The sequence below is a fragment of the Solanum lycopersicum genome, chromosome 1 (genome assembly GCF_036512215.1).
Source record: "Solanum lycopersicum chromosome 1, SLM_r2.1".
NCBI classification, from domain to species: Eukaryota; Viridiplantae; Streptophyta; class Magnoliopsida; order Solanales; family Solanaceae; genus Solanum; species Solanum lycopersicum.
In genome coordinates, this window is record NC_090800.1 from 69,556,936 (window position 1) to 69,629,024 (window position 72,089).

The 72,089-nt window shown below is 34.1% G+C and overlaps 1 protein-coding gene and 2 long non-coding RNA genes across 3 annotated transcripts; 2 read left to right on the forward strand and 1 right to left on the reverse strand.

Annotated features, from left to right (window-relative positions):
* Positions 1-33,873: 33,873 nt before the first annotated feature.
* On the forward strand, positions 33,874-38,090 carry LOC138340864 (uncharacterized). The gene is made up of 3 exons (XR_011213710.1): positions 33,874-34,660; positions 37,064-37,137; positions 37,267-38,090. It is a non-coding gene; the product is annotated as an uncharacterized lncRNA (long non-coding RNA).
* A 4,432-nt stretch (positions 38,091-42,522) lies between these two features.
* LOC138346035 (uncharacterized) lies at positions 42,523-43,643 on the forward strand. Its single transcript, XM_069294742.1, has 2 exons — positions 42,523-42,810; positions 43,059-43,643. Exons 1-2 carry the CDS (start codon positions 42,523-42,525, stop codon positions 43,641-43,643), a joined length of 873 nt encoding a protein of 290 aa, XP_069150843.1.
* A 14,872-nt stretch (positions 43,644-58,515) lies between these two features.
* Positions 58,516-63,621, reverse strand: LOC138348873 (uncharacterized). The gene is made up of 2 exons (XR_011221453.1): positions 59,224-63,621; positions 58,516-58,857 (listed from the first exon to the last, which is right to left on the reverse strand). It is a non-coding gene; the product is annotated as an uncharacterized lncRNA (long non-coding RNA).
* Positions 63,622-72,089: the final 8,468 nt, after the last annotated feature.

A 72,089-nucleotide genomic window follows, 5' to 3' on the forward strand; every position in this document is an offset into this window, starting at 1 on the left:
ATCATAAGTTCATAGAACAAAAGTTTAAGTATATTTTGAAGAGCTAAAAAGTCATTCGACTTAAATGATGATTTCATGAAGAGTTAAAAACTCATTCAACTTTAATGGTGAGTTCTTGAAGAGTTAAAAAATTATTCAACTTTAATGGCTTTACACTTACAGAATAATGATTAATTATTTAATAGTAATAATACGATAATGATAATTAAAAAGTAAAAAGACATTTTCATAATTCGACTTTAGACTAAGCACTTTTCCACTTATAATATAATACATGATATGATATATATAAGGTTATAGAGTCATAGAGATACATATACAAGTGCTTTTATTACATAGAGAATACAACAGATACGTACAAAACCATGCATGATGTTGCTACAAATTTTACCAAGAGCAAAATCAGAAACTTACATGCGTAATTAACTAATTTCTACTTAAAAGTAGTACCAACTAGGTAGCGTAAGCCATGGGCATTCGGGGTCTCTTAGAATAATAATCAGCGAGACGTATTCCATCATGCAATTGAGCTGCCTCGTATCTATTTAAAGCCGCTACCGGTGGTGTTGGAGCACTGACCATAACTTCTCTTCCAGTCGGGGGAATCATCCGGTAAACAAGAGATTCCGGTAAAACATAGCGATAGTTGCAGCTCTGCTGTGTCTCCACGGTGATTTGAGATCTGTTAGTCCTCTTTTTATCAAAGTATTCATCAATTAGAGCAAAACCTTCCGACCCTATTTTATTAAGATCTCTCTGTGGTGCCATTTTGATTTTTTTTGTTTATTTGTGTGATTGGAAATTAGAGAAGAAGTGTAGGGTATAGTAATGTTTATGAAGAAACTTTGTGGTGGTGTTTTTTAATGCAAAGGCCGATGGGGTAATTTCCTTTATATAGAAAGAAAGGCTGGTTAAGTCTCTTGGGTTTCTTATAAAATTGCATTTATGGTCCTTCAATTTTAGGATAAAGTATATTACTTCCTTTTTCTTTAGCTGAATAATTGAAGAACCAAATTGTAATGGGAAAGGAATTTTATATTTTACTTATTAAGAAATGGGAATAGCATTGACTGTTGTCTTCTTCTTTCGGTGGAAGCATCTAACTAAGTCTAGTTTACTTAAATGAAACATCTTTAGAATTGGACCGTAAATGGGCGGTTTAACAAACCCTTATCACTTCAAAAATCAAAATATATGCTGTGGAAAAAGATAAAAAGTTTGATTTGTAAGAATATGTTGGTTCAAGAAATAAAAAGATATATATCTTTGGAAAAATCCATCATGAATATTCTCTTATCTATTTAGGGTGTGTTAAATTGGCGGGTTAGGTTGAAATTAAAAATATTAAAATAAGTTAATATAAATATTAAATTAGGTCTTAATCCGTCCAAGTTTACTTTGAACCATTTGAGTCAGAGAGACTTATAATTTTCCCTATTTTACTTACTAACAAACTTTAGTTTTACTTTATTGTTTAGTCACCTAACTAATACATGTTAGACTTATTTTAGCATGATTTTGTACTTTTTTAATTATGATCATTTTCAATATTACTTATTACTTTGCAATATTTGTTCCATTTTATGTAATTTAATTATTATTTTTTATTGACTATTTTAGTATTATCACATATGAAGGTTTTGGGTGCACTAGTATAAACACAGCTCAAATATAAGGTCTAAAGCTAAACTTAGAATAAAAATAGGCTTAAGTGGGTCAAACCCTGGTCTAGAGGCTGGTAACTCTACCTTCTACCAATTAAACAAGAGCACTTCTATGTTCTTATGGGTGCACTGTTAAATATATCATAATTTCTATCAGTTTTCCAAAATAGATATACATATATACATATGACTTTGTTGGAAGTTAACGGGTGCACGTGCACCCCCACGGTATAATGTGGGTACGCCCCTATAGATAGTTGTATTTTGTTATAACTAAAGAAATATTTAAAGCACACAAGTTAATAACATGTTTGTATGAATACTTCATCAGATAAAACCTAAAAAATTCAAAAAAATTGAATTTATTAGTTTTATTCCGACACAAATGATTTGGTTGATGTTTAATAACCTGAACCAATCTTGTTCATGTCCACCCCTATTTGGAAGTAGGAATCCGAGTAATTTATTTTGGAAAAAAATCTCAAACACGGGTGTAGGCACATGATGGTCAGAGTGTCCAATCGGACACCTTTCGTAGGAAAAAAAATATTGTATATACAAATAAAATAGTATACAAAGTGATTAAATAACATATTTTTGGACACCATTGATATAATAGGTTGTTGTAGCTGAGTGGCTTTAGACTTTTTTAATTAATGAATTTGAAACTCATTGAGAAATTTTTGTTGTGCAATTTCTGAACATCTTTCGTGTAATTGCTGGATATAACTATCTATAAAGCCTTTAAAACTGAGGTAGATGTCGGGATAAAAACCCCAATCATCCTAACAAACGAAACTCAAAAATAATCAAATGATAACAAAGGAGACCTTTGGAAAGCAAGGAGGCTCACCAACTAACTATGAATGCTCAACTTGATCAACGAGGCATTGGATGATGAATCTGGTTACGTGTGTCTGCATCATAATAAGATGAAAGGTCAAATGACATCAGTACATTGAATGTATAAGTATGCAAGGGAATTCTAGTGCAACACATAAGCTTGAAAGGAACCGAAGAACTTACCTGAATTAACTCAACTCAACATAATTAAACTCATTTCATTATAAAGTAATTTAAAACATGTGCAATATAAAGAAAAGATTTGAAAATGTGGATGTCAACTTTGTATATATGTAGATATACAATATAACTCTTATATGTATGTAAAAATACAAATAAATTGTCTATATAAGAATACAACTACTTCTGTGGGAGTTTGTCTAACCGACAATCATTATTTAAGAGCTAAAGTAATGTTACAACATTTTGCCTCACACTGTCAGGGTTTTCCTATACCTTGACGAGGGTATATATACTAAACTATTAAGTGGATCCACTAGTCTATGCTAAAAGACTTCTTGATTGAATTTGAATTTATGGATTCAAGGTTATGGTTCATATTTCTGGATGATTTCTAGGTTCTTAGAATTCATTTAGAGTAGTTAGAATCAACGGAAAGTGTTAGTACACTTTAGAAGGACTTATATAGGCTAAATGACTAAAGATAGGTGAAAACATGATCCGGGCGCATCCTTGGCGCGTTGCCCCTAGCCCCAAGTTATTGGGGCACATTTCGGGCGCACTACAAGCGCATCACGCCAGCCCTTATAGCGCTACGGGAGCGCGTCATGCCAGAACCTTCCCACGCAAACCGGACGAACTTTGTGACTCATTTTCTGATCTTGATCTGATTATTTTCTATTCTTTTTCTGAATATATATTTAGATTCAGGTACCCAAACATATACACAAGAATCTAACTTAAAGAAACTTCAATAATCAACATTAAACTCTCAATAACTCCTCAAACTCTTCCCAAATTCAAACAACTCAAGAACATCAAATTCTTAATCTTTATAGGATGAAAATACTTTGAATTAAACATGATTAGTGCTTGAGTGAACTAACCCAGCACTATGTGATCTCACATACCTCTTAGGTTTGAATCCTTGGCAAAATTCACAATCAAACTTGAGCGTTCTTGATGAGTCTTGCCTTTTCTCCTTCTTTCTCCTCTTTCCTCTTTTCTCTTTTCTCCAAGCCCTAGCATATATTTCAAATTTTCTAAACTGACCAAATTCTGATTTGGCCCCAATTAAACTCCTAATAATTAATTGAAATAATTGGGTAAGGAAAAGACTAAAATACCCTTCCAAAATCCGGTTATAGACTTCTCTTAATTGAACATCTCAACTTTAAATGGTCATATCTCACTCATACAAACTTGTAATTGTGCAAGCTCAGCGGAATTGGAAATATTCCAAGACCTTTCCTACGATATTTGGAAACATACCAAAATCATACTGATCTAGAAGTTATGGTCGTTTGAAAATGACCAAAAATTCAAATTAACAAATTTTCTAGATTTTATATTCTTTCCAGGAATGACTATTTTCACTTTTTAACTTCTTTAAAGTTCTTTCTAGTTACAGGGTGTTACAGGATGAGTCTGTACAAACATTGTCGCATCATATGACTGCGATCCGTACAAGTGTAGCAAGATCTCAGTGCAGATAGCTAATGTTGTAAACCCTATGAACTACCATGGACAGCTCAGCGAGAACCATAAAAACCTGGGGTAATCTGCCCACTCTCAACTACTGGCATAGAAGCATGAAGCAACCCATATAACTGGAATTAACCACTACCCTTATGTGAACCTCTGCCTCTATATGAGGCACCATAAAATTGACCAAAAGAACGGGCTCTTTTGGTCTCCCCAAACTCCATTAAGACAATCAATTTTGCCTCATTGTGGTGCCCACAATTGACCAGTAGAAAGCCCATTCTCTAGTTGCACTGAACACATAAGATTTGAGAGAGAAAGCCAACCCTCGTACAAATCGGCGAACTCTCTCAGTTTCATCCATAAAAATAGTCAAAGCATGCCTAGAGAGATCACAAAAGCATGCCTCATACTCGGTCACCGACTAACTTCCCTAACCAAGCTTTCAAATGTCAGATGACTCTCCTCTCTCATTCTCCAAGGTACGAAGCAGTCCTCTAAAATGTTATAAAATACATCCACTCTCTGGTGCGACCACGAATTTGAAGTGCAACACACTAGATTCCATGAAGATCCACCGTACCCATTGTATCAAGCATCTCATGACACAAATTCAAAAACTCATAAGCATCCTCTCTCTTTCCACCTGAAAGGTTTCCTCTTCTAAAATCTCTAACAGCACTATTGATCAGGCACTGTCAAGATAACCTCGGGAGAAATCTGTGCACCAATAGTCATCGGTGCAGGAACCACTATTGGTTGTCCCACCTGAACATGAACACCTAGAGCTTGTTACTGACTTAGGGTATTCATCCTCGGAGAAAGGTTCTCTAACACACAAAGCATCCCCAACTATGTCTCCTAAAACAACAGAGCTCCAAACAAAAATAGAACCTGGTCCTAAAAAAACTAAATATGTAGCTCAGGAGAAGTCTCTCTAGCCATGCCTCTGGCTGGTGCTACTCTACGAGCACGACCTCTAGCTCTAAACCTACCTCTAGTCCTAGCTCGGGTCTCAACAATATCCTCGAAAATACCTCCCCTCTACCACCTTAGGAATCAACTAGGGTTTTCATATGCATAAAACAAGAAACTATAAAAGGAGAATATGTAATATGCAAAACTTAGATTTTGGGTTACTAAAATTGGGATTAATGGCAAGAGAAAGAGGCGGCACAAAGAGCACATAATTGTAGAAGAAAAAAAGAATTAGAGTTATATTTTCAATTTAAATTTAGAACATTGGCAGGTTAAGTTAGAGTCGTTATTTGGTGGTAGTTATTCTAGAACTGAAAATGAGTTGGCAAGTTGTTATAAAAAGAGTGTTTGACTTCTTGGAGAGTAGAGACAATGATATAGTTGATCGTTAGAGTTGAGATACAAAAGTTTCTCTTAGATTATAGAATTGTAATCTAAAATTGATTTTTGAAGTTTTACTGAAACTTTTTGAAATCCTAATAGATGTAGGTAGTAGTTTATCTTCCCTTGTATTACAGAGGCTTTCCGTGATAATTTTATGTGTAGCTTATGTCATAATTACAAAGTCTTTTGTAGTATTACAAGAACCAAGTTCTTTTATTTGTTAGGTGGCATAAATTTCTTCAGTTGAGAAAAGTTTATTCTTTGTTACTAAATTTACATAAACTTTTTTTTATAGATCAAGAATTTAAATATGGAGAATCTATCATTGAAGAAAATACGGATTGAGTTGAAGTTCAAGGGAGATTTTACTTTGGTTAGGTGGTTTAAAGATGATATCTTAATAATTATAGATGTTGTATTTTTTTAGATGTTGTATTTTTTTTGCTTAATAGTTGATAAAGATTTGTCATACAACTTGAATAGATAGAGTATATCTTTCCTGAATAACCTTAACACCTATCATGACTGAAGTATCAGTTTTAGTGAAGAGGCTTAGGTAGGCTATCCTACACAATTCAACACCTTCAGAAGTCTCCACAGATTGCGAAGAGATTATCAAATACCTAAAAGATGATCATCCACCATACTCTAATATATTATTGGAAAAAGGATTAAAAATACCCCTTAACATTATTTTATTAGTTATTTATGCCTTTGCCGTTAAAAGAAAGTTATTTTTATCCCTGCAGTTATTATTTCATCATTTATACCCCTCATTTAACAGAAATCCCCAAATTGACTCAAATTAACCCCGAATTTTGAAAACGACTCATTCCTCATTTTAAATCCATATCTTGACCCGTCTAAAAGCCTAACCTCATAAACATTTAACCTATTTCCTCTCCCAATTGATTAAGTCTGGTCAAAACACAGGTCTTTCCATTGAAGTAAAATCAAATTGTGTTTACCATTTTCAGATTACAAAGTTGCAACAATGGAGAGATTGAGCCCAAAGTTGCAACAATGGAGAAAGAGGAAGATGGTCGGTGAAGACGAAGAGAAAGACTTTAAGTGGAAAATACTGAACAAGATAAGCTTATGACTGAATTTTAGAGGAAGACTTTAAGTTGAAGGAAAATACTGAACAAGATAAGCTTATGATTGAATTTTTAAGGAAAATTGTAAGATATGAAATCCACATATCTAAATTAAAGCAACACACTTTAAAAAAACTTGCCACATATTTAAGTTTTTCGATTTCCAAGAAATTCCCCATTTCTATATTCATTTTACTCTCTTTCAGCGAATTAGAATGGAACATAATATTAGTCTAATAACAAAGTTAATGTTTAATGATAAAATCGATACTCCAAACCTTGCTGATTTTTTTAGAGTCAAACAAGATAATAATAATTTTGCAGGCCTTACATATTGTGTTAAAGCAACAAACCAGAATCTTCTCCTCTTATTCTTCCCCTGTGCACCATTTCAACACAACTCGAAACGATTCCAGCAGCAATAAAAGAAAATCCAAAAATTATAAATAAACTCCGTCTCAAACCTTACATTTCCCTTCAACACCATAGCAATCAAATAAAACTTAAAGGTTAGAGAATATAGATTAACCCAAAACAGAAACTTTCTAATTTGTGTTAGATTGCCAATGAAATAAGTAATAAAACTAGAGAATTGACATCCATAGAGGGACAATCTTTTCAATGAATTGAAGGTACCAATTGAATCACGCAACTCACCAATGTAAACGAGATATTCAACTCCATATTTTGGCAAATGGGTTAAGTATCTGGGTTTGATTTTTAGACGAGTCGAAATATGGGTTTAAAATGGGAATGGGTTGCTTTTTAAAAATTAGGTTAATTTGAATCAATTTGGAAATTTATGTTACTAGAGGGGTCTAAATGATGAAATTAGTAACGGTAGGGTAAAAGTAACTATATTTTAACGGTAAGAGCATAATTAACTAATAAACTAAAATTATGAGGTATTTTTGACCCTTTTTTCCTATATTATTTGATTGTTTGAGATCTAATCAAGTAGTTGGGGAAGCCTATGCTGCATCATAACTATTTGGAAAAGAACAAAGTGGCAGATATCCTAGCTTAGGAGGGCACTAAGTTAAAAGAAGACTAGAGAGTGTTTTGGTTGACTTAAAAGTTAGTTAAATTTACTTTTAAGTTAGATTTTTTTACTTTTAGAACCTTTTGTAAAATATAAAAATAACTTAAAATATGTTAGAAAGTGTTTGGAAAGATACTTAAAACAAGTTTTAAAAGATTTAAAATGAGTCAAAATATAAAAATAGCTCTCCCTCTATTTTTTATTTTTGACTTAAAAGTCATTTAAATTTGATTTTTATTTTTAATTTAAAAACTTCTTTTTTAAATCAATAGAAATGGACTTTAACGCTGTTTTGATTGGCAGTTCTCCCTTTGTTTGCGTACAGTATCTGAAAGCAGACAAAACTCTTTTTGTTAGGCGTAAAATGCCCAATAGTAGTAATAATATATGTAATCAACGCCTACCCTCCCCCATGCATGATAGCAGTAGCCATGCTCTTCCACTTTCTTGTACTAAACGCATATTAAATTATAATATACTACTAGCCTTTTGTATCAAAAAAATTCTTCTTTCGTTTTATAAAGAATGATGTGATTTGATTTGACACAGAGTTTAAGAATAAAAATAAGACTTTTTAATTTTGTGATCCTAAATTAAAATTAGATCAAATGTACAAAATTGCTCTTTGTTCTTGTGGCCTTAAACATGTCACATATAGAAAGCTAAAACTAAAATGTTACTAAAAAAAATAATAAAGAAGTCAATTTTTTTAAACAAACTAAAAAAAAAGACCATTCTTTTTTAAACAAAGAGAACAGTAGCTTTTGTATTGACAATGAATATTTATATGAGTTTAACTATTTAGGATATTTTTGAGTGTTTCTCTGTATGAAACAATTAATATCATTCCTAGTATAAATCTAGGTACAATAACAAATGAAAATGCGATATTTGAAACTCTTTTATAATTGGCTTATCAAAATATTGAAATGACCATTAACAACAAAAATTTGTTCATTAATTATAGGGAAAATTGTATATAATAGCAAACTAATAATCTAAAATAAATGGAGAAGCTAGGATTCAATTTAATTGTGTTTCATAGCAAACGTTTGTAAAAAATTGTCAGACGCTTCTCTCCCAAATATCTCGCTCGCCACTCTCCTCCAATCTCTCGCTCGCTTCCTCACTTTATATACAAACACAAGTGTATAAAAATTATTTCTAATTGTATAAAGGAGAGAAAATTGTATAAATACATATATTTTTGTTCCCCTCTCTCCCTCTTCCAGATCTCGCTCGCCACTCTCCCAAATCTCGCTTGTCACCCTCGCCTTTCTCACTTATACAAACAGAAGGGAAATGTATAAATTGCATTTGTGTTTGTATAAAGTGTGAGAAAATTGTATATATACATGCAATACAAATATTTTCGTTCTATACACTTGTAATTATACAATAAAAATACTCCCCTCCCCAGTTTCTTTTGTCTTTCTCTCTTTCTCGTTTTATACAATTTTCAAATTGTATCTAATTTCTTTCTTTCTCGTTTTATACAATTCGATTCAATTATATATACCTTGTCAAGTCTCTTTTGTCTTTCTCTCTTTCTCATTTTATACAAATTCAAATTGTATTTAATTGTTCTATACACTTATAATAATACAATTCGTTTTATACACTTCATTTTTATACAGTTCTCTGCCCAAGTGTCTTTCTTTTTTTTTGTTTTATACACTTCGTTTTATACAATTTACTTCAATTGTATATGTATAGCGAATTATACAGTTTCTATATTTGCTATGAAACGATATTATGCAAATTTTGTTATAGCATACAAATATAAATTTTTTCTTTGTTATATATGAAAATTGCCCTTGATTGTATTGGTATTAAAACTATTAATATAATAAAGCAATCTTGATAGTATGTGTACGGAGTGAATATCCAGCCGCTAAAAAGAAAATATAACCATAATTTCAACACAATTGAAATCCAGTCGATAAATTTTAACGTTACGGCTTTTGATGATTGTTAACATTTAGTGATAGGATTTGGACTTTTAACGGTCAAATTTTTCATTACTAAAGAATTCTTCCTTTGTAGTAGTGTTAGTATATGTATGTAAATTATAAATAGATTATAGAGTTATAGTGATATACATACGACAAGGATGTTGTATTACATTAAGGTGCCGTTTGATTACGGTATAACTTACATTTTATTTATATATAAAATAATATATTAAGTTATACTATGATTAGTGGAAATTTTTATTTAGCTAGAAAAGTCAACATAACTTATACAATGTTTGGTTGCATTTTTGTAGTCCTACATAATTAATACCATAACTTATGAGGGAATCTATTTATAAAGTTATGCAGAGTAGAAGGTGGAATAAGTTATGTGAGTATTAGTTATACATATATTAAAGTGATAAATTACATATTTTTTCTATTAATTAATTTTTTTATTTTTAATTAGAAATTTTATTATTTTTCTATACATAAGTTTGTCGTTTTTATTTCTTTTTTTAATTGGAAACTTTATTATTTTCCTATTAACATGTGTTGTTTTTATTTCTTATTATACATAGATTATTTTCATTTCTTTTTATATACCTACCGTTTTGATTGATTTATCCAAATATAAATATTTTTTTAATATTAGAAATTGATTGTATATTTTTTAACGGTAATATGCTAATCAAATATTAGCATTATATATTATTCAATATATTTCACATTTTATTAGCATGTTTTATTATTTTGTAAATAATATATATTAATAATTTACAATAAGTTTAATATTCAATAGTTAATAATTCATATATTGTAATCTCTAAATCCTTCATAATTAATATGTGCATAACTAAACATTGCATATCTAATACTTGCATAGCTAAACTCTGCATTACTAAACTTTGCATAGCTAATACCTGCATAACTCTAACCATTAACCGAGTACAACACATACATACATATAACCATGATTTTGCCACAAAATTATAGCAAGAGCAAAATCAGTAAGAACTAGTATTATATATTATAAGCGATGCTCATTTGGCGTCGGTTAGAATAATGGGCAAGTAATATACCATCATGCAACTGAGCTGCCTCGTAGCTATTTAAAGCCACTGCTGGTGCACTGATAGCTTCTTTTTTAATCAGAGGAATTGAACGATAAACACGAGGCGAAGAGTAGTGATAGTGGTAGCTCTGCTGTGTCACCCCATAAACACTGGCTTCCAGATTGTGAGCCACCGTGGTGGAAGCTCTATTCATCCTCTTTTTTACATAGTATTCGTCAATTAGAGCAAATCCTTCTGAGCCTATTTGTCACGACCCAATGGCACGCACACTTACCCTCCTATGTGAGCGAACCAACCAATCTAAACCTTAACATTTCAAGATAATATCAATAGAAAGTAATGCAGAATACTTAAACTCTTTAATAAAAACCGATTCAATAACTTCTAAAAACTCAACAACTATTATTATCCCCAAAATCTGGAAGTCATCACCACAAGAACATTTATGATCAAATTACTAAACTAAGAGTATTCTAAAAAGCTAAAACAAGTAAAAGCTAGTCCATGCCGGAACTTCAAGGCATCAAGACGTGAAGAGGAAGACCCAGTCCAAGCTAGAAGCATTAGCTCACCCTGAAATCCGGTGTAATTGAAGACTGGCTAGAATTACGGTTGAGTTGAAGACGACGGCACGTTTGCTGCACTCCACAAATAACTAGAAGAAAACATAAAAGTAGGGGTCAGTAAAAAACACGGGTACTGAGTAGATATCATCGGCCAACTCAAAATAGGAAACAGTATATACCAAGTAATCATAAAATCAACTATGATACTCAACATGTAGCAACAACAAGTACTATATCATTAACAATTACCGTCAAGTTCACACATGAGGACTCAAGCCTCAATACCATACTCATTTGGGAATTAGATTCATTAACTTGAGTATATTAACATCTTTCAAGATTCATTATCTTTATTCCTTTTGTGTCGGTACGTGACACTCCGCTCCCTTACTACTATGTGTCGGAACGTGACACTCCGATCCCCTAATTCTACGTGTCAGTTCGTGATACCCGATCCCCTAAATCTACGTGTCAATTCGTGACACCCGATCCCCTAAATATATGTGTCGGTTCGTGACACCCGATCCCCTAAATCTACGTATCGATTCGTGACACCCGATCCCCTAAATCTACGTGTCGGTTCGTGACACCCGATCCCCTAATCTCATTCTATCAATTCATCAAACCTTCTCTTATACCAAGGCATCATCAATCTCATTACTTTAGTTCATCAAGCCTTCTTTTATACCAAGGCATCATCAATCTCATTACTTTAGTTCATCAAGCCTTCTTTCATACCAAGGCATCATCATTAACAAGAGATTGGCTTTTTATCAAGACTTGGGATTCAATAGCTTCATCATGCTTATTTCATCACAATCATATAATCACATTCATGCATGCATACAATTAAGCACATAGAAGGGTTTACAAAACTACCCAATACATATCATTCTCTATTAAGAGTTTGCTATGAAAGCATAAAACCATAACCTACCTCCACCGAAGATTAGTGATCAAGCAAGCAAATTCTCAAAGCTTTGTTCTTCTTCTCGTTCCTCCTCTTTCTCGTTCGTTCCTCTCTCTCTCTCTCTTTGTTCTTTCTACTTTTCTTATTCAAGCCCTCTTTCTTTCACCCTAATTAGCATATAATTAAGAACAAAAGATGGCAATAATAACCCACTAATTAACTTAAGGTTACCTCTTTTAACCCCCAAGTAATTAGACTTATTAAAATTAACCACTAACTTTATAATTAAAGCAGGAATAGTCCAAAACGCCCCTTAAAATAATTACAGAAATCCGACCCAGCCTGGGACTACGCAGCCTGTGACGGGCCGTCGTGCCTGCGACGGTCCATCCTACTGCTCCGTCACAGAGTTCAGAGACTTAATTCTCTGAAGAGTCTGTGACGGTCCGTCACGCCTGTGACGGTCCGTCACGCCTGTGACGGTCCGTCCTGCCATTCCGTTACGAAGTTCAGAGAGTCGATTTCCGTACCCATTTTTCAGAATTTCTAAGTGTTTTGAAACGAGACCCCTCGACGGTCCGTCGTGCCCATGACGGTCCGTCGTGGGTTCCGTCGTCTCAGCCTGTTTTTCCAGAAATAAAATCTGTTGTTCAAAACGACTAAACAGGTCGTTACAATAGATATCAATTTACCCATCGTTCGTCCCCGAACGATCACAAGAAGGAAAACAAGGGCGAAAAGGAGTACATGAATCTGTAAACAAGTGTGGGTATCTTTCTCGCATATCTGCCTCCTTCTCCCAAGTGGCTTCTTCAACGGGTCGATTCTTCCATTGAACTTTGATGGATGCAATCTCCCTTGATCTCAACTTGCGAATTTCTCTATCTAGAATGGCAACAAGTTCCTCCTCATAAGACAAATTCTCATCAAGCAAAATTGAATCCCAACGAATGATGTAGTTTCCATTCCCATGGTATCTTTTCAACATAGACACATAGAATACCGGATGCACTCCGGACAGCCCTGGAGGCAAGGCTAACTCATAAGCCACCTCTCCTATGCGCTTCAGAACCTCGAAGGGACCAATATACCTTGGGCTTAGTTTACCTTTTTTTCCAAACCGCATCACCCCTTTCATGGGCGAGACTTTCAGTAGGACTTGTTCACCCTCCATAAACTTCAAGTCTCTAACCTTCCGATCTGCATACTCCTTCTGTCTACTTTGCGCCGCTAGAAGCTTTTCTTGAATAGATTTCACTTTATCTAACGATTCTCTCAGAAGGTCAGTACCCCAAGGTCTAACCTCAAATGCATCAAACCACCCAATGGGAGACCTACATCTTCTCCCATATAGTGCCTCAAATGGGGCCATATCAATGCTTGAGTGATAGCTATTGTTGTAGGAGAACTCTACTAAGGGTAAGAACCTATCCCAATGACCACCAAATTCTATCACACATGCACGAAGCATATCCTCCAACACTTGAATCGTTCGCTCAGACTGACCATCGGTCTGAGGATGGAACGCAGTACTAAGGTCCAACCTAGTACCCAATTCCGCATGCAATGTTTTCCAAAACTTAGAAGTAAACTGCGTACCTCTATCTGATATGATGGAGAGTGGAACCCCATGCAACTGAATAATTTCTGAGATGTAAATTTTGGCTAACTTCTCTGCATTATAAGTCACCTTGACCGGAATGAAGTGGGCAGACTTCGTTAACCTATCAACGATTACCCAAATAGAGTCAAACTTCCCAGTGTCCTTGGAAGACCAACCACGAAGTCCATTGCAATTCTTTCCCACTTCCATTCAGGAATCGGTATTCTTTGAAGTGTTCTTCCGGGCCTCTGGTGTTCATACTTTACTTGTTGACAGTTTGGACATTTGGCAATAAAATCAACAATGTCACGCTTCATTCTACTCCACCAAAAGTGTTGCTTTAGGTCACGATACATCTTGGTTGCACCAGGATGTATAGAATACCTTGAACAATGAGCCTCTGTCAGAATAGTGTTGATCAAATCGTCAACTCGGGGTACACATACCCTTCCCTTGATTCTCAAAACACCTTCCTCATCGATTTGTGCTTCCTTAGCCTCTCCTCGCAATACTTTATCTTGGATTCTGCGTAGTTTCTCATCATCAAACTGTTTTCCCTTAATCTTGTCAAGAAAAGAAGATCTTGCCTCCACACAAGCCAACAATCCTCCCTTCTCATTTACTTCTAATCTAATTAAGTCGTTAGCCAAAGTCTGAACCTCTCTAGCCAATGGACGTCTAGAAACTTGCAAGTGAGCTAGACTTCCCATGCTCCCCGCCTTTCTACTTAAGGCGTCTGCCACAACATTAGCCTTTCCCGGATGATACAAGATAGTGATGTCGTAGTCCTTCAGTAGTTCCATCCATCTCCTCTGCCTTAAATTCAAATCCTTTTGAGTAAAGACATACTGTAGGCTATGATGATCCGTGTATACTTCACACTTAACCCCATACAGATAGTGCCTCCATTGCTTTAATGCAAACACTACCGCAGCCAATTCCAAATCATGAGTCGGATAATTACGTTCATGCACCTTTAATTGCCTCGAAGCATAAGCAATTACATTCTTTTCTTGCATTAGCACCGCACCCAACCCAGAATAGGATGCATCACAATAAACAATGATGTTCTTACCTTCCACGGGCAAGGTGAGAATTGGTGCAGTAGTCAACAAAGTCTTGAGCTTCTGAAAGCTTTCTTCCAACTCGTCCGACCATACAAATGGGACATTCTGCTTAGTCAAGTTCGTCAATTGGGAAGCAATGGAAGAGAATCCCTTGACAAATCGACGATAATAGCTAGCTAAACCAACAAAGCTCCTTATTTCTGACACATTGGTGGGTCTCACCCAATTCTTCACTGTCTCAATCTTAGAAGGATCCACCATTACTCCATCCTTAGAAACTACATGCCCCAAGAAGGACACTGCATCTAGCCAAAACTCACACTTAGAGAACTTGGCATAAAGCTTTTTCTTCCTCAACATTTCCAATACAATCTTCAAATGCTCCTCATGTTCCTTCTTACTTTTAGAGTATATCAGTATATCATCAATAAATACGATCACGAAGAGGTCCAAATATGGCTTAAAAATCCCGTTCATCAAGATCATGAACGCAACAGGGGCATTCCTAAGACCAAAAGACATCACTACAAATTCGTAATGCCCATACCTCGTTCGAAAAGTAGTCTTTGGCACATCCGTTGCCCGTATTTTCAATTGATGATAGCCGGATCTCAAGTCAATCTTAGAGAAGACACAAGCACCTTGTAACTGATCGAACAAGTCATCAATGCGAGGAAGAGGATACTTGTTCTTAATAGTTACCTTGTTCAACTGCTGGTAGTCTATGCACATCCGAAAACTCCCATCCTTCTTCTTCACAAACAAAACAGGAGCACCCCAAGTAGATGCACTTGGTCTAATAAAGCCTTTGCTTAGCAACTCTTGAAGTTGTGCCTTTAACTCTCTTAACTCCGTGGGAGCCATTCTATAAGGGGGTATAGAAATGGGGCGAGTGCCCGGTTCAAGATCAATGCAGAAGTCAATATCCCTATCTGGTGGCATACCAGGAAGATCTGCAGGGAACACATCCAAAAACTCGCGGACTATCGAAACCGACTCAATTGGAGGTACTTGGGTAGTATCATCCCTGAGATGTGCCAAGAACGCCAAACAACCCTTACTAACCATTTTCTTAATACGAAGGAAGGAGATGATACGAACCGGATTGGAAGTGTAGTCACCCTTCCACACTAACGGATCTGTCCCACGTTTAGCTAACGTCACAGTCTTAGCATTACAATCCAAGATCGCAAAATTCGGAGAAAGCCAAGTCATACCCAGAATTACATCAAAGTCAACCATTTCTAAGATAACCAAATCTACATAAGTGTTACTCCTCACAAAAGTCACCAAACAAGACCTATACACTTTTTCAACTATCACAGACTCACCCACCGGAGTAGAAACACGAATAGGCATGTCAAGTAATTCACAATGTAAATTAAGACCATTAGCAAATGAGGAAGATACATAAGAAAATGTGGATCCGGGATCAAACAATACAGAAGCCATGCAATCACAAACCAAAAGATTACCTGTGATGACAGCATCAGATGCCTCCGCTTCAGACCGCCCAGGGAAAGCGTAACAATGGGCCTTATCGTTTGTCTGTCCGTTGCCCCTACCATGTTGTGATGTAGTGGCTTCAGTTTGCTCATCACCCCGGCCGTTTTGGTGACCACCATTACCTCGACCACCACGTCCTCCAGAATAACGGCCTCTGCCATAACCACCTCTACCTCTAGCCATTGGGGGTCTATAACTCTGTTTTGGACAATTCCTCCTAATATGTCCGGTCTCTCCACATCCATAACACTCTCTAGAGTCATGCATAGGTCTCTCAGAGAAGTGTTGACCGGTATGAGGTGGACCCCCAACTGCAGTTTGTAGTGAAGATTGTATTGGTCGAACTGAGTAACCTCCGGAACCCTGTCCTCTAGAGTAAGAACCATTAAACTCACCTCCCTTTCGAAACCTTTTTGATGTCGATGCCATGGTGAATTCATCTGGCTTCACTCCTTCCACCTCTACCACGAAATCTACCACTTTTTGAAAGGATTTTGCCGTAGCCGCTACCTGTAAGGCTGAAATCCGCAACTCTAACCTCAACCCCTTCACAAAACGACGAATCAGCTCTTGCGGACTGAAGCAAAGTTGGGTGGCATATCTGGATAGTGCACGAAACTTAGCCTCATATGCAGTAACCGACATCTTACCTTGCTCCAGACTCAAGAATTCATCTCTTTTCCTATCCCTCAAAGTCCGGGGAATATACTTCTCCATAAACAAGTTAGAGAATGATGCCCAAGTCATAGGTGGTGCCTCTGTTGGTTGACACTCAACATGTGACCGCCACCACATTTTGGCATTCCCTTGAAACTGATAAGTCACAAACTCAACACCAAACCGTTCTACTATACCCATCTTGTGTAGTAGCTCATGACAGTCAACCAGAAAATCATAGGCATCCTCAGATTCGGCACCCTTGAAGACTGGAGGTTTCAATTTCAAGAACTTACTGAAAAGTTCATGTTGATCATTTGTCATTATAGGCCCTGTAGTCAGACGAGGAAACGTGTCTATTTCCAATGGAACATCCATGCGGGGAGCCGCAGCAGCCGCAGCAGCCGCATGTTGTACCTCCGGACCCTGAGGTGCTGGTGCAGAAAACACTGCAGGTGTTTGACCTTGATCAGATAACCCACTAAGATAAGCAAGAACCTGATTGATCATCTCTAAGGTAGGTTGGGGAGGCAATCCCTCATTCTGTACTTGTTCAGTTTCCCCTTCCTCACCCTCTCTTACTACTTCTTCAGTCGGTGGAGGAGTCACTGCCCTAGTATCTGATGGGCTAGGTGCTCGTCCTCTTCCTCTAGAGGACGTCCTCCCACGACCTCTACCACGGCCTCTTGCCACTACTCTTCCTTGAGCTACAGCCCCAGTGGTTGGCTCAGACGCTTCTTGTCTTGCCGATGTTGATGTTGGCGCAGTCGTTGCTCTAGTTCTAACCATCTACGAAATAGAGTGAAGATGGTCAGATACCAATTTGTATCACCTAGATACCAATTGGATCCAAGTAATAGCATGAAAGAAAGAATGAAAGAATGGAATTTTTCTAAAGTCTTATAGTTTCTCAAAGAAAAGTAAAGGTGTCCCCCTACCGTCCCTTAAGACTCTACTAGATTCGTTCTTGTGTGATGAGACCAACGAACCTAATGCTCTGATACCAAGTTTGTCACGACCCAAATCGGGCCGCGACTGACACCCACACTTATCCTCCTATATGAGCGAACCAACCAATCTAAACCTTAACATTTCATGATAATATCAACAGAAAGTAATGCGGAAGACTTAAAATCTTTAATAAAAACCGATTCAATAACTTCTAAAAACTCAACAACTATTATTATCCCCAAAATCTGGAAGTCATCACCATAAGAACATCTATGATCAAATTACTAAACTAAGAGTATTCTAAAAAGCTAAAACAAGTAAAAGCTAGTCCATGCCGGAACTTCAAGGCATCAAGACGTGAAGAGGAAGACCCAGTCCAAGCTAGAAACATTAGCTCACCCTAAAATTCGGTGTAATTGAAGACTTGCTAGAAATACGGTTAAGTTGAAGACGACGGCACGTCTGCTGCACTCCACAAATAACCCGAAGAAAACATAAAAATAGGGTCAGTATAAAACACGGGTACTGAGTAGATATCATCGGCCAACTCAAAATAGGAAACAGTATATACCAATTAATATCATAAAATCAACTATGATACTCAACATGTTGCAACAACAAGTACTATATCATTAACAATTACCGTCAAGTTCACACATGAGGACTCAAGCCTCAATACCATACTCATTTGGGAATTAGATTCATTAACTTGAGTATATTAACATCTTTCAAGATTCATTATCTTTATTCCTTTTGTGTCGGTACGTGACACTCCGCTCACTTACTACTATGTGTCGGAACGTGACACTCCGATCCCCTATACATGTCGGTTCGTGACACCCGATCCCCTAAATCTACGTGTCGGTTTGTGACACCCGATCCTCTAAATCTACGTGTCGGTTCGTGACACCCGATCCCCTAAATCTACGTGTCGGTTCGTGACACCCGATCCCCTAAATCTACGTGTCAGTTCGTGACACCCGATCCCCTAATCTCATTCTATCAATTCATCAAGCCTTCTCTTATACCAAGTCATCATCAATCTCATTACTTTAGTTCATCAAGCCTTCTTTTATACCAAGACATCATCAATCTCATTACTTTAGTTCATCAAGCCTTCTTTCATACCAAGACATCATCATTAACAAGAGATTGGGTTTTTATCAAGATTTGGGATTCAATAGCTTCATCATGTTTATTTCATCACAATCATATAATCACATTCATGCATGCATACAATTAAGCACATAGAAGAGTTTACAATACTACCCAATACATATCATTCTCTATTAAGAGTTTGCTATGAAAGCATAAAACCATAACCTACCTCCACCGAAGATTAGTGATCAAGCAAGCAAATTCTCAAAGCTTTGTTCTTCTTCTCGTTCCTCCTCTTTCTCGTTCGTTCCTCTCTCTCTCTCTTTGTTCTTTCTACTTTTCTTATTCAAACCCTCTTTCTTTTACCCTAATTAGCATATAATTAAGAACAAAAGATGACAATAATAACCCACTAATTAACTTAAGGTTACCTCTTTTAACCCCAAGTAATTAGACTTATTAAAATTAACCACTAACTTTATAATTAAAGCAGGAATAGTCCAAAATGCCCCTTAAAATAATTACAGAAATCCGACCCAGCCTGGGACTGCGGAGCCTGTGACGGGCCGTCGTGTCTGCGACGGTCCGTCCTGCTGCTCCGTCACAGAGTTCAGAGACTTAATTCTCTGAAGAGTCTGTGACGGTCCGTCACGCCTGTGACGGTCCGTCACGCCTGTGACGGTTTGTCCTGCCATTCCGTTACGAAGTTCAGAGAGTCGATTTATGTACCCATTTTTCAGAATTTCTAAGTGTTTTGAAACGAGACCCCTCGACGGTCCGTCGTGCCCATGACGGTCCGTCGTAGGTTCCGTCGTCTCAGCTTGTTTTTCCAGAAATAAAATCCGCTGCTCAAAACGACTAAATAGGTCGTTACACTATTTTAGCAAGATCTCTCTGTGCTTCCATTTTTATTTGATAGTAGTAATGTTAATGAAGAAACTTTGTTTTATGAGTCAAAGGCCAATGGGGACAATGTCTTTTATATACAAGGCTAGCCAAGATTCTTGGGAGAAAAAAATAAATAAAATTGCACTTTTGATCCTTAAATTTTTGGATAAAGTGTATTAGTTCCCTTGCGAATTTTATTCAAGAAATTCATAACTTCATACTATATTTCACTTTAATATGTTTCTTTGTAATGCCTGAAAATGATAACACGTTAATTTTAGTTTTTCACGTAACATACTTAATTAAAATTATAAGATTAAAAAATGTTTTGATATATTTTGACATAAATTATAAAAAATCTTCTATATTATATTTGTAAGCATTGTACCTGCCCTGATTCGGTATAGTAAGTAAGTGTTGGTCTGTAGTTGAAATTAATGCGAAGAGTGTATATATTCCATTTACTAGATATATGATTGGTAACCCTTTTAATTGTACCAACAATAGATGTGGATGCAGCATTGGCGGTCCTCTTTTACTTTTAGGTATAAATTCCATTTAGCCTTGATTCTTATATTGGTTCGAAGCATATTTAATTCTAGTTTACTAAAGTGAAGTATCTTTAAAATTGGGGTTGTTCTTCGAGAAGACTCAGATGGTTTAGAAAATGATCATTCATACAAATGATTCAGAACCAATTCCAGTTAATGTTTTTTGAGTTGATTCTATTGCCATAGAGTTTGGCTAGCGTGACTTACATCTCCAATATATATGAGGTTAAATAATGGGGGTTCAACCAGTGTGCAGTGGCGGAGCCATGACACTCCTTTATTGGAAAATTCCATTGTATAACTGTTCGATCTGTGTCATCAAAATCATAAATTACTGATTCTAATAAATTGTTCAGAAACACGAAGTAACTGAAATTTATAAAACCAGTAAGAATGATGAACAAAAATTTAATTTACGAAAAAAATACACTAAAATCTGTAAGAATGTACCAGAATTTGAAAAAATCTTTTAAATCGGAAAAGATCAAGTCCACTGAACTCACAGTGTCCCCTTAGGGAAATTATTCCCCTCTAGTATCCGAGGTTTGATTTGGAATATAACCTCCCAGGGTAAAATGATCTTAATCAGCAGAGTGTAGATACCAAAAACTCTACTGTCAGCGAACCAATCCACAGTAGGAAAGTACACAAAGAAAAATGTGTGCAGAAGAAGAAGAAGAAGAAGATCAGAAAATTCGTTAGAAAATATTCTGAAGAATGAGTGGTATTTATAGGCAAGAAGAATATGTTCTGAAAGGTTGCAACCCTTTCAGAATTCACACGACTATTAATGAAAGTTTGCAACCTTTCAGATGGTACTGACTGTTCCTAACAGTTGCAACCTTTCAGAACAGTCATGGCGGGAAATTTAAATAAAACGGGAAGTTCAAATAAAATGGGTCGCGCGCGGATCCGAGTAGGATCAGATTAGTCAACTAAAAAGTTGAAACATTTCAGTTAATTTTCAACTTCTGTTATCAACTAATTAATTGAAAATATTTTTTGGCCATTTAATTAATTAATTAAATAAATAATTAAAATAAACTTTATCCAAAAAATAATCTCTCGATCATTTGTCAAAGCCGAAATGAGCGATGACGAGGGCGTCCCTCTTTCCAACCCTTTTAACAATTAATAGGAGTGTTTCTGTATTTAATTTTTCCTGTTTCTTTCCATCAACGATGAGGGATAAATGTTTTTCATTAAAGCATAAGACTTTTCAAGTTTTCAACTCTTCAAGTTCTCAACTTTTCAAATTCCTCTCCTACCCTCTATCAATTCTTGCTACATATCCAACAATAACTAGAATAAATTACTTTTTTATGTATATATATTACATATTGACGATTCTTGCTTTCTATTTACACGATTTTATTTATTTATATTTTGAAATCTCTCGAGCGAACTTTTAGCTCCATTACTGTTGGTGTGCACAAAGTATCCCCAAAAGGCAAAGGGTAAAGATTGCCTAATCATGCATTAGTATTAGCAAAAGTTTATAGTCGTTACGTTGGATTGTTGTCCAAACCACCTTAGAGAATGGATGAATACTACATTTTATACAACCAGTTTGTTTAAATGTCATTTTTCATTAATTTTTTGATTTTGTGCGAAGAAAGGATCTTTTTTTTGTTTCTCACCCAAATTAGCAAGATAATCCGTCAGGCTCGTAATTCTCTAAAACATTGCAGAAATTTATAATTATAATATTTCTTCACGGAAATATTAATGAGATGGATGATGATATAAAACTTGACTTTTAGAAATATGAATGGTGAGTTTGGACTTAAAAAAGCAACAAAATTTTTTAAAATTTTTAAAAGTACAAAAAATAAGAAATTAAGCAGTTAATGCTTGGATGCATTTTGTTCAATTATTGAGCTGGTGGGCTTCAATTAATTTCTTTGTTTATCAAATTAGATATAGTTATAAATTTAATGGTTGAATTCATTTTATATGAAATTTAATGGAAAAAAAAAATTAAAAATATTAGAGCTAGTCAAGACTTTTGGGTTTCTTATAAAATTGCAATTTTGGTCCTTCAATTTTAGGATAAAGTATATTACTTCCTTTTTCTTTAGCTGAATAATTGAAGAACCAATTGAAATAGGAAAGGAATTTTACATACTAAGAGAACTAGGAATATATAGTATTGACTGTCATCTTCTTCTTTCCATCTAGAAGTCTAGTAAACATCTCTGAAATTGGAACGTAAGTGGGTGGTTTAACCCTTACCACTTCATAAATCAAAATAAGATAAAAGTTTGATTTGTAAGAATATTTTGGTTCAAGAAATTGAAAGATATCTTTGGAACAATCCACCATGAATATTCTTGTCTTGCTTAATTATATGAAATTCCAACATGAACTTTCTTATGTCTTATTGAAAGAGGGTCGATTTATTTTTCTCGCACACCACTCTAGGCAGTCTTACAGCGTCTGTAATACTTCAGCCTACTTACACCCACAGAATTGACTAAGTATAGAAATACTTAAACAGCAATGTCAAACAATAAACAGGCAGCGTTTACAGGACTAAGTCCCAACCTTTATTAATCAATAATTAATACAAAGGAAGGCTTCACAAATCAGTCTAAGGCTAGAAAAGTTTCTGTCCCTTACCTTAGACGAATTTCCACCTTAAATCAAAATTCTGCACAATGGCAGTTACAAGCGGTTACATGCGGCGGTTACACATGACACCTGTCCGACACATGTCAGCCCAGGGTTCAAAACTAACTTTCCAACAACTATATTTCCAACAGATAGAATCTAATTCAAATTACATTCTTATCTACACGAAATACTAATATTCTAACACTTAGAATATTTCAGGCTTCATTCCAACACTTAGAATAATCCTGCCAGCTTCCAACACTTAGAATATTTTAGCTGTCTTCCACACTTAGTTTTATTTCAGCAATTTCGGGTGAACTGCCTTTGTCTTTGACCTTGCCAAGTCTTCACAGCCTTGCTTCATCAAGTCAACATGCTGTCTTGCCAACGCCCTTAGCCCGCACGTAAACCATGCACGTTCAAGCTGCCTTGCCAACACCCAAGCACCTTGAACTTGTGTTGCACTGTTTTGCCATCATTCATGCCAAGACCAATGCCCAAGTCCTTGGCATGTCTGCACGTAGTTAGATCAAGTAGATTGCGGGTCTAACAGACCACCCGCACCACTTGAACTCGATGTCCTCATCGAGACTGTTTTGAGATAGTCATTGATTTGAGCATCAAACTGCCATAGGTCTTTTGCTTTCTCCCAAACAGCATCTGCTGCACTCTTGCCTTTCCAATGGACCAAGAACTCAGTCTTAGTATTCTTCTTACTCGTGCCCAAAACCCGGTGATCAAGGATCTTCTCAATTTCAGCATCATACTGTGTAGGTACTGATGGAGGAGCCCTCTTTGATCTGTTCCTGTCCGGATCATCTTCATCTGCAATGTAAGGTTTCAAGAAACTCACATGGAAGGTGGGGTGAATTTTCAACCTTTCTGGCAGCTTCAACCTATAAGCAACTTCGCCCACTCGTTTTACCACTTCGAATGGACCATCATACTTAGGTATCAAACCCCGATGTCTGGTCTTACTTACAATCTGTTTCCAGATTTGTGGGGTAAGTTTCAGCAACACCTTGTCCCCCACACTGAACTCAACTGAGCGACGATGCTGGTCAGCATACTTCTTCATGCGCTGCTGAGCCTTGCGCAAGCTATCTTGTGCCTCAGATAACATTTCAAGTCTGTCCCTCGCAACTCTGTATGCTGCTGGACACTTTCCCTGATTTTTAGATTTAGCAACATCTAATGGCGTCATAGGCTGTTTGCCTAAGACGATTTCAAAAGGACTCATTTATGTTGCAGACGACTTGTGCAGATTATAGCAAAACTGCGCAGTGTCTAACAATGCCACCCAATTCCGTTGACTTGCAGTCACATAGTGCCTCAAGTACTCTTCCAACAAATGATTAATTCTTTCCGTCTGTCCATCTGTTTGTGGGTGATTTGCAGTAGAAAATTTTAATTCAGTTCCCATCATATTGAACAATGTTGTCCAAAATCTACCCGTGAACCTTGTGTCTCTATCACTCACAATGTCAGCCGGAACACCAAAGTATTTAATCACATGTTTATAGAATAACTCAGCAGCAACTTCAGATGAGCATAACTCAGGAGCAGCAATAAAAACAGAATATTTTGAAAACCTGTCAACTACCACCATGATAGATGCTTTGCCATCTACTTTAGGGAATCCAGAAATGAAATCCATGCTTACCGATAGCCATGGCCTTTCAGGAATAGGCAAAGGTTGCAGCAACCCTGCTTCCTTTTTACGTTCTGTCTTGTCAACTTGACAAACATGACAAGTCTTAACGTACGCTTCTATATCGTCTTCCATTTTCGGCCAAAAATACACACGAGACAGTAAGGCTAACATCCTTTCAACGCCTGGATGTCCAGCCCAAGCGGAGTCATGCGCTTCTTTCATCAAGTCTTTGCGCAACCCGCCCTGATTTGGTACAACGATTCTCCCCCCTTTAAAATAGAGCAGATCGTCCTCGATCCAATACCGTCTCATTGTGCCCTCCTGCACCTGACCCATCCATTTAACATATAACGAATCATTTGCAGCACACAACCTGATTCTATCATAGAAATCAGTTTCCAGTTTTGAAATTGAATATACTGCAACAAACACTTCTTTCCTACTCAGCGCATCAGCAACCTGGTTGTGTTTTCCTTGTTTATGTTCCCACATGAAATCATATTCTGCCAGGAATTCTTGCCATCGTGCTTGTTTAGGACTCAACTTTTTCTGTGTTTTGAAGAATGTATTTGCTACATTATCAGTTCTTACCACAAATCGAGTGCCTAAGAGATAGACTCTCCAAACCTGCAAACAGTGTACCACCGCAACCATTTCTTTCTCATGTGTTGAGTATCTTTGTTCAGCATCATTCAACTTTCTACTTTCGAAGGCTACTGGATGACCTTCCTGCACTAATACGCCACCAATCGCCTTGTCTGACGCATCAGTGTGTACTTCAAACGGTAACTCAAAATCAGGCAATTTGAGTATAGGTTCTGATGCAATAGCATTCTTTAAATTTTGAAATGCTTTTTCACACTGTTCGGACCAAACCCATTTTGCATCTTTCTTCAACAGATCTGTCAAAGACGCTGCCTTCTTTGAGTAACTAGCAATAAACTTTCGATAATAGTTAGCCAAGCCAAGAAACGACCTCAAATCCTTCACATGACGAGGTGCCTGCCAATCAACAATGGCCTGCACTTTCTTAGGATCCATTCGAACTTGGTTTTTACTAACAAGATGCCCCAAGAATTTTATCTCTTGTTGAGAAAATTCACACTTTTCAATCTTGACATAAAGTGTGTATTTTCTCAATTGAGACAGAACCAGACTTAGGTGATTAACATGTTCTTCCAACGTTCGACTATATATAACAATATCATCTAAGTAAACAACAACGAAGTCATCAAGATAGTCAAACAGTACATTGTTCATTAAATTGCAGAATGTTGCCGGGGCATTAGTCAGCCCAAACGGCATTACAAGGAATTCATAGGAACCATATCTAGTTACACATGTTGTTTTTGGTTCATCACCCTCTGCTATCCTAACCTGCCAATAGCCTGCCCTCAAATCAAGTTTTGTGAACCAGCATGCCTTGCTTAACCTGTCCATTAAATCTTGCACCAACGGAACCGGATATTTGTTCTTTATAGTTGCCTTATTCAGCGCCCGGTAGTCTACACACATTCTCATTGTTCCATCCTGTTTCTTTTGAAATAGAACAGGGGCGCCATATGGAGCCTTAGACGGCTGAATCAATCCAGCATCTAGCAATTCATTCAATTGTTTGCGTAGTTCAACCAATTCTTTAGGAGCCATACGATAAGGAGCCTGTGCAGGGGCAACCGTACCAGGCAGCAACTCAATCTTATGATCAATATTCCTCCTTGGTGGTAATTTCTTTGGTAATTCAGGTGGCATAACATCAGCATACTGTTTAAGTAATTCAGCAACACAATCAGGCACTTCCATCTTCACATCAGGTTTAATTTCGACCAAGGCAGCAAGTATAGTTTCATCACCCTTCTTCAGCCCTTTGTCAATCGACATAGCAGACAACAACATTTCCTTGTCTTTCTTCTTCGCAACTTTATTAATGTTTCCAAACGGATGAACACCCTTCAGAAAACCAGCATCACTTCCACTCATTACCATCACTCCATCTAAGTGAAGGAACGGAACAAACTGGTATTTTCTTAGGAAATCAATCCCAAGTATAATTTCAAAGTCTCCAAGCGACATCACCATCAAATTATGTTTTCCCACCCAATTTCCAGTCGACATAGACACACTATAAGCCATGCCCACAATGGCTTGTGCCTTAGCATTGACTTTCTTTACGTAGGAAGGGCTTTTAGACAACTTCAGCCCCAATTTTGTAGCAATCTTCACATCTACAAACGTGTGTGTGGCCCCTGTATCAACCATTGCCATCACACATTGTTCCTTCACTTTCATTTCTATATGAATTAAGGAAGCATGAGGATTCGAAGTGCTAGAGATCTCTCCAACATTATTGATCCCCATAATGTGATTGAAGGATAATCCCAATGGGTTTGCCATTGCAGCCACGATTTCTTCATCCTCCTCCCTTTGATTCACATTACCAGCAAGCAAAGCATTCACTTTTTCCCGGTTTGGACAAGATTTGGCCAAATGAGGACCACCACAAGTCCAACAGCCTTTAGAGTTTCCATCTTTACTCTTGGGTCTGTCTTTCCCATCCTTCATTTGTGCCTTTCCTTTATCGTTTGCATTCTCTTTACGACTATCCTTTCTCCATTCCCCTTTCTTTTCATTCTTTTTCTTATTTTTCGAAGTAGAAGGGACATCTGTCGAAGGACGAGTCGTCCGGAAATCTACCAACGAATCAGCAGCAGCAATTGCCCCAGGCAGATCTTTAACATTCTGCCTTCGTAGTTCGTTTTGAGCCCAGCCTTGCATGCCCGAAATGAAATTGTGAAGTTTATCCTCATCAGACATATTTTGTATGTCTAACATCACAGAGGTAAATTCTTTTATATATTCCCTCACTGAACCCGTCTGCCTTAACCTTTTCAATTTATCCCTTGCAAGCCAAGATGCATTGCTAGGAAGAAATTGATCGCGCATTTCTTTTATAAGCTTATCCCATGTATCAATTCTAGGACGACCAGCACTTACGTCATCTGCATTACGAGTCCTCCACCAAAGTTTCGCATCACCCGACAAGTACATTGTGGTAATGTTTAACTTATCAGCGTCCGGCACCCTTGCAGCGGTAAAGTACTGTTCCATGTCCCATATGAAGTTTTCAAGTTCTTTAGCACTCCTTGCGCCACTGAAGGCTTTAGGGTCTGGAATCTTAACCTTAGATGATTCAACACGAGTCGAACTCAACGTAGCCACAGCCCGACACAAAACGACGAGTTCTGCACGAAGGTTCTCATTTTCCTTCTGCAGTCCCTCTAGTTTCTGTGTAGTTGTAGCACGAAAGTCCAAGATTTCAGTGATGTGGTTATCAACATTTTGTCGATATCCACCAATTTCTCCCTGAACTTTCTCAGCGTCCACTCTCAACTCAATGATTTGTGTGAATAAATCCACAAACGTAGGGTCTGCCAGAACGTCTTCAGTAAACCCGACGAAGGATTCAATTTTTCGTGCCAACTCCCATAGTTCTGCGTTTTTCACCATTGTTTAACCTTGCTCTGATACCAATTGAAAGAGGGTCGATTTATTTTTCTCGCACACCACTCTAGGCAGTCTTACAGCGTCTGTAATACTTCAGCCTACTTACACCCACAGAATTGACTAAGTATAGAAATACTTAAACAGCAATGTCAAACAATAAACAGGCAGCGTTTACAGGACTAAGTCCCAACCTTTATTAATCAATAATTAATACAAAGGAAGGCTTCACAAATCAGTCTAAGGCTAGAAAAGTTTCTGTCCCTTACCTTAGACGAATTTCCACCTTAAATCAAAATTCTGCACAATGGCAGTTACAAGCGGTTACATGCGGCGGTTACACATGACACCTGTCCGACACATGTCAGCCCAGGGTTCAAAACTAACTTTTCAACAGCTATATTTCCAACAGATAGAATCTAATTCAAATTACATTCTTATCTACACGAAATACTAATATTCTAACACTTAGAATATTTCAGGCTTCATTCCAACACTTAGAATAATCCTGCCAGCTTCCAACACTTAGAATATTTTAGCTGTCTTCCACACTTAGTTTTATTTCAGCAATTTCGGGTGAACTGCCTTTGTCTTTGACCTTGCCAAGTCTTCACAGCCTTGCTTCATCAAGTCAACATGCTGTCTTGCCAACGCCCTTAGCCCGCACGTAAACCATGCACGTTCAAGCTGCCTTGCCAACACCCAAGCACCTTGAACTTGTGTTGCACTGTTTTGCCATCATTCATGCCAAGACCAATGCCCAAGTCCTTGGCATGTCTGCACGTAGTTAGATCAAGTAGATTGCGGGTCTAACACTTATCTACTATAGTGTCTTGGTTGTGGATGAACATACACGGCATCTCCAACCTAATCAATACTCTATTTTACTCTTCAGATATAGAATTTTCTATTTTTTCAGAAAGTCAACTCCAACTCAATTCTCTATTTTTACTTTCTAAAAAGAAATTTTTTGCTCTTTCTTCAATATTATATTTATTATTTCTATTTCATTTTTATTTTCTTATTTCATAATATAATTTTTTATTTCTTTTTTTTCAAAATAATTACTCTATATAATTTTGATGTGATACAAAATTATATCTTATTATAAATTTTTATATAATATAAATTACAAGAAAATATGATATAATACATAAATTAATGGACAAATTCAAATAAAAGTGACATACAATTAATAAACACTTATTTTTCAAAATTATTACGTTGTACTCAGTAATGCTCTATTAATGTATTACGGTGTTCAAAATGAACATTTTTGTCCTTATTTTTTTGTATGTCTAGCTAAAAATTGTTTAAGCCAGAGATTTTCATCTACCATCATTTCTCTAGTTGGAGTTGGAACCTCTACGACATCTTGATTCAGATCACCAATTGTTATATTGAATTTAATTAAATTATCGCATCATGTATTGTATTTTTCAATTAAAATTTTCATCTTGCGATTTTAATTTTGTGTATTCTTTATAATGAAAAATAATAATACAATAAAATTTTATAATTGACAAAAATTAGAAAAAAAATAAAATAATATTAATTTGTAATATATACTAAAGAATATCTTTTAAAAATATTATACAACATTTAAAAAGAATTATGCATATTAGATAATTTAATTAATGAAGTTATATGTAAAATAATATGTTAATTAGAAAGTAATTGAAATAATATTAAAATAATAAAAAAGTAAAATAGAGAGTATAATAGTAGTTCTCCATTCAACTCTCTAAATTTGAAGTATATAAGGCAATTTGGAGGTGGGTTGGAGTGTCAATTCTCAATTTACACTCCAAATATAGATATTGGTGAGCAAATAGAGGTGAATTAGAGATGGTCTTACTAGCAAATAAAAAAACTATCAAATGGAGAAACAACAACCAAAAAAAATACTGCTCAAATTTTGATAAAACAAAAACAAATGGGAAAATTTCATATATAGCTAACATAATTTATTAAATAACATTATATGGGTGTAGTTTACATAATTACATTTTATGGGTATAGTTTAGTTTGTTATGTATCTTTTAATTTGTATAAAGCATTTTTTTTATTTTTAATTTATTTAATATTTTATTTATTCATTGAATAGTAACAAATATCGCTAAATAAGATAACAAACATTTACACAATCCCATTATTTAAGCTAACTATTCAAAATCAGATATTTTCTCAATTTTGTTTAAAAATAAGTCATATGAAACACTTAGACGTTAATGATATTATTTGTATATATATACATTGATTATATTGTATATATTTGAGAAATTGTAAATAATTTTTTATACAATTTGATGTGTAATTTATTATGTATTATTAAATGTATATGAGATCATCATAAATATGAAAACTGTATATATGACAATCATGTTTGTTTTTTTAAATAAAAAGTGTGTTGTATTTGTTCTTAATTATTTTCTAGTAGTTTATTTATACACAATATTTTATTATGTTCAATTTTTTATAGTAAATATCTACAGATTTGATAATATACAATAATTTGGTATATGAATTATATTTGTATATGTACATATGTAATTTCATGTTCTTTTTTAAAAATTAATGATCAAATGATTGTATAATATTCATTTGTCAATTGTATATATGGTAAGCTTGAAATATTTTTGTGTATTTAGTGTGTAATGTTTATATATACAATATTTTATCATTTTCATAATTTTTGTATATATCGACGAATTTGTATAATATACTATAATTTTATATATGTATTATACAATGCTTAACAAATTTCTTTTATACAAATATTTGTATACAAATAACAATTATCTCATAATACTTTGTATATATTATCTTAATATGCAATCCACTATATACATAACTTTAGTAATTTGTATATAAATTACACAACCTGATGTTCTTCAGATTTGTCTAGTTCTGTCCAGTTTTGATGAGATAGATCCAATTTCGTCTGAATTTATGTTTTTGACTTTTCTCTTGCTCCAACCCTCAATTGTCTTAATGCCGCTAGATTTCGCGTTGTTGATGACTTTCTGAATTGTCATTGGGCCATTTTTTTCTTGAATCTCTATTCAAGATATTGTTCAACTTGAACTTGTTTATGTTGTCATATACCCTACATTGACCCCAAAATCTTGAAATAACTCAATTGAAAAACGAAGGTGAATTATCAACAATATTGACATGCAATGACATACCTTTGGTAATCCTCATATATGGAGAAGAATCATTTATTTTCATTTTGAAGAACTTTAAACTGATAAGAAAGAATTTTTTTTTAAAAAAAAAAGTATGAAAAAACTAAGAAAAATAATACATATATAATTATGTTGAAGAAGGAAAAAAATTAAAAAAAAATTGGATTAATGAAAGTAAGAGAACAGGAATATCGAGAAATTTTCCAAAATTCAAAATAGGAGTGGAGTGATTTTAGGAGAAAGATATGGAATGAGTGTAGGAGAGATAAAATTGACTTGATAAAACTATATATAAAAGGATAAACTTTTTTTTTATGGTCGGATATACAAAGAAGTGGTGGGTCCCGTTAATTATGGCAAAAAAAAAATGAAACTATAATTATTGAGAGTAAATAAATCAAATTATACCCTTATTTGCTAATTACTTAGGGATGTTTGTCATTCCACATAATTTTCCCAAAACAAATTGACCATTATCAAAAGTAAACGACTTCTTCTATGCTTGAATATTGAAATTGTTGGATTGGGAAAGGGAGGTGAAACAGGGGAAAAACAGGAACAATTTTACGGTGGAAGAGGCACAAGTATGACCTGGTTGTGAGGCATTATTTTCAAATGACTCTTTTTCCCATGGATAATTGTTGAAGAAATCCAAATCATCTTTCATCTTGATATGGTTTAAAATCACAATTTTAGACCGATCATGAAAAAGCAATATCGAAAGGACGAACCAAACTGAAGAGCTCAATTTCTGCTCTTTATTTAATTTGTTACTCTTTATTAGTCTCATAAACTTTGCATCAGTGATGATCTTGTTATGTGTCACTTTGAAATGAATATTCTCTCATTTTCTAAGGAATTTATTCAGTTTTGATTCACGTAGGTATGCTGAACAATTTAGTTTCGTAATTAATGCAAATAGTTTTAAGTCAAAACATGCAGACTTATCATTCACACAAAACCAAATTTTATGCAACTTTGTATCATTTCTCACATGTTTGCAACAACATATAATGGTCCATTGAACTTAAAATAATTTGAAATATGCCTCAAATGTCCAAAGCAAGTACCCTTAAATTCATTATACAGTTTCTGTTCAACCAGAACTTTCCTAATATTACGATAATCTGTCATTCTTGATCTTATAGAGATCTTTGTTGAAAATGATCCTACCTCATCTAACCACGTCACTAGGTCATACAACTCAACTAAGATATGTCTTGCACAGATATGCAATGATAGAGGATCATCCTCGTCTCGACTAGTGTCTCTACTACTCTAGCTTGTTGTTCCTTTCTCGTTCACTATTCTCAATATTATAATTAGCATCAACACTACTTTCCTTGTAGTTGTCAATCTCCACTTTTGTTTCAGTTTTAGAAATGAATTCTTCGACTACAACTTTTTTCTTTTTACAAGTTTTCAAAAATTCTTTAGCCTTTCGTTTCTTAATTCTAAGAGTAACAGGAGCAGATGATCTAATACTTTTTTATCTAGTTTTATCCATACTTTATAATCTACAAGAAAAAACATATTTATCGATCACAAGTTCATTAACATAAATAGAGTAATCCTCAAATAAAACATGCAAAATAAATAGTAGATCCAACTGAAATAAAAAATTTGATTGACAGAAAAGCCACTAAAGTCGATCAAAGTATACTACAAATTTTCAAAATCAATACGCGAGATAAAGATAACAATCTTTTTAAAAAATAAGCAACCAAATAGGTCTAAATATTTATATACAAACAAAAACATCATTAGAGACAACAAATACACTGAATACGGCAAAAAAACTTCATCCCAAACAAAAACATCAACAAAAACAATCTAGAAAAATGGTCATTAAATCATTAGACTACCACAATAAAATAAACAACCAAATACGTATAATAATTATCGAAGTGCACTATTAGAGAAGGTCCAACTTATCAAAGATGAGGGCTTTGAACTCGGGGAAGAAGATTGGAAAAAATGATGATAATTTGAGAGGGATTTAGGACGATGAAAAGGTTGTATAAGTTAATAGAAGAGCAGTGTATGAGGAAGAATTGTGGATAATATTTCTTTTCTTTTAATGCAAAGGATAAGTCAAATCTTTTAACTATCCGTAATTCATCTATGTGAACATTGCTAAGTTGTCAATATAGGTGAAATAGGAAAATTACTTCCTTGTTAATGGTTCACATTTATTTCAAGTGTTAGTTTCTTAACTTCGTAAGAAATATTCAGATTACTTGAAGTTACTTTTGTATTATGACGAATTTGTCATTAAAGTAAGAGTTATGTTTCATTACATTAATTATACGTTAGTTTCTTGCATCCTTTGTATGTATGAAACGTAAATGATTTTCCTATTAAAGGAGTATCATTTTGGAGCTAGACATAGAGAAAAAAAAAGTCCTATCTTTCATTTACTCTCTCTCAACAATTTGTTTTATTGGCTTCAATAATCCTTCATCTTATTGTGGATATCAGGCAATTATTTTTCTGCAACTTCAAATTTTCAGCTCCGAGTGCACGTGTTTGAAAGTAACTGTGGAACCTTGGAGAGAGACCGGCTACAACGATTTGCATCGGGGAGCCAAAATTACTTTCAAGGCAGTGGCTTGACACAACATAGTGTTTATGATAAGTTATTTACTATTTTATAATTCCATTCTAATTTCAATATTGTAGCATTTTCCCAATAATTTGAAAGCGATTTTCCTAACATACAATATTGATAAATGACTATTTATTTATACAAAACTTTTAATGATTTGTCAAAACTTGAGCCTTTGAATGAGAATAATTTTAAACGATGGTCACAAAAACTTTTAATATTCTTTGACAATTAGAAGTTTATTATGTTTTATTTAAAGAACCTTTTATGAATGATTCTAACACTAATACTGATTCTAGCAATGTTATAACCGTTGATGATGTTGTTAAAAAGAAGTTTGAAAAGGATAACAACAATTCAACAAGTCGGAGAGTCATATTCAAATATTTAAGAGCTCTTATTTTGTTTGTGAAAAAGTTGATCACAGAGCTACCAGATGCTATCAAAGAAAAGGGCAAGACTAAAAGAAGGAAGGACCAAGTGATGTCCAATCCAATCTTGCTAACGGTAATAAAGTGGTTGCTGCTGTAATCATTGAGGCAAATCTGGTGGAAAATAAAATTGGCTCCGTGCTAGACACAAGTGCCTCAAGGTATTTATGTGCCAATAAAGAGTTATTTCATGACTTTAAGGAGTCTACTGATAGAGTGTGTGTATATATGGGTAACTCCACTACTGTTGTAGTAATGGGTAAAGGAAAAGTTTTGATTAAATTAACTTCTTGAAAGACATTATCCTTGAACAATGTTTTGTGTTCCCTCCCTCCGTAGAAACTTAGTGTCCGGAGCACTTCTCAACGAAGTATGACTTAAACTTATTTTTGAAGCTGATAAAATAATTATTTCTCGTGGAGGAGACTTTGTTGGGAAGGGGTATCTTAGTGGAGGATTATTTGTATTGAACATTGTTCAAGATATTGTCAATAATGCAAGCATTTCATATTCTGCTTATATTGTTGAGTCTATTAATTTGTGGCATGGTAGACTAGGTCATATTAATATTGCTACTATTAAAAAGCTCAGAAAAATGGAATTAATTCCTAAGATAAAAACTGATCATTTTTGTAATGTCCTGTGTGTGTACAAGCAAAGCATGCCAAGAAACCTTTCAAATCTGTTATTAGTAGAAAGATTGAATTACTTGAATTAATACATTCAGATTTAGCAAATATCAAGAACATTGTTAGCAAATGTGGAAAAAATTATTACATTACTTTTGTTGATGACTTTTCTAAATACACTAAGGTATATCTTCTTAAGTCTAAAGATGAGGCTGAAAGTATGTTTTTGAAATTCAAAGCAGAAGTGGAAAATCAATTAGACAGGAAAATCAAGAGGTTTAGATCTGATAGGGGTGGTGAATATAGTACTAAAACTCTAGAAGATTTTTGTGAGAAAAATGATATCATACATGAGGTTAGTGCTCCATATACTCTCCAACAAAATGGTGTAGCCGAACGGAAAAATAGAACCCTTAAAGAAATGATGAACTCTATGTTTTTAATCTCTGGTCTATCTGACAATATGTGGGGAGAAGCAGTCTTGTCTGCATGTTATATTCTTAATGGAATAACGCATAAGAAGTTAAACAAGACCTCATATGAGTTGTAGAAAAGATTTGCTCCTAACTTGAAATTTCTGAAAGTGTGGAGGTGTTTGGGTAAGGTTGGTCTACCTGATTTTAAACGAGTAAATGTTGGTTCTAACACTTCTGTTACTATCTTTATTGCTTCATATAGATTTATGTCTCCAAATGATCATTCTATTCGTGAATCTAGAGATGAGGAATTTTTTGAGCATATTTTTCTTTTGAAAAACAATGTGCCAAGTGATGTGCAAAATAATGCTTCGACGTCTATGTCTATTAATTCTCATATTTTACCTTCTTCTAGAGTTATTTGTAATGAGCATGAAAATGAAATTATAATGAGTAAGAGACGTAGAATTGAGATAAGTTTTGATCATGATTTTATCACTACTTTCTTAACTGAAAATTTTGATATTAATATTTTATAGTGACAAATTAGTGTCTATCTATTTAATAGAAGAAGACCCTAAGACTTATGATGAAGCAATGAGATCAATAGATGCTATATTTTGGAAAGATTCTATTAAAAGTAAATTAGACTCTATAATTTCTAATCACACTTGGACTTGTATGATTTACCTGAAGGTTGTAAGCCCATAAGTAGCAAGTGGATATTTAAGAAGAAATTGAGACCTGATGGAACAAATTATAAATATAAGGCTAGACTTGTGATTAGGGGTTTTAACCAAAAGAAAGGTGTTAATTACTTTGATACTTGTTCTCCTGTGACTAAAATAGAGAACATTAGAACTCTTATTGCTTTGGCCGTTATTCACGACTTAGTGATACATCAAATGGATGTCAAAATAACATTTCTAAATGGTGATTTAAAAGAAGAGATCTATATGACTCAACCTGAGCGTTTTGTGGTTCCAGGACAAGAGGATAAAGTATTCAAACTGAGAAAGTCCTTGTATGGACTAAAACAAACACCTAAGCAATGGTATGAAATTTTTTATATCACATTAATAGATAATGACTTTGTTGTAAATTTATCTGATACATGTGTTTATTCTATGATGATAGGTTCAGATTGTGTCATTATATGTTTATATGTAGATGACATGTTAATCTTTTGTCCTAATGTGAATGTTATTAATGAGACTAAGAACTTTTTGCCTTCTAAATTTGAAATGAAAGACCTTGGTGAAGCAGATGTGATTTTGGGGGTTAAAATCAAAAGAACTCCTTATGGTTTCTCTTTTTGTCAGTCCTATTACATTGAAAAGATGTTTAGAAAGTTTGATTGTTTTGATGTAGTTCCAGTGAGAACTCCTTATGATCCTAGCATACACTTGTAGAAGAATAAAGAATCTAGTGTTTCTCAAATTGAATATGCTAAAATAATTGGGAGTATAATGTTTCTCATTGATTATACTCGGCCTGATATAGCTTATGTTGTTAGTAGATTGAGTAGATATACTCATAATCCCAGTAGTGGACACTGGAATGCTCTTCATCGGTTGCTAAAGTATTTGAGAGGTACTATGAACTGGTGTTTGCATTTCAACAAATTTTCTGCTGTTTTAGAAGGATTTTGTGATGCAAACTGGGTAACTGATAATGATGAACTTAGCTCCACTAGTGGCTATGTGTTTACTTTGGGTGCAGGTGCTATTTGGTGGAAGTCTTCCAAACAGACTTGTATAAAACGTTTTACCATGGAATCAAATTCATTGCTCTCGAGTTGACAGGGCAAGAAGCTGAGTGGCTGAGAAATATTTTGATAGATATGCCTTTGTGGGTAGACAAGATTCACCAGTTTCTCTTCATTATGACTCACATACAGCAATTGGAATCGCCAAAAATAGTGTGTACAATGGAAAAAAGAGACACATTCGCATCAAACATGGTGTAGTTAAACAGTTGTTGAAACTGGGTGTTATTTCCTCGGAATATGTAAGGTCCGAAAGAAATTTGGTGGATCCTATAACCAAGGGCTTGACAAGGAAAATAATCCTCGAAACGTCGAGGGGGATGGGGCTAAGACCTATTGATTGAGGTAATGTGGTGGACCTGTTAGGCCTCAATATACATCACATTTTCTATCCCTACGACAGAAGACAATGTTTTATAAGGTTGAACTTATTTTGCTCTTAATGATTCTATAGCCTTAAGATGGTCTATTTGAGATAGACTTAATGGAATCACCTACGTGAGTGTAAAGGTATGGTCGCCTTTTATCAAAGATTTGGGTTGTCTTTCTAGAGCACTCATAAGACTTAAGGTGTATGTGTGTGACAATAAAAGCACTTTGTTGTATCGCGGAGTTTGCATGAAAAAAATAAGAATATGGTATGTGTTGTGGGGGTCTAAACTTATGTCTATTTAGTTCAAGAGCACTTTACTTTATGGATATGTGTTATTGTCTCATTTCACTATGTGTCAATTCAAATCGAAAGATATTGACACTTAAGTACATGTTCATTTCTTTTTCCCAAAAATTATTCTTATTCTTTATCTTTGCATTAGTGGGGGATTGTGGATAATATTCCTTTTCTTTTAATGCAAAGAATAAGTTACATCTTTTAACTATCCGTAATTCATCTATGTGAACATTGTTAAGTCATTAATGTATGTGAAATCGGAAAGTTACTTTCTCATTAATGGTTCACATTTATTTCAAGTGTTAGTTTCTTAACTTCGTAAGAAATATTAAGTATACTTGAAGTTACTTCTGTATTATGACAAATTTGTCATTAAAGTAAGAGTTATGTTTCATTACATTAATTATACGTTAGTTTCTTACATTCTTTTGATGGATGAAAGTACATGATTTTCCTATTTAAGGAGTATCATTTTGGGAGCTAAACATAGGGAAAAAAACAAGTCCTATCTTTCATTTACTCTCCCTCAACAATTTCTTTTTATTGACTTGAATAATCCTTTATCCTATTGTGGATTTCTTTGCAATTATTTTTGTGCAACTCCAAATTTTCAGCAACTGGTGCACGTGTTTGAGAGTAACTGTGGAACCTTGGTGAGCGACCGGCTACAACGATTTGTATCGGAGTCGAGCCGAAATCGCTTTCAAGGCAGTGGCTTGCCACGACACAGTGTTTGTGATAAGTTATTTACTATTTTATAATTCCATTTTAACATCAATATTGTAGTATATTTTTTCAACAAGAATAGCATATGATTACACTAGAGGAGAAGTGTATAGGGAAGATGAAAAGTCATTGCATTTGGAGAAGAAGAAACGTCGGAACTAGTATTTAGAAAAGGTGCATCGATTTTCATCAATAAATAATATCTTATCAGAAAATAATATTTTTAAGAATTTATTGGATTATATATATTTTTGTTAAGTTAGATTTTTTCTCCAAGTTTAAAAAATAAACAAGCTCATGATCCCGCATTTATAAATATACCTCAAGTTTTAAAAAAGCCAAAGAAATCAATGATCCCACACTTTTTCCTTTTTAAAAAGCTTAGCACTAAAAAATAAAGTAAAAATAAATTAAATGGATATAGATTAAATTAAGTTATAAAAGGTGATTACAATACCAAATCTTCTCAATCCTACATTATATTGGTATATATAGTATTTTGAGCACTCTTAAAATCAGTGGAGACCTATAGAACAGTGACAAAGGTAGGGATGTACAAAATTGAATCAAAAATCAAATCAAACTGTGAACCTCTTAAAATAGAAAAAAATCTAACTAACGGTTTGGTTTGGTTTGGTTAGTTGGTTTGGTATTGAAAAAACAAAACTCGACGATTCTTGGGTTGGTTAAGTTTTAACTATAAAAAGTCCAGCTGAGACCAAACCAACCCGATATTATATATATAGTTTTTAAAATTTAGTTTACACAAAAAAAATTTTACTGTGATGTAATTTCTAAATATTACTTATACATTTTCATAATATTTATTTTTAACATATATTTTAAAATATTTTTAGACTTTAAATTTTGGATGATCCGTAGTTATTAGTAACTCCAATAAAGTTCAATTTGAAATCAAATCAATACCATGCTGATAAAATAAATTAATTCAACATTAAGAATGACAATAATGTTGAATATTTGTTCTTTAGTTTTACATTTGTTTAGACATTTAAAATACATAATCTAACTTTAATTTTTCTTTTATGTTTAATATGTCAGATACTTATTAGACTTATTTTAGTATGATTTAGCACTTTTGAATTGTGATCATTTTCATTATTAAAACTTTGCAATATTTATTTTATACGATGATTTCATTATTATTGTCATTGTATACTTTAGTGTCATCATTCATCTCATATTTTGTTTTATTTTCTTAAGAAACACCTTAGATATATGGTTGTATTTTGATTGGATTAAAGAAATATTTGGAGCACAAGTTAATTACATATTGTATGCAGCCTTTATCGGAAAAATCCAAAAACCTGAAAAAATTCGAGATTTATTAGCTTTGTTTGATTTTAAAATTTTTTAAAATTCTAACACAATTAACATAGAAATACATATATAAGGAGTGGATGTTGTTATTACATACAGAATACAACACATACATACATAACCATGCATGGTTTTGCTATAAAATTTTACCAAGAGCAAAATCAGAAATATACATGCGTAATTAACTAATTTCTACATAAAAGTAGTATCAACTAGGTAGCGTAAGCCATGGGCATTTGGGGTCTCTTAGAATAATAATCAGCGAGACGTATTCCATCACGCAACTGAGCTGCCTCGTAGCTATTTAAAGCCACCACTTGTGATGTTGGAGGACTGATCATAACTTCTGTTCCAGTCGCGGGAATCATCCGGTAAACAAGAGATTCCGGTAAAACGTAGCAATAGTTGCAGCTCTGCTGTGGCTCCACGGTTGTGGGAGGTCTATTAATCCTATTTTTATCAAGATCTCTCTGTGCTGCCATTTTGATTTTTTTTTGGAAAGATAATAATGTTTATGAAGAAGAAACTATATCTGATGGAAAGGCCGATGGGGGCAATGTCCTTTATATCAAAGGCTGGCCAAGACTATTGACTATTGAGAGATTTTTTTTCTTATAAAATTGCACTTTTGGTCCTTCAATTTTAGGATAAAGCGTATTAGTTCCTTTTTCTTTAGCTGAATAATTCAAGAACCAAATTGAAATGGGAAACGAATTTTACTTAGTAAGAAATGGGAATGGCAAGCATTGACGATCCTGTTGTTCTTTTGGTGAAGGGGCCCGGTTTAACAAACCATGACCACTTCAATATTCATTAATGAAAATATACACTGTGGAATAATAAAGTTTTTTTTTTTACGAATCTTTTGGTTCAAAGAAATTGGAGGATTTGTTCGGAAAAATCCACCATGAATATTCTTGTCTTACTTAATCATATGGTATTCCAAGATAAGTTTCTCATCTCTTATCCACTATAAAGTGTCTTTGGGTGTGGGTGGTACACGAGTCCAGAATCAAAAGAGTAAAAAATTGAGTAAAGTTTTAAAATGACAAAAAAATAAGTTTGAAATCAAAAGAATAACTTTTAAGCAGGAGAGATGACAGGTCTAAATTGGGGTGGTAATAATAAGATGGATGAATAATTCATTGTTATACAAAAAGTTCTCAATAGTTCAGTACTAAATTTGATTGGTCCTAATAGTATGATATCTAGGAATCAACATAATTATAAATGGAATTGATCCAGTTGGTAGTATGATATATCCTCTAAATATTCATAGTTAGTGAGAAAAATACACACAAGACATGGCCTAAAACAATCCAGGTTCTACTAGTCCCATTTTGCTCAATATATGACTTCAATTTGGCATCTTCTTTAGATGATCATGGCTCTCTTAACATTGTTTTTTCAAAACAAGGAGCTCTCCCCATTTCATGAGATTTTCACTTTAATTTCACTAACTAGTTGGTTTTAGTTAAGCTAATTATATATGTTGTGTATGTAACAAGAATTGATGGGAAATAGAGGGAAAGAGAGGAATTTGAAAAGTTGAGAACTTGAAAAATCCTCTTATACTTTAATGAAAAGACATTTGTCCCTCATCGATAATGGAAAGAAAAATAGGAGAGTTTAAATACATAAACACTCCTATTAATTGTTAAAAGAGTTGAAAAGAGGGACCCCCTTCGCGCCGACGTCGTCGTCGCTCGCTTCGGCTTCGGCTTTGGCAAATGATCGAGAGATTATTTTTTGGACAAAGTTTGTTTTATTTATTTATTTATTTAATTAAATGGCCAAAAATATTTTCAATTAATTAGTTGATAACAGAAGTTTTTAGTTAACCGAAATGTTTTCAACTTTTTAGTTGATCCGACCCGTACTCGGATCTACGTGTGATCCGTTGTATTTTCCGTTTTATTTAAATTTTCCGCCACTCAATCTTCAAAATATTTTTTAATGAATTTTCTGATCTTCCTTCTTCTTTTAAACACATTTTTCTTCGTGTACTTTCCTGCTGTGGATTGATTCGCTGATAGTAGAGTTTTTGGTATCTATACTCTGTTGATTAAGATCATTTTACCCTAGGAGGTTATATTCCAAATCAAACCTTGGATACTAGAGGGGAATAATTTCCTTAAGGGGACACTGTGAGTTCAGTGGACTTGATCTTCTTCCAAACTAAAAGGTTATTTCAGATTCTGGTACGTTTTTACAGATTTATGTATTTTGTGAAATAAATTTCTGTTCATCTCGCTTACTGGTTCTATAAATTTCAGTTACTTTGTGTTTCTGAACAATTTATTACAATCAGTAATGTCTGATTTTGATAACACAGTTTGAAAAACAATCTTAAGAAAATTATTTTTTTTAAATCTGTGTTTCTGGTGGAGACAAAAATCTTCGTGATTTTATACTCATTTAACTCTGCAATTATAGTTTATGCTTAGATTGTATCAATTTTTGTTTATCAGAAATGGCAAACGACGCTGTTACAGTGGTTGTTGCTGCACCAACCGAAACTCTTGTACCACAAGCACAGAAACCGGGTAAATTCGCAGTTATGAATTTCAAAGGATGGCAACAACGAGTATTTTTCTGGCTTACCACTCTTGGTCTGCAAAAATTTACAAGTGAAGATACTCTAGTTCCTGCTGATGATATGCCAGACAGAGAAAAAATCATAATTATTGAAGCATGGAAACAAACAGATTTCCTATGTAAAGGCTACATTTTGAGTGCTTTAGAGGATGACTTATATAATGTCTATAGTGCAATAACAACTTCAAAAGAGTTGTGGGATGCACTTGAGAAGAAATATAAGACAGAAGATGCATGCTTGAAAAAGTTTGTGGTCGCAAAGTTTTTAGACTATAAAATGGTAGTTAGTAAAACTGTTAGATCACAAGTGCAGGAACTTCAACTTATTCTCCATGATCTAATTGCTAAAGATATGATAGTAATGAAACTTTTCAAGTGGCTGCAATGATTGAGAAGTTGTCTCCTTCGTAGAACGATTTCAAGAATTATTTAAAGCACAAGCGTAAAGAAATGAAGCTTGAAGATCTTGTGACACGACTCAAGATTGAGAAAGATAACAATAACGCTGAAATAAATTCGCGTAAGATTTCAACAATCATTGGAGTTAATATTGTTGAAGAAGCTCCTACCAAAGACAAAAAGAGAAAGAAGTCCAACGGGCAGAAGTCAGAACAGGCCAAGAAGAAATTCGAAGGCAACTGTTACAATTGTGGCATGGCTGGTCATAGGTCTTCTGATTGTCATGCTCCAAGAAAGGACAAAAACAAAGGCAAAGGCAAAAGTCAAGCAAACATCGTGGAAAAGATGGAAGATGCAGATGACTTGTGTGCAATGATATTGGAGTGTAACTTAGTTGGAAATCTCAAGGAGTGCTTTATCGACTTAGGTGCCACTAGACATATTTGCTCTGCGAAACAAGCCTTCACAACGTACACTCCTGGTGAGTACAATGAAGATTTATTCATGGAAAACACAGCAACAACAAGGATTGCAGGAACTGGGAAAGTAATGTTGAAAATGACATCTGGCAAGCTGTTGACTTTGAACAATGTTTAGCATGTCCTTACTATTAGGAAGAATTTAGTTTCTGTTGCACTACTCATTAAGAACGGGTTTGAGTGTGTCCTAGTTAGTTATAAAGCTGTAATAAGTAAGAATGAAATGTTCATAGGAAAGGGCTAACTCAATGAGGGTCTTTTTAAACTAAATGTAATGGTTGTTGACAATACTAATAAAAATTCTGCTTCTGTTTACTTATTGGAGTTAAGTGATTTATGGCATATGCCTGTTTGAGACATGTAAATTACAAAGCCTTGCGAAAATTGGTTAATCTAGAAGTATTGCCTGATTTTAAATGCGATAAGTCGAAATGCGAAATTTATGTGGAAAGTAAGTTTGTTAAACATCCTTACAAGTCTGTTGAAAGAAATTCTAAAACTTAATACTTAATTCACACAGATATATGTGATATGAAGTCAACACCATCTCGTGGTGGGAAAAAGTATTTTATAATTTTTATTGATGAATGCACTCGATTTTGTTATGTATATTTGCTTAATAGTAAGGATGAAGCAATCGACGCATTTAAGAAATATAAAATAGAAGTGGAGAACCAATTGAATCTAAAGATAAAAATGATTCGGAGTGATAGGGGTGGAGAATATGAATCTCCTTTTGCAGAGATATGTTTGTAATATGATATTATTCATCAAACTACTGCACTGGAAGAACGGAAGAACACAACATTAAAGGAAATGATGAATGCCTTAATGATCAATTCTGGTTCACCGTGAAACCTTTGGGGGGAATCCATCCTTACAGCTAATAAAATACTCAATAGAGTACCCCATCGAAATACACAATCAAGCCATATGAGTTGTGAAAAGGAAGAAAACTCAACTTGAAATATTTCAAAGTGTGAGGGTGTTTAGCCAAGGTAGATGTTCCTTTACCGAAGAGCTTTAAAATTGGATCCAAAACAATAGATTGTGTTTTTATTGGGTATGTTGTGAATAGTAAAGCTTGTCAATTTTTGGTTCACAAATCTGATAATCCTGAGATTCATGTTAATACGATAATTAAATCAGATAATGCAGAGTTTTTTGAAAATATTTATCCGTATAAAACTGAAATTGAGTCAACAAGTGAAAGACCTAAACGACCACGAGAAGAATCAATGGAAAATAATCTAACTAGTGAGGAACCTAGGCATAGTACTCGGCAACAAAAATCTGCTTCTTTCAGACCAGATTTTGTAGCACTATTGCTTGAAAATGAGCCTCAAACATTTAAAGCATTCATGTCTTCATTAGAGTCAACTTATTGTAAAGAAGCAGTTAACAGTGAGACTGAATCAATTTTGAGTAATCACACTTGGGAATTGACTGATCTTTCTCCAGAAAATAAACCTTTACGATCAAAGTGGATCTTTAAAAGAAAAATAAAACCTGATGGGACTATTGACAAATATAAGGCGAGACTGGTTGTCAAAGTGTACAGACAAAAGGAAGGTCTGTACTACTTTGACACATACTCTCCAGTAAGAAGGATAACATCAATTAGGATGTTAATAGGTCTAGCAGGAGTGAATGATCTTAAAATCCACCAAATGGATGTAAAGACAACCTTCTTAAATGGAGAGTTGGAGGAAGAAGTTTACATGGAACAACCTAAAGGGTTTATGATTCCTGATAAAGAAAAGAAAGTGTACAGACTTGTGAAGTCACTTTATGGACTTAAGCAAGCACCCAAACAATGGCATGTTAAACTTGACCAAACAATGTTGACAAATGGATTCAAGATTAACGAATGTGATAAATGTGTTTATATTAAAAATGATATGAATCATGAAGTCATTGTTTGTTTGTATGTTGATGACATGTTAATAATAAGTAAAGAAATTGACGATATAAATGCTACTAAGCGCATGTTGTTTAGCAAGTTTGATATGAAAGACTTAGGAGTTGCTGAATCTTAGAGGTCATGATTATCAAAACTCCCCAAGGACTAGCATTATCTCAATCGCATCATATTGAAAACGTATTGGATAAGTTCAAATACTTGAATTTCAATGTTGTCAAAACTCCAATTGATTTAAGCTGTACATTTAAAAAGAATTAAGGTCAAAGTGACTCTCAATTAGAATATGCCAGAGTGTTGGGAAGTTTGATGTATATTATGAATTGCACGCGACTTGATATAGCATGTGTTGTTAGTAAACTGAGTCGGTACACTAGTAATCCGAATCAAACTCACTGGATGGCAATGAAACGTGTGTTGGGTTATCTAAAATATACACAACATTATGTTTTGCATTATAATAAATATCCTGCTGTGATTGAAGGATATAGTGATGCAAATTGGATCATCGGGTCAAATGATGTAAAATCCACGAGTAATTATGTGTTCATACTTGGTGGAGGAGCAATCTCTTGAAAATCGTCCAAACAGACATGTATTGCTCGCTCCACAATGGAATCTGAATTCATTGCTTTGGATAAGGCTGGTGAAGAAGCGGAATCACTCCGAAATTTTCTAGAGGATATTCCATTCTGTCCCAAACCTGTTAGACCAATTTGCATACATTCCGATAGTCAAACAGCAATAGGTAGGGTAGGGAGTGTTATGTACAACGAAAAGTCTCGTCGTATACAACGGAGACATAACACCGCAAGACAACTACTCTCTAGTGGAATTATCACAATTGACTATGTAATGTCAAGCGATAATGTGTCAGATCCACTAACGGAATGGGTTGAAAGATCATCTAATGGAATGGGTTTACAACTTAGGAGAAGTCAGCATGACGGTAACTCTATCAAGCAGACTGGAGATCCCCAAGAGTTATATTCAAGGAGAAAACAGAGTTGTGGCTGACGGTTCGACATTGTCAATGAACTCAATCCATTCTCATGATGAAGACAATGTTCAGGAACACGGTTAAGACTTTAAGTCTTGTTAATGAGGTAATAAAACTTAAAGTTCTTAATGATTTGATAAGTTTGATAGAGTTTACCAAATAGTGTATCTACGAGATGACACTGTTAGAAATCACGTATGTGAGTGTGAAGTGGAAGCCACTTCAAAGAGAATTTTATGTCAAAAGTCTATTCTCTATACACTCATGAAACCAGGAGATGTTCATGGCTGAAACGAACACAACCGTAAGAATCATAAACAGTAAAGAGTTAATTGTGTGACATATGGTTGTCTATGTATACACCAAATCTTAACGATTCAAAGATATCACATCTACCGATTAACCAAGTATATCCGACATATGTTCACTACGGAAAGTCCAAGGGGAAACCTACTTATCCAGATGCAATTAATCCTTGCTTGTAAAGTACAAAATTGTCCGTGCATTCCTATGTTATAACCATTCCCCATCAATGTGGGGGATTGTTGGGTATGTAGCAAGAATTGATGGAAAATATAGGGAAGGAGAAAAATTTGAAAAGTTGAGAACTTGAAAAGTCCTCTTATGCTTTAATGAAAAGGCATTTGTCCTTCATCGGTGATGGAAAGAAAAATAGGAGATATTAAATACATAAACACTCCTATAATTGTTAAAAGAGTTGGAAAGAGGGACCCCCCTCGCGTCGTCGTCGTCGCTCGCTTTGGCTTTAGATTTGGCTTTGGCAAATGATCGATCGAGAGATTATTTTTTGGACAAATTTTGTTTTAATTATTTATTTAATTAATTAAATGGACAAAAATATTTTCAATTAATTAGTTTATAACAGAATTTTTTAGTTAACCAAAATATTTTCAACTTTTTAGTTGACCCGACCCGACTCGGATCCACGCGTGCCCCGTTTTATTTAAATTTCCCGCCATGACTGTTCTGAAAGGTTGCAGCTTTCAGGAACAGTGAATACCATTTGAAAGGTTGCAAACTTTCATTAATGGTCGTGTCAATTCTGAAAGGGTTGCAACCTTTCAGAACATATTCTTCTTGCCTATAAATACCACTCAATCTTCAGAATAGTTTTTAACGAATTTTCTGATCTTCTTTCTTCTTCTAAGCATATTTTTCTTCGTGTACTTTCCTGCTGTGGATTGATTCACTGACAGCAGAGTTTTTGGTATCTACACTCTGCTGATTAAGATCATTTTATCCTGGAAGGTTATATTCCAAATCAAACCTCGGATACTAAAGGGGAATAATTTCCTTAAGGGGACACTGTGAGTTCAATGGACTTGATCTTCTTCCAAACTATAAGGTTATTTCAGATTTTGGTACGTTTTTACAAATTTAAGTATTTCGTGAGATAAATTTGTGTTCATCTTGCTTACTGATTCTATTAATTTTAGTTATTTCGTGTTTCTGAATAATTTATTACAATTAGTATTTCTAGTTTTGATAACGCAATTTGAAAAACAATATCATCATCATAATCACTATCATAATCATTACCATCTCCTCCCATCGAATAATGAAATAAACACTATGACGTCTTTTTAGGAGAAAACTTGGAAATTTATGTCATGTGCATTGGTCACATATGCATTGCATCATCTTACATTATATTTTGTTTGTGCATGACTTGTATCGAGTGTCCAATGTTCGTTTTTATTATTATCTCCATTGTCAATAATGGTGTATAGATGTTTTTAGTCAGCTGCTAATTTTTAGTGTTAGCGCTATCGTGCTACTTTTATTTATATAGTTTCTATCTAAGTTTGGCCGGCCTATGATGCCTATTGAGTACTCTAAGCATATTTCTCTTCGTGTACTTTCCTGCTGTGGATTGATTCGCTAACAGTAGAGTTTTTGGTATCTATACTCTGCTGATTAAGATCATTTTATCCTGGGAGGTTATATTCCAAATCAAACCTCGGATACTAAAGGGGGATAATTTCCTTAAGGGGACACTTTGAGTTCAGTGGACTTGATCTTCTTTCAAACTAAAAGGTTATTTCAGATTCTGGCACGTTTTTACAGATTTAAGTATTTTGTGAAATAAATTCATGTTCATCTCGCTTACTGGTTCTATAAATTTCAGTTACTTTGTGTTTCTGAACAATTTATTACAATTAGTATTTCTGGTTTTGATAACACTGTTTGAAAAACAATATCATCATCATAATCACTATCATAATCATTACCATCTCCTCCCGTCGAATAATGAAATAAACAATATGACGTCTTTTTAGGAGAAAACTTGGAAATTTATGTCATGTGCATTGGTCACATATGCATTGCATCATCTTACATTATATTTTGTTTATGCATGACTTGTATCGAGTGTCCAATGTTCATTTTTTTTATTATCTCCATTGTCAATAATGGTGTATATATGTTTTTAGTCAGCTGCTAATTTTTAGTGTTAGCGCTATCGTGCTACTTTTATTTATATAATTTTTATCTAAGTTTGGCCGGCCTATGATGCCTATTGAGCACTCTATATTTTGGTACTCATACTACATTTGTGCATCTTTTTTTTTCTATTATAGCACTTATAACGAGCCAACTCTCCTGATTCCCGATCTTTGAGGTTGTCTTTGTTGGATCGTGGTGTGCTCTTGGCATTCAGGGGATTTACTGCTTTCCCTCTTTTGTAGTATCTATGTATTTTGTATTTTTATTTGACAAATTATTGTACATAGTCCGTTTCTATACTTAGATGTTCTTGTACCAGTGACACCATGTCCAAATTTGGATTTTATGTATATTCATCTTTCTTGGTCACTTTAGGGTCGCTTGTGTATGTTTTGTACTATATTGTGCATAACTATGCCATGGATCTAGTCTTGTACTTGCATTACTTAGCATAGTTATGTTTTTAATGTATTTACCCCTTTTGGATTTTGAGTTTTTGATTGCATATTAGGGATTTATGGTAGACGCTATTATAGACCGATCCGGATAATGCAACATAGTCATAAGATAAAATAATAAATAGCACGTGAGAATAGCTAGATATCATATTTATGGAAAAGTAACTGATTATTCAACGAAGCAGTTTATCTAGAGACAAGAGATCGATGTCTAATACTCATAGTCATACTTATAGTCATAGTTTGAGTATGCCCAAGATCAGGCATTATACGGTTATAAATCCCATCAATTAGAGGCTTCATGCTAGATTTTCGTAACGGGAACTACAATGTTTACCTGTTAACAACAGCGGAATGTTAATGAAATTTTCTAAAAGATTGCTTCAAGTCCAACTTTGAATCTCAAGGAATCAAATCTATGTTCCACAAACTGAAAGTCACTTTTGTTTTGTTAATATCAGTTAAGAAGATAGAAAATTTGTCTTGTTCTTCCGTTTCTTTTTAGGTTTTGTGTTCTACACCCTCTCTTCTGAAAAAGCGTTCAATCCCTATTTTAAAAGGAAAACAACAGTTTACGTTGGAACAGTTACTGTAATTGTTCCCACTTCTTTTCAAATTAGTACTAATTTGTTTATAGAAGAAAAATAAAATAAAATCGGGTTGGGTCAATCCACATGGGCGATCCACAACTCAAAACTTACATCTCCCACTTCGTACATGGTGGACAAGACCCAAATAAATATGATATCAACATAAAAACATAATTCATACGACAAATAGTTCGTGCGACACGTGAGTATCAAGTCTTGCCTTTTCAAGATTTTTACAAGCTCTACATAGGAATTCAATAACCTGTGGAAAAAAATTCACTATAATTTTAAGGACACTATTACTCACAATACCCCAAATATCGTTCACTACTTCAGTAGTTACTTATTCGATCCTTCGACCTCTTAAAGAAATGAACTCGAGTTCATGTTTAACTTTATACACACTATTACACTCGAGTGTAATAGCCGGCTTATGTATACAAGTTATGTTATTCATTTTAATCATCTTTTATTTTTGCTCGAATCCATCTGTTTCATATCAACTGCTTTCCTAGACATGTACGACATCATTGAAGCTCATGACAATTAATAACATGCTAAAGTAGCAACACCAGTCGAAACTTCAAGCAACAGTAAAAGATCAAAGGATATTTTATTGAAAAATCATGTTAACTTTTCGGGTTCTGACATAATGAAGAACCAAGGAACCATTCTTTCATTGATTCATTGATCGCCTTACATACACGGTATGAAACACGTGTTACGATGTTTACACCTTAGATTGGTTTATGTGTCTTATTCTTTTGATTATTTAACATCGCACAGACCTTGATCTAAACACCTTGAGATGTTTAACTCTTGTTTCTCTCTTCAATTATCCTTGAGCTTATTTTCTTGGAGAAACTTTTATCTGGATCATAAAACAAGTCATAATATGGCGAAACTGATCTCTTCACGTTTCCCGAAGTAAGAGGTGATTGCTCGTGTGAGAGATTCAATCTCGCGACTTGTTCGACACACTTTATATCATACAAATTATCACATGCATATCATATTTGAATAGAAATGCAATAGTATTATATAAAAGAGAATCTGATAACAATCAAGTTATTTTACAATACATAAATATCATCATATTTTACGCAAACCTAGAGCCTAAAAGATATTTTTCAAACAGGGCTCTAGAAATGACCTAAGTGAAGGATCAACTATCATTTCACGTGTCAGAATGTATTACAAAGTTATTTCTTCACTTGTCACTACGTCTCTCACAAAGTTATACTTGATGTCAATGTGTTTGGTCTTACTATGATATTTAGGATCCTTCGTATATGTGATAGCCACTTGACTATCAGAATATAGAATCAAGGGACCCGTAGAATCTTTAGCAATACTAAAATGCTCAAAGAATCTCTTTAACCAAACAATTTCTTGTACTGCATGTGCACAAGCCAGAAATTCATATTCCATGAAAGAGCTGTGCAAGTTTACTTTTTACTTTTTCATGAAATAGCACCACCATTTAGTAAGAAAGCATAATCAGATGTTGATTTTCTATCATTCCGGTCACCAACCCAATCAACATTTGTATAACCTCATATGAAAAAATCATATCCATTATAACAAAGTGCATGATCTGAAGTTCCCTTCAAGAATCGAAATATTCTCTTTACTACTTTCCTATGATCTCTTCCAGGGTTGGATTAATACTTGTTATCTAGACTCACAACATAATAAATGTCGGGGCGAATGCACATCATAGCATACATCGAAATTTCGACAACACTAGAATAAACTCGAGATATTTCTTCCTTTTCTTTTCAGTTTTTGGACACACTTCAAGGCTTAAAGTTTCACCCCTAGCTACAGGAGTATCCATGGATTTTAAACTATTCATTTGAAAACATTCCAATACTTTCTTTATAGAAGTTTCTTGGGATAAACTAGAAAATTTCTTGGAACGATTTATTTGAATCTTAACATCCAATATATAGTTTGCTTCACCCATATCTTTTATATCAAATGATTTTGAAAATCATGACTTGATTGTTTTCACATACTTCAAATTATTTTAAGCTAATAAAATATCATCTACATAAAGAGAATGAATTAAAAAAATTACATTGGACTTTTTCACATAGATGCAACGGTATTCATCGATCATGGTGAAATAAAATGACATCACCTCCTTATGAAATCTTAGATACCACTGCATTGAACATTAATTTTGGCCATAAGTTGATCTTTTCAATTTATATACTTTCTTTTCTTGACCTTTAACAATGAAACCAACTGGTTATTCTATGTAGATTTCCTCGTTTAATTCTCCATTGAGATAAGTGTTCTTCACATTCATTTGGTGTAATTCTAAATCTAAACGTGCAACAATAGCTAAAAGTAATCCTATGAATGTAAACTACACAACTGGTGACAAAGTTTCATCATAATCTATTCCAACTTCTCGAGTGAAACCTTTTGCAATCAATCGTACATAAAGTCTTTCTATTGACCCATTCGATTTATGTTTAACTTTAAGCATCCATTTATTCTCAATAACTTAACGTTTCTTAGAAAGTCAACTAAATCCCAGACTTTATTCATTATCATGGACTCTAATTCTTCTTTCATCGCTTTTAACCATTCATCCCTTTCAGGGCTCGATAAGGCATGTGTTATAGAATTAGGTTCATCCAATTCTGCAAGAGATATCAAAAAAACATAATCCTCAATCTCAAAAGATCATTTAGATATGCCTTTTCTTGTACTCTTACGAACTTAACGGTCAGATTCCTCTATAGGATTTTGGGATTCATAACTCTCACTTGGACCAAGAATCATTTCTTGATCCATTGAATTATCATTTCTTGATCCATTGAATTACCAAGTATTTTTGACTACATTATCTGATCTTCTGAATTCAACATTTCGTACAAAGATTCAACTTCTTATATTTCACCCTTTTTGAGAAAATCATTTTTCAAAAATTTGACATCTCATGATACAATTTTAGTAATACTTCCATCATCAAGTTCATCAATGAAAATATTTCATTTGGAGCGTTCAGAGTATCTTATAAAGATACATTTTTTTCCTTTTAGAGTTATTTTACCAAATTCACCAAAAAAATCTTAAGTATATGCTGCACAACCTCACAATTGTAGATCATTTAGGTTCGTTTTATTACCAGTGCAAATTTTATAAGGAGTGGAAGACATTGATTTCGAAGGCTATTTGTTCAATATGTAAGCAGTAGCCAATAATGCATCTCCCCAGAAAGAGATAGACAAATTTGTATGCGCCATCATTGATTTTGTCATGTCTAATAATGTCATATTCCTTCTTTCAGCTACACCATTTTGTTGAGGCGTATAAGGGTAGTTAACTGTCCGATAATACCCTTTTGAGTACATAATTCTTCAAATTATTTTGACAAATATTCACGTCCTTGATTGGTTCTTAAAGCTTTTATATTTTTATCGAATTGATTTTCAAATTTATTCATATATCTTTTAAAGCACTTAAGTACTTCAGATTTATGAGAAATCAAATAGACATAACCAAAACGCGTGAAATCATCAATAAATGTAATGAAGTATGTAGCACCATACCTTGTCTTTACATTCATTGGATGACAAATATCATAATGAATTGATTGAAGTGGAATTCAGTTCGCTTATCCTTCCCAAATGGTTTACGCGTAATCCTTCCAGCAAGACAATTTTTACAAGTGACATTTCAATTTTGGTGAACGAACTTGAATGTCCTTATTTTGCCAACCTATTCATTTGATCTTGTCCTATGTGACACATTCTTACATGCCATATAATAACATCAATATCACTATTACAAAATTATCATGTCATTACACAATGGTCAACATAATAGTCATAAGTCGAAGGATTACAATCTAAAATGATAAAACGAACATAACGTAGTCCAAAACCATATATAATGTTATCTAGAGTTATTCTAACACGATATGACTAAAAAACAAATTAAAATCAATGTCTAAAAGAACAGACACATATACTAAGTTTCGTCGAATCTATGGAGCATATAGAACGTCATGTAACATCAAGGAATGACCACCACGCAAGTCAACTTTATAAATGTCTATACCTTTGACTTCAAACCTATAATTATTTCCTACATAGATCAAATGAAACTCGACGAAACTTTGCAAACGCCTCTCTATCTCGACTCACTGGTCGGTGGATCTTGAGTTTACAATTGACATGGGATAAGATTCAGTTAGTAAAGAAGTACTAGAAACAAATGTAGCACTTAGAGATGCGTTAATAAATGCTACTGTTTTGGGATCATGCATTCACGAGCGAAATGCCCCAACATTTGGAAATTGTAGCACTTCATTTTGCTCTTGTCTCTCTTCTTGAAAATATCTTTCCTTTCTTGGAATCTGGCTTCTTCTTTTTCTTAGAGGGTCCTTCTCTGGTTTCTATATCTTCCCATTCTTTTTCCAATTCTTCTTGCGCTTGAAGCCTGAATATTTTGTACCATTTGACTTTGCCACAAATTCATTAGAAACAACTTTAGCTGCACCAAGACGTTCATCATTGAGTTCAACATGGTGCGCAACATCAGAAAAAGTCTTAATGCTATCATTATGGGTCAAGTTAACCTTCAAATGTTCTCAATTATTAGGAAGAGACCGAATCACTGCCTGAACTTGTTGCTCATCTGAAAGAACATGGTCAGCATTCTTGAGTTGAGGCTATCATGTTTGACATCACCCTAAGGTGTTGTTTAATATTCAGATCATGACGTTTTTTGTAAGTGTAAAATTTAATGGTCAACTATCGGAGGCTGGTTACAGACGTACCCCCATATATTCCTCATAGATGTGCCAACAACAGTTGAAAGTTTCTCATATTCATGTATGAGGTCATCAACCACAAAACTAACTGTTATTCCACGTGTAGTGAAATTAACTTTTAACTTTTTTCCAAGCTTTGTAAGCTTCAAGTTCTCTTCTGTGTTGCGCGAAATTACCTACTTCTGCTTCATTCAAAGCATGATTTATACTTCTGAAAGAATTATGATCTTCCCTACATATCATATTTTACGACTCCAGATGTCATAATTATCACCGTTAAGTTTTCAACTTTGTTTATGTCAGCAATGATACGTTTTGATGCCATGTCTATTATGAGATACAATCAAGAAAATCAATTATGCATGTGACATAAAAATTCAAGAAAATCAATTTTCATTTAGATTTCATATTTAATGTAAAATCAAAAAGACATGTATGCATCTAATTATTATCTACAAATTAAATATTTGATAAAAATTCAAATTTAATTTCCTAATGTGTTTTCTAATGTTTTTTAGGCCATAATTGCAAGGATTTACATATCTAACAATTAACATCATATGATGTATAACAGAATAACAACACACCTATTCAAAATAGGATAAAACACAATATTCATATTAAAATATAGGGATAATGCACAAGTACCCCCCGAAATTCCAGAGACACACTTATACTATATTAAGGTCCTATTACCCTCCTGAACTTATTTTATAAGTAATTTTCTAGCATTTTTTAGCCTACGTGGCTCTAGTTTGAAAAAAAAAAGCCAATCATCGTTGGGCCCACAAGATAGTGCCACGTAGGTCGAAAAGGGGTAAAAAATTATTAACAAAATAAGTTCAGGGGGATAATAGGACCTTAGTATAATATAAGTGTGTGTCTGAGATTTCGGGCATAGGTTGAGGGGGTATTTGGGCATTATCCCTAAAATATAATCAAAGATGCTCATTACATAATATGCAAAAATAAAATAAATATTAGTATACTAGACCATCACTCTATGTGACTAGCTTCAAGATCCATTGTGAACCTCCATAATGGTTCGTTAGAACCAAAATTATGATAGATGTTTGCTAGTTCCTTATGTTAATAATCTGGTAAGAAATTATACAGAATACCTAATCCAACGTAGTCCTCAAAATAGATATAGTAGTCATAAATTTGATTAATTTTCATTCAAAAGTTTTCAAAAAAATCAAGTAATTGGTCAGACAAGTTCATTTTGATATTTTTAACTCTTCAAATAATCTTTTTCCTTGATCTCTTTTATCTTTGTTCAGATTTTGCAGTATCATTGAGTCATTTCTTATGACTTTTGAATCAGAATCATTTACACTTTTGATTCTTTTATATCGCTTTCTTCTACAATTTCTTTTTGCTCCTCTATTAATATCACTTCCACTTGGAGCAATTTGGGCATGTTCTCGTTCAGCCATATCTCCTATGAAAACCAAAAAATCAGAAATATGGTTAAAGACCATTTAATTTGATAACATATGTCACTAATATCTGGTAGAAGGAAAAAGGATTTATATATTAAAAAATGAGTTTACACCTATGAGAATTATTATAAGTTCAATTCAATTATTTTTGAAAAAACATAATGTATTTTCACTCATATATAAATATTGGTCACTTATAAAGTACCAATCCTTTTTAGTAATATATTAATATCCCTTTGAAAATAATAGTAATTATTTAGAAAATAATAAGCAAATCCCATGTTGGATCATTCAACAAACAAATATTGTAGAGTACTATTTCAGAACAAGTACAATAGAATCAATTAAATAATAATAATAATAAAAAAATTCATGTTGACTCATTCAACAAACAAATTTATAACCACAACTACTTTTTCAAAAGAAGTACAATAAAGTCAAGTTTTTCTGGCTCATACGTTTCTGCATTTTTTTTTCTTTAAAAAGGGAAGAACCCTTTTCATTTATTTTTATTTATTTATATAAATGACTAGTGACTTATTTTTTATTGCAAAATCATTCTTATTTATATTCCGTAGAAATTAAGCTATTTCTACTATTTCTTGTTCACCATATCTATTCATTCTTATGATAAAAATAAATTTACTTAAAATTTCTTCACTTTCAAACAATCAATTTATAACAACAAAATATGATTCCCCAAAAAATTAAAGGCTTATTAGATCAACATTAGATACTAACACTTTTAAACAATAAACATGTGAGTTCAATCAATGAACTATTATATTATCTAAATATAATGCAATTAACTAGACTCTGATACCATTGTTAGATTTTTGTAACTGGACGTATATGTTAACAACATCAGAATGATAATGAAGTCTTGTAAAAGATTGCTCCAAGTTCAACTTTGAATCTCAAGGAATCAAAGTTATGTTTTCATAAACTGAATGTCACTTTTATTTTTGTTAATATCAGTGAAGAAGATAGAAAATTCATTTTTGTTCTCCCTTTCTTTTTCTGTTTTGTGTTATGCACACTCTCTTCTGAAAAACATTCAATCCCTATTTTAAAAGGGAAAAAACAATGTATGTCGGAACATTTACAAAGTAGTTGATACTTATTTGGTTAGAGAAGAAAAATAAAATAAAATTGGGTCAGGTCAATCCACATGGGCGACCCACAACCTAAAACTTACACTTCATATATAGACCATCTAAAGTTGTCTTATGAAATTATAGCTTTAGTTTGTCGATTATATTAGTGTGCTCCTAAGTATTGTCTTGTATATAACGCTTTTTATCTTATTGTATAACACAAGTCATTTATCCGTTAGGGATCCATTGGCTATGATGTTATCACTACAACATTGTGTCTCCAATAACCCTAGAGAAGTGTGTCCTAAAATCTGAAAAAGTGTGGCTTTTGGTAAAAGGCCACACTTTTCCAGGTGTGGCCGAAAGCAGCGAAACCTTAGAGTTTAGGCAACGCTTTACAAGCGTAGCCTTATCAGCTACGCTTTAGAAAAAAAGTCACGCTTTATACCTACGCTTAGAAGTGTTGCCTTATGAGCTACACTTTTAAGCGTAGCCTCAAATTCAAAAAGGCCACACTTTGTAGCTATGCTTAAAAGTGTTGCCTTATTAGCTACACTTTCAAGCGTAGCCTAAAAGGAAAAAATCTACGCTTTTGCTGCTACGTTTAAAATTGTTGTCTTATCAGTTACACTTTGAAGCGTGACCTCTGCTACTATATTGCCCACATTTATCAAGTGTTGTCTTTTTATCTAATGTATGACAACACTTTGAAGTGTTGTCCTTGCTCACATGCATACACAATTTACAGTCTTATGCCACAATTTCTAATTATAATACTCCAATATTATATTGCAATAGATAGAAAAATTTAAATTAGGTTATGTATGTTAAGTGTCTAAACAAATGCAAACTATACATAACAAAAATTCAACATTTAGCGTCAAATTAAATTTTTTTTGTTAGCATTAGTATTGATTTGGTTTTGATTTGAGTTTTATTAGTGTTACTAATAATATCGATAAACTATAGGCTTTATTGGACCATTTAAAATTCTAAGTATCAAAACTTAAAATGATATGCTAAAAGATAAAATAATAATATCTATGAGATAAAATGATCTAATACATCTTCAATCTATATTCCAAATTTCAACTACACACTCCAACTTCACGAGCGTCCTATCACCCCTCTGAATATTTTAAAAGTGAAATATAAAAAAAGTCATATGCAGATTTGTATTGAGCAGTGATATGAACGCTCCTGCCACATCACATCACATTTTTTAATATAAAAAAATTCTTTTTCTTTATTCTATAAAATTATTTTACAAAAATAGTAATTAAGTAAAATATTTTTAAAATGAAAAAATCTTCTTATCAATAACAAAAACAACCTTTGTTCTTCCATCACTAATTCTTTTTCTCTACTCTACAACCATAACTAGACCCATTTTTTTAAGATCCTTCACCAAAAAATGATACAATCAGACCCAAGCTCAAAACTCAATCGACAAAGAGAATATCAAAGGTTTCCTAATTGACTATCTAAAACAAGATACTGTAAAAGGAAAATTTTGTCTTCTTCACTTGTTTGCTGAACTTGAATCGGCCCTTCATCAACCTGGTGCCAAATTATTTTTCATGATTTTTTTTTCTAAATTCATCGCAATTCAATCTTCGAAAATTTTCAATTTTCTTTTAATTATAGCTGATTCAACCCTCAAATTCTCTATTTTTGCATAGTCTTCTATTTTTTTTCGTCTTTTTTGATTAATGAAATTTTAACCCAAAATCAATAACAAATCAATGGCTAAAAATTCATTTTTATCAATTTTAGGGTTCAAACTTTTAGCTATAGTTAGTTTAGTAGGAATATTGAAAAATGAATATTTAGTATGATTTTTGTATAATATACTGTTCGTTGTAGATTTTGATAATCAAAATCGTTTTAGATATGAAAAAAAAGAGAGATAAAGAATGCATCAACCTTGTAAATCTTGTGTTTGATCTTGAATTTGCTTCTCCTAAAGCGATGAAAACAAAGTATGTGTTGATGGTGATTTAAGTGGTGGTTCACATCGGAACTGGTTGTTGAGTTGACATATGTGTTTTTTCTCACATAGTGGAACAACAGATATTTGTGATGGATTTTTAGTAGAGTGACTTTGAGAAGTGTGTGATTCGTAAATGAGAGGGAGCTTAGTGATGGAAGAACTATGGAGGCAGAGACCTGGTAGTAAAGAAGTCAAGTTCACTTGGTGGATCAAACAAGTCATCACTGCTGGTGTAGTTGTTGGAAGAAGAATAAAGAAAAAAACTAAAAAGTAACAAATAAATAAAAGAAAGTATAAATTGTTATAAATCCATTGAATTGTGTGGATCGTCCTTTAGATATACTCAAAACTTAATTGTATTCATGTATACATGTTTTCAAGGTGATAAGAACCATTTGGATAACTATGTACCTACTAATTGAGAATTTATCATGGTGACCTTTGGGGTGATATCTCAACTCTATAAATAGAGATATCATTCACCTTTTGTAGAATATACTTGAATAAGAAGAAAGTCTTCTCTTCCATCTTACTTCTCTTGTTTTCGTCTCTTTATATTTATATTGCCATGAGCTTGATTTTATAACACGTTATCAGCACAAGTCTCTATCTAATTGAGAGTGAGTTCTTGTTTTTCTTTAGCTCATATTTTGGTTGATCTCGTTATGAAGATCAAAGTATTATATGCATAAAATCAGGAACCGAAGACAAGACATATACTACTATTGGTTGAATATGACATGCTATACAAAACATCTTAAATGGAAAAAGGTATAAAATTTTAATAGCATGAGTTTGAATATTATTTTGATTGTTTTGAAAGACTCAAAGAATAAATCATGTTGTACTTCGGTTTATTATACCGTTGGTTAAGAGTAAGACGATGGATTCAAGTTTCATCGCACCAAAAGGGTAAGACATCACGTTAAAGTCCGGATGCACCATAATAAAAAATATTTGAGGATAAGATGATAGATTCAAGTTCTATCGCACCAAAAGGGTAAGACATCAATTAGAGTTTTGATGCACCGTGATTGGGTTCAAGTCCCACGGAATTATGGCCTAACACGCCTTATATGGGTAAGACATTGAGTTTGAGCCAATGCACCATAACGATGATAAAATGATGACTAAGAAAAATAATATATTTTTTGATGAAATGTCTTGAAATTCAACATATTGAATTTGCTCCATTCCTTGAAAAGAATGTGGTAGCAGTGATTGATTAGTCTGAAAGATGACAAATAATTAATGATAAGAATAAGGGCGTGGAGGAACAGAATTATAATAGTCATCATTGTGGTAATGCAAAAAGGAAGAACACTATGAGTTCTTCAAATAGTCCTTCAAAATGTGAAGGCAATTTTTATCATCAAAATGGTATGAAAGGTCATTAGACTTGTGAATGTTGTCAAATTGATAATTTGACTAGTTTATAAATTCTCTATCATGATACAAGAAGATAAAGTGATGGTACACTTGATCTTTCAAAGTGATGTTGAGGTGTGTCATGGAAATATGATGAATTTTAAAGCCATGACAATGTGCTTATAATGCAAATTTATGAAATACATATAAATAATTAGTTCATTCCTTGAAGAGAATGTGACTTGTGATGAGTAATGTGAATGCTCGACCAATCTATAATAGAATGGGTCCAGATGTGATAAAATTATTATGGGTTGGATATATGCCACTACTCAACTCTATGGAAGGTTTGAGAAAAAATGATACATGTCACTTCTCATCTCTACGGGAGATTTGAGAGAAAATAAATTTTATTTGGCAGAAATGGCTAATTGTATTGTACGTTTTATACGTCACTATGGTATAAACTACCGAAAAGGCAAAAGAAAGAAATAGTTCTTACCTATAAGGATTGTGGTCATTATTGTGTGACAATACAAATTTGTCATTGGTTGTGTACCTATGGTACAACAAAAGTAAAGCAAGAAAGACGTCTTGCTCGTAATGATTTTGAACCTGACAATAATAATATAATTTCCTCCTTGAAGGAGATGCTCACCATAGGGATGGTGTCATGCAATATGTGATAGTACACAAAATTAATTGCAAGCTCTAACGAGTTGTGCTATTATCAGAGGAATAATATTGGGGTTGTAGTAAGTCTCAAAAGAAACTTTTTAAGTTTCGGATGAATTGAAAATAAATACTGAGACTATAAATCACTACAACCGAAGAGGGTTATAAATGTTTATATAAAAGATTACCCCACTTTTCCTCTTGTTTGTTCCATACAAACATGTACATGCTGATGAAATCACATGTAAAAGTAAATTATAAGTATACTAAAATAAAGATCAGTTGGAATGATTGGTTGACCATTCCGATTAAATGTGATGCAAATGTGATTGAGAATTCAGGTGATTTATATAATGAAGAAATAAAGATTCTTCAAGAATTCTCTTGTGTTGCTTGTTCTCTTGATAAAATGATGATTGTACCAGCTAAGATTGGGACTGTAATCCCTTAAAATTTTTGAAACATATAAAAGGGTGAATATGGGCCCGTTCACCTGTCATGTGGATCATTTGCAACTATATGATTAATGTATTTATGCGATGGTCACATGTATTTTGTTGTCAACTTACAAATTGGTTTTTGTAAGGTTGTTTGCTCGAATTGTTAAAATTAAGAGCACAGTTCCAAACTATGAAATTATATTGATAATGCTGGTTGATTTAGCAGAAATTGTATGCCTCCAATTATAGCTAAATCATGGTTATGAGAACAAAACTCCCAAATAAGATTTGGTATGAGATAATTTTATTTAACATGTAGCAACACATGTATGCATCAAACCAACAAGGTTTCCCCATTAAAATTGGTTCAGGGTCAGGAACCATATAATTTTCATCTAAAATATTGAATGTGCGGTTATGATTTTAATTGCTCCACCACGCACAAAGATGAACTTCCAAATAATGTTGGAATGAATGTTAGATTTTCTAACATTAGGGGGAGAGATGATTGACAGCTGAAAATTATGTGTGAGGTTAATTATGAATTATCTAGATCCTCGTTAAATAAATATGTGAACTTAAAGTTCAAGGGATAATTCAGTTGCATAATGTTGCAAATCAGTTGCCAGATGAATGCACTGACCCTATGATATAATTCAGCTGCAAATGCTCTAATGTGAAATCCTTGAAGGACAGAGTCTATGATACGCCGAAAGCGTAATAGACCAATTGATTCCAAATATAAAATTTCTTAAAGAAGGAAGGAGCAAATGATAAATACGGTCATGATAATGAGGCAAGTGCTATAAAAGAGCACATTGACATAACACTTCATAAAATCTTGAAAAAGGTTCAGGTACCTGAAATAATAAAAAATGACGAGATCTCGATAAGTCATGTCTTGTTGGAATCGATATCAAATAACCGTCGACGGTATCTTTGATATGAGGTAGCGCTCAATGATATAAATTGTGATGAGGATCTTGAATTCAAATCTGTCATATAGTGTGGACAGATAAATGGTTGACCAAGTAAAATGCATAATTCAAGTATATTTTGTTTCACTTAGAAAAGTGACATTTTGGACTGGTAGTCCATAAATCAAGGTATAATGTCAGTGGGGTACAAATAAATTATTATGCGATAGTATAACCGTAAGATATCAAATACGGTTTGTGCCTTGGGGCATTAAGGTTTATCGTAAAAATCCTGACATTAGTGGAGATGTTTTCTCCTTTGGTGGATGAAATGAGGTTTGTTTTGATCTGGCAACATATGAAAACTTGAATGCATGTAAATGAATAATTGTAATGTCTAGCTAGACAATGAAGGTTATATGAAAATCCTTGAAACAATCGAGGTGTCTGAAGCATATAAGAGTTTGAAAGAAACTTATCCAATAAAGCTTCAAGAATCCTTATATGGATTGAAATAGTCAAGGAAGAAAAAGGGTACAAAAGAATGACCCTAATTGTCCTTGTATTTTTATGAAAAGGTCTTGGTAAGATAAAATTTTGTCTTGACCTACAGATTGATAATTTGACAAATGAAATATTTGTCTAACAGTGCACATACACTGAAAAGTTTTGATGCAATTTTATATGGATAAATCGCATTCATTGAGTACCCCAATGATTATGAGATCACTTGACATAAATGATGATTCAGTTTGATCTCAAAAGAAGGATGATGAGTTTCTTGGTGATGAAACTCTATCTTGGTGCAATCAGGGCACTAGTGCATCTTACTAACAATATTTGACCAGATATATGTTTTGCAGTAAATTTACTGGCAAGATTCAGTTTCTCCCCGATAAAAGGACATTGAAATGGTGTTGAGCACATGATTGAATATCCTCGAAGGACCATAGTTATAGGTTTATTCTATCCCGAGGAATCCAAGACAAAATTGATTGATTACGCAGATGCAGAACATTTATCTGATCCGCATAAAGTTCTATCTCAAGCACGCTATGTGTTTGCATGTGGAGGCACAATAATATCCTGGCGATCAATGAAGCAAATGTTGCTATGCAGAAATAAAAGTCCTCCATGAAGCAAGTCGAAAGTGCGTCTGGTTGAGATAAATGACACACCATATTCAAGAAATGTGTGATTTTTCTTTGAAAAAGAATATACCAACCACAATGTACGAAGATTGGATACATCATAACAAGAAATTAAGTGATGTTTTAATTAGGGGGAGTATAATACGCGTTGCAATCTTTTTCCCTTGACCGAGGTTTGTTCTCTCTGGGTTTTCCTGGCAAGGTTTTTAATGAGGCAACAAATAGTGTGTATCAAAAGATATGTGTACTCTTTTTCCTTCACTAGAATTTTTTTCCCACAGGGTTTTTCCTAGTAAAGGTTTTAACGAGGCACATTATCTATGAACATCCAAGGGGGAGTGTTATAAATCCATTGAATTGTGTGGATTGTCCTTTAGATATACTCAAAACTTAATTGTATTCATGTATACATGTTTTCAAGGTGATAAGAACCATTTGGATAACTATGTACCTACTAATTGGGAATTTATCATGGTGACCTTTGGGGTGATATCTCAACTCTATAAATAGAGATATCATTCACCTTTTGTAGAATATACTTGAATAAGAAGAAAGTCTTCTCTTCCATCTTACTTCTCTTGTTTTCGTCTCTTTATATTTATATTGCCATGAGCTTGATTTTATAACATAAATATTTTTTTTGTTAAAAAAAACAAAATAATTAAATAAGGAATATGTTAAAGTTTTAATTAATTCTTTTTTTGTCTTGCACTCTCTTTTGAGAGAGTGAACTACACACTCTTTGCCACCTCAGCATTTAGGGAGCAAATAATTTCACTTTAAAATAGTTTAGGGGGACAATAGGTCACTCGTGAAGTTGGAGTGTGTAGTTGAGATTTTGAATATCGATTGGGAGGTTTCAGACAATTTTTTCATAATTTATGAACTATAGCCTTTATTGGACCATTTAAAATTTTAATTATTAAAACTTGAAATGATATGTTAAAAGAGAAAAATGATGAAAAATTATAAGAAATATTTAAAAATTATATCAAAGTAAGTACTTTTATGTATAAAATGAATTTTAAAAATTATATTGATAATGCCGGAAAGATATGGTCTCGAACTGACTTATTTTTAAGTAAAAATCAAACATCTCAAGTATAGCCAGATTTTTTTTCATACCAAATCATTAATTAGATTCTTTTTTCCAATTAAATTCGAATAACAAGATTCGACTTTCAATCCCATTTTATATATCCTAGAACTCATTTTAACGACTGAGTTCCGTTGTTATAAAAATGGCAATGAGGGAAAACAGAACCAAAAAATCTTTTCTTTTTCAAAGAGTTGGAATTTTCCTGACCTTGTCCAGATTTGGAGGAAATCAGAGTCATCTTAGTGCAGAGAAATCTGGTAGAAATCGGATGGAGTAAATATGAATTTGATTACAAAATCGGTTAGATAACTCATTCAGAAATCTGTATGACTTTACGGAATTGAACTTGGATAAGTAGATCTCTAGGAATGGATCTTCGCCGTTAAAGGTATCTTCTGAGCGAAGTGGGTTGAGGGTGTGTTGTAAAAAAGGGGAACAGAAATTCCCCTAAAAAGGTTTTGTCTCGTTTTGGGCCATTATAGGTTGATTAGTGCCCCTGCAGTGACGCTACTACAATGAGATGGGTGCCTCTATGTAGTGGACGAGATAAGATTTAAAGTCGTAGAACTTTTGGGAAACTCACTAGTTCAAAAATGACGCTGCAACATGATTTTATGCCACTGTAGCGATGCTGCTACAACGGGATGAGTGTCGTTGTAGCAGGACAGTCGTGAATAAAATTTCTAAACGACCTTATTTGACACTTTTTGATTTATAAGGCTAAGTATATATATATATATATATATATATTTGGATTGATGCAAGAAATTTGAGAAAAATGAAATTGACCAAGACAATTTTGACCGACCACATTATTCATCTTTAGGAACGGGATCTGATACAGACTTTAAGAATTATTGGCGAATCCCAAAAGTGAGTTTCCTACATATCTCAGGCTACTTGAGAATTCAGGCCACTTGTAGTTCGATAAGCTTGCTTTAACAAGATTCTGAAAGAATTCAAAAGTTATCCCGGTGTCGAATTATGAAGAAATCAGGATATCCGAGAATAAGATTTATGACATAACATTGGAGTACAATCGGTTTTTCAATATTGAGTCTGCTTGCATATCCTTATACCATAGGAATCAGGGTGCTTGAGTTCGACTTGATCAATTGAAAGGGGAATCTATTATGCTAGATAACCTTTGGTTCTAAATAAGTGACAAATTAAGTCGAGTATGAAAAAGAATGCTTGTAACCTCTTAGCCATGAATGTGGTGCACTTCACACCCACAATTGAAAACTTACACGGATATAAGTTTAAATGCTCTTGGTGCATTGTCACTCAGATTGAAAACTTGCATTCGGCAGATACACAATTTTGGATGCGAGACCAAAACTGAGAAATCTAAGAAAAACCCACATGCCTTTTGATGGGGGTGTGGTTTGATTGTGGTCGAAGTCGCTCCTTTACTCGCGTTCTAAGAGTTTGACACTCCTCTTTGGACTATGTCCCAGTTCGCCGCTAAGAAAAAGTTCCACATTGTGCTGCATCATTATTGATGTCGTCCGCACCTATGGTTTGATTTGAGAATTCATCCTCTTGGATTCTCTCGACAAAGACTGAATTAGATTGTTAGTAGAAAATGTAACTGGAGAAGTGGTAGTATCTCTTACGATATTTTTCAGTCACTCTTTATGTGAACGATGTAACATAAATATGTTCTATATATGTCGCTTTCAAACACAGTATGTCCGTTACAACTCCTAATTTGCTGAGGATTTGGAGATGTCGTTGCTTATTTTTTGTGTTGCGAACTCCTGTGATATCTGCAATGAGCTAGCTAGCTCAATAATTATCCAACTATAATGAGGTGGATGATTTGATGATTATCCAACTGTAACGAGGTGGATGACTCGATGAATTATCCAACTGTAACAAGATGGATCCTCGATAATGGTCAAACTGTTACAAAGTGGATGCCTCGATAATGTTCCAACTGTAACGAGGTGGATGTCTTGATAATTATCCAACTGTAACAAGATGAATGACTTGATAATAGTCCAGCTGTAACGAGGTGGATGACTTGATAATTATCCAACTATAATGAGGTGGATGGATCGATGATTATCTAAATGTAACAAGATGGATGACTCGATAATGTTCCAACTGTAACGAGGTGGATAGCTCGATGATTATCCAACTATAACGAGGTAGATGACTCGATAGTGTTCCAACTGTAACGAGGTAGATGACTCGATGATTATCCAATTATAGCGATGTGGATGGCTTAATAATGTTCCAACTATAACGAGGTGGATGACTCAATAATTATCCAACTGTAACGAGGTGGATGACTCGATAATATTTGCTTCTATAAAGGTTTAACGTCGTGCTGCATCTTTTCTTTGATGTCTTCTGCACCTGTGATTTGATTTGAGAATTTATTCTCTTAGACGATCTCGACAAAGAATGAAATAAAGTTGTTAGCAGAAACTGTAATTTAAATAGAGAAGTGATATGCTTTACCGTATTTGGCAGATGTTCTGCATCAGCCTCTGTCGGTCTTGGCGCAGTAGATGATGGCTTTATATGATGTGAAAATGATGCTTCAGTAATAGAAAGATGATGATCCATTGGTAGGATAATACTGCTACCTGATAGGATGATGATGTTGATGCTCTATTGATAGGATAATGATTTATGATCCATCGGCAGGATAAAGTTGACGCTCCATTGGTAGGATGATGATGATCCATTAGTAGGATAATATTGATGATCCATTGGTAGGATGATTTTGATGCTCCACTGATAAGATGATGATGATGATGATCCACTGGTGGGATTGATGATGCTCCATTGATAGGATGATGATGTTCCATTGATGATCCATTGATAGGATGATGTTGATCCATTGACATGATGATGATATCCATCGATAAAATGATGGTGATGTCATTCTTGATTGTGGTATTATCTCACACTACCACGCCTGATACGATGCGATTTGTGAAATCTTCTTCAAATGTTCATAATGCTAAAGAGAATGTACTTGAATTTCATTGTAGATGTTTCTACATGGTGAGATTCATGCTCTCACTTGTTCATATTTGTACATTTGCACTCAATTGTAGGTCATGCTTTGCTGGAAATTTGAACGAGGTGTTGTTGCTCGTATTCTGAACTTTTTTTTCTAAAAAACTTTAATGACTTTCCTGCATCCACAGAAAAACTTTTCAATATTGAGGAGCTCCCCACCCTTTTTATTTCTCCATATTCATTAAATGGAGGAATATGGGAACTTGAGGATATCTCATAAAACCTGCACCCACAGAACAATTGTTAGTTTGTAAAACAAAATAATCTGTGTTGACTTCTTCAAACGCTTGCTCCTTGACATGTTCTCTTCAGTTGATCGCTCCCATCTTTTGCTTCTCAATGGACAAGACAAAACATTTATGCGAAATATTTGAAATAAATAGGTAAAATCTTTAAGAAAAAGGATTTTAAAAAAGCTGTAACTGAAAAATGTCACTGCCAAGTATCTTGTCATGTCAATCTTGATGAACGCCTTTGGGGTTTATATGTCGAGACCTATCAGACAATTTATCAATGGAATTCTGAAAACTGTTAAAGTTTTGACAATAGGAATTCTGAAATATCAAAGATTGTTAAAGTTTACTTCTGATCTTCAAACACAATGTTTGGGGATCACTTGAAGTTACTTCTGAACTCTTGATCATGTTGGAGTTATTCACAACTATCTTAAACCTCTAATGCAACAAAGATGAAATTTTTTTAGGTCATCCTAAAAAATTTCTGTCCCAGTTAACTGTATTGGCGTATAACATTGTCCCACTTATGATTCTCGATGTAACTTCAGTCTTGTCTTGTTGGGGAGATCATCTTTTTGAGAATTTTTTAGTCCGTCTCAAAAATTCTGTCCAGTTTCTATTGCAAAGAAAAATAAAAATCTTAAGGGATATATTACCGAATCGTTGTGGCTCCTACGTATTCCGTTGAGGCAGGAATCAGGTCAAACGTAGTTCCCCCTCAAAGGTTAACAATAATAAGAATTATATAAAGAAACCGATCGAGGCCGACATAGGCTGCCTACATATCTCATTCTTGAAAATTCAGGTCGAATGTAGTTCAAGTACAAGGAAATATTAAAAGGGACAAATGGGGTGACCGAAACCGACATAGGCCGTCTACGTATCTCATTCTTGAGAATTCAGGTCAGATGTACTTCATTACAATAGATAATTTTCTAACTAAAGAACATTAAGATAATTAAAAACGAATGATGCATTGCAGGGAAAGAAATAAAAGAAGCTCTGAATCTTCAAATAGGACGTCTCTTGAATCATCTAGTTGATTGACAACCTGAGATGAATGTGTATATTCAATCACGGCGTGTGATCTAACAAAAGCTTCAATGTATTCTCGAAGTAAATTGTTGAGTTCTCTTTTTCAGGGGTTCTCCCATATTGACACTGATTCTGATTTCTTTGACACATTCATACTTTCTTAGATTTTTGGTTTTTGTATCACCCAGATTTGACTTACCCTGAATCTCAAACTGTTTCAAATCTTTGACAAGTCGTTTGAATATCGTGACCTCATCGTCATACTCTTATAACCCATCTTCATCTATCCCATTTTGTTCATTCAGCTTGTGACATGACATGATATTGGTTGGTTATATAAAAAATATTTTTACTAAAACCAAAAACAAAGATTGTTAGATAAATAATTAAAGTAAGCAAAAAAAACTTCAAAATATAAGAGGGTTTCATTGAAAACAAGGAAATACGAACTTTGGTCATGACCATTAGTTATTTTGCCTTTTTTCAAAACATTACAAGAGAAATTAAAACATAAGTAGACACAAAACGTGAGTTTCGAGCCTTATTCAAACTACCACCGATTTTGAAAACAACATAAAATTCAAATTTTGTCTATTAAGTTGAGCGAGAGATAAAGAGCGGAGTGGAAGTCCAATTAAGAACTTGCTCCATCGGTTCAGCGTCTCGTATGCTTGGTGTCTCGATTATCTTCTAGAGTGAAACATCATTTTCAAAAAGATCCCCAATTCCTTCTCCAAGACCGTCATCTTTAGCATATTTCTCTACCACAAAGGACTGACTTAAATGAGGCAAAAACTTTTGTGAAAAATGATTACTTCCCCTTCTTGTTCTGACCCTCTGTTGACACAGAAGAAAAAGCTTGATGGGGTATCATGCTCATAAAATTATGTTTCTCGATTATGCTCGAAGAAGCTACAACATTCTCAAGGTTATTAGTACCAGTTGGAACTATCACCTTTGCCATGCACAACTCGTCCTCCGTCTTTATCATATTAATTGTGTCACCTCCATAGTTTGGAAGAGAATTACTATAGACATTGAGTGTAGTGGTCTTGACTATATTCTAGTCGATCAAGTCCTGGATCTTGTGCTTTAAATTGATACAATCTTCAGTATCATGCCCAAAACTGTTGGAATGATATGCACACATCTAATCGGCTCAGTAAAATTGGGAGCTAGTATCAACAGGCTTGGCCCAACTTGATGAATAACACGTGCCGCACTCAATTGCTCAAACAACTTCGTCCGACTTTCAATGAGCGACATAAAAATCCGAGCAGGTTTCTTCCTAAATTTCGGATGAGAAGGATGATAAATAACCTTATTGAGGCATTTGACGATAACTTAGGGCGCTTTGTCGGGGAGGTGCTTGAGATTTTTGATCAGTCATAGTAATGGTGAATCCTTCAAGATTGAAGTGACAGTTTGAAGAGTGACAATTCTTTGATCAATCAAGTCTTGAATTTTATGTTTCAAATTTATGCAATCCTCAGTGGTATGTCAAACACCTCTTGAATGGTAAGCACAATGAAGATTGGGCCTGTAAATCTTGGAATTCACATTGACATTTTTTGGGTCAATTGTTCGTATAATACCAGCCAATTTTAATCTGTCAAAGGGTTGGGTTCGACTTTCAACCAAAAGAGTAAAGACTCGAGAATACTTCTTTGAAAACTCATGACAAGAAAGTTTGTAATTATTTCGTGAAGATAGAGGTACTTGAAGGTAATTGGAACGATTTTGGCAAGTAGGTGCTGGTGTTTGGAAATTTGGATAATGTGGGGCTTGGTAGCTACGAGGGGAATTAGGGTAATTTGGCAATGCAACTTAGTAATTTAATTGAGCATTTGGGTAACTTGGAAACGAAGCTTGGAAATTTGATTGAGCATTTTGGTAATTTGAAAATGGAGCTTGGTAATTTGGATGATTTGATGGTAGAGATTGGTAACTTGATCAGATGGAGTAAGGATTTTTTGGAGCTACTGGGTAGGTCTTGGATAATAAAGGCCTTCGAACATTAAGACCAACATGTCTCTTTGATTTGTAGCTTGATTCAAATGAGATAGAATAAACATTTTTCCTTTTTCTCTTTAATGGTCCCGGGGATTCATCTTGGGAAGTCATTTAGATGATTTTTTCGGTCCTAAGACCATCTTCAATAGCTTCACCAATTCTGACTATATCTCTGAACTTCCCTCCTAAAATGAGTAACATCTTGTTGTAATACTCAGTCTCTTGAATGTGCACAAAGACTTCAATAATTTCTTTCTCGGTCATAGGAGGCTTAACCCTTGAAGCCTCTCTTCTCCAACGGTAGGCATACTCGCGATAGGTTTCAGTAGCATTCTGTTTGATTCTCTCCAATAAGTATCGATCAGGAATGAATTCTACATTGTAGCAAAACCTTTAAATAAAGTCTTTAGCCAAAGCGTTCCAACTTGGCCAGTGTTTTAAAACTTTAGAAATAAATCATTCCAAAGCTTCTTCTTTTAGAATTCAACTAAAGAGTCGCATCAGCAAAGCCTCATCTTTCCCAAATCCAATAAATTTATCACAATAAGTCCTAAAATGAGTCAAAGAATTCTCAACTCCTCTAAATGTATCAAACTTTTATACTTTAAAACCTTCTGGAAGCTCCAAATGTGGATGACGACACAAATCTTCATAATTGAACCCTACAATGTCTGGAGTGTGTCGAAAGTCCTTCATTGCATTCATGACTTCCTCTCTGATGCTTTGTTCATTTTTTCCTTTCCTGACTATCCACTCATTGCCCATATTCTCAAATTGTTCGGGTTCTATATAGTAAGATGAGGGTACGATTCAGGTGATATTG

Coding starts and splice junctions, on each gene's coding strand:
- LOC138346035 (XM_069294742.1), top strand. CDS start 42,523: ATGGCAAACGACGCTGTTACAGTGGTTGTTGCTGCACCAACCGAAACT. Junction 42,811..43,058: donor TAGAGGATGACTTATATAAT/GTCTATAGTGCA, acceptor TCTCCTTCGTAG/AACGATTTCAAGAATTATTT.